This window comes from Mustela nivalis (assembly GCF_964662115.1).
Source record: "Mustela nivalis genome assembly, chromosome: 10".
Classification (NCBI taxonomy): Eukaryota; Metazoa; Chordata; class Mammalia; order Carnivora; family Mustelidae; genus Mustela; species Mustela nivalis.
In genome coordinates this window covers 23,695,230-23,765,510 of record NC_139029.1, presented here as the reverse complement: position 1 = coordinate 23,765,510, position 70,281 = coordinate 23,695,230, and the positions used below count along the sequence as shown (strand labels likewise).

The following is a 70,281-nucleotide window of genomic DNA, read 5'->3' as shown; positions in this document are numbered from 1 at the left end:
AAGCCTCTGCCTTCGGCTCAGGTCATGATCCCAGGGTCCTGGGATCAAACCCTGCATCGGGCTCTCTGCTGAGCAGAGAGCCTGCTTCCCTTCCTCTCTCTGCCTGCCTTTCTGCCTAATTGTGATCTCTGTCTGTCAAATAAATAAATAAAATCTTAAGAAAAAAAAGAAATAAAATCTTAAAAAAAAATAGGGTTGCCTGAGGGGGCTCAGTCATTAGGTGTCTGCCTTTGGCTCGGGTCATGATCCCAGAGTCCTGGGATCAAGCCCTGCGTTGGGCTCCCTGCTCGGAAAGCCTGCTTCTTCCTCTCCCACTCCCCTTGCTTGTGTTGCTGCTCTCACTATCTCTCTCTCTCTCTGTCAAATAAATAAATAAAATCTTTTAAAATAAATAAATTAATTAATTAAAAAGCAGTGCACTATAGTCACATAGCTAGGAAGTGATGGAGCTGGGAGTCAAGCTGCCAGAGTCCATGCTTTTGACCATTGGTCCACACTGCCATGCTAAACCTCCTGAAACTCCCAGTCTCTCAGGAAGACAGACATGAATCCAGGCAATTACTATAAAGTGTGAAAGGGCATGGGTAAGGGAAGTGCAGTACACTGAAGGTGTGTAGCAGAAGGGTGAGCCAGCTTGAGTGATCAAGAAAGCCTCTGGGAGAATGTGACAGCCAGCCCAGTGCTTAAGGAGTGACAAGTCAGGCCAAAGGGAAATAGTTCCCGGGCAGATGGGCACAGCAGGGAAACTGAAGGAAGTTCAGTCTGACTAGAGCTTGGAATCTGGTGGGGAGGAAGAGGGTAGAAGGACCAAGGATCCTGAAGGGCACTGAACGCTGCAACAATAAGTTTAGGTTTTATCCAATGGGCAATGGAAGCCAAGGTGCGTAGCCTTGGACAAGTCACTTTACCTGACTGCACTTCAGTTTCCCTAGCCATAAACTGCGAGTAAAATAACCTACTAGAAGAGATGAAACAATGCATTTGTAGTAGGTACCTCACAAATGTTAGTTTCCAGTCTCTACCAACCCTCAAGTTAGGAGCCAAAATGTGGATTTGCAGCTGAACAACTAGACAAATGCCATGGGAGCCAGAGGCTCCCTGTATGCCAATCAGCAAGGAACAGAAACTCCAACTAAATATGATTTAATCCATAAAGGGTCAATTTTCAAACTTAACAATAGAGAGAAGTTCTACAGTTTGGAAATTCAGTGGCTCAATGATGTCTTCAAAGAGGTGTCAGCCTCCTTCCTGCATTGACAATGCCTTGCCTCGTAGTCACAATATGGATGCAGCAGGGCCTGCCATCACGCATAGACATGATAATATTTACTGAAGAAGGCATTTCCTCCTATGCACCTTTAATGATTTTATTTATTTATTTATTTGTCAGAGAGAGAGAGAGAGAGCGAGCACTTGTGAGTGCACAAGCAAGCAGAGCGGTAGGCAGAAGCAGAGTGAGAAGCAAGCTCCCTGCCGAGCAAGGAGCCCAATGCGGGACTCTATCCCAGGACGCTGGGATCACGACCTGAGCTAAAGGAAGCAGCTTGACGGACTGAGCCACCCAGGCATCCCACGTCCTATGCATCTTCAAAGATAGAAAACTTTTAGTGAAAGCCTCCCTGTCAGACTTCCCCTCAGGTCCCATTGGCCAGGATTAAATCACATACTTTTCACTAAACCAATCCTGGCAAAGGGAATGTAATCATCCTGATTGGCTTAAGCCAGGGCTGAGAAGGGGCTTTTTCCGAGTACTTGGCCTCAGTATGACAGGACCCAAATAAAATAACCCTTTCCAGCAAGGAAGAAAGGGAAAGAGACTTGGCCAGACCATTAGCATTATTTGTGACTCCAAGGATCTGGGCCCTAGCTCTGGGCAATAAGGATAATCTCATTTCCCTATCTGCTTGGATTCAGGTCCTAAGATCGTTCTATGACCCCTGAGATCAGGACAGACTGAGCCCAATGCCCTGTGCCTTAGAAACCGCCTCAGTAGGGCTGGGGGAACTGGGCTACATCCTGTGTCCCCTGGGTCCAGCTCAGTGCCTCCAGCAGGATCCATCGTTCACTTATCGATCCATGAATATTAATTGGTCACCGACTTTGTAGTGGGGACAAACAATGGGACTTGACATGGACCCTGCCGTCACAGAGCTTACCCCCTAACTGCAGAGCCAATGGGATAGCCAGACAGGTGTGTGTGCACAGCAATACCCATGATCGGTCGCAGACGGACTGGCATTGATGCCATGAGAGGACATAGCAGGGAAATTTAACCCAGGCAGGGAGGTGAAGGGCTTTGGACTTGGGTAGTGTCATTTTGAGCCCAGGCTCAACCATTTACTGGCTGTGTGACTCTTCAAAGGCAATTTGCTTGACATCTCTATGCCCTGCTCTCATTGGAAACCAGCAAAAACAATGGTACCTGTCCCCTGGGATTGGTAGGATGACAAAATGAGAGAAGGTGACCTTTTGGACCATCCTACAGTAGTTGAGAAACCTCTAGCTCTCTACAATCCAGCACAGCACAGCCGCTGAGGTTTCTGGCTGGAGCCAGAGTTCACTTGCTGGGAACCGGCTCCCGCTCCTTCTGGCTGTGGGACAATGAGCAATGGCATCCTCTCTTTGTGCCTTGGTTTCCCCATCTGCAAAATGGGGCCAATAACAAATAGAGTCGTGGTAAAGCTTAACTACAAAGCTCTCAGCACAGGCCTGCCACAAATGTAAGCCCCAGAAATGTGAGTGAGCGCTGTTATTATTATCGGCTTGTTGTTTTGAAATGAAACATAAACACACACATGAAAATGTGGCTCGGGATCTTCAGGCTGGCGACTGCAGAGCCGTTCTTCTCTATGCTATTTCAATAATAAAGGTGTTTGTCATCGCAATACGTGTATGGCCAGGAATGTTAAAAGTCCCTGAGAGCCCCCGAGCTTGATGGCACCTAGATTTTCCTCCGGAGTACCAGCCTTCCCATTTCTATCCGTAACACACCTTGAGGAGCGACCATTGTTAGGATAAACAAAGCGAGACCCAGCCAGCCGCTGCAGCCTCCGCTTCCAGGCTGCTTTCTCCTTGCAGGACTGTCTAACCAATCGCAAGCCGCAGGATGCAAATTGCGTTGCCTAATTGATCCATCAAGCTCTGCACCGAGCTGGTTCTGAAAACCCGCGCTGTGGGAGGAATGCCTGCGCGTGCAAACACTTAGCACCGGGCCCAACGGACAGTAAGGGCTTGGGGAGCACTAGCGACTCTTTTTAATATCACGTATCCCCCTAGATGGCGGGAGCATGGGACTGTAAGCGGAGGGAGCCACCCCCCCTCCTTCCCCCCCGCTCTGCTTTCCCTTCCCTTTGTAAAACCACCGAGGCTTCTTTAGCTCGCGGTGCTAAGTTAGAACCACACCTACCTCCGGGGGAGGTGGGGAGGATTCCAGGAGTTAGCGCACGTGACACGCGCGGCTTGGCGTCTCGGTCTTCGGAGTGGTGCCTGGAAAGGCAAAAGCACTCCGCAGCCAATACAGCACCCGCAAGAGGGGCGGCTAACGCTGAGCATCTAGCAGATTCACTTTCTAGATTTAATCCTGGCCACCTACCAGCCAGGGAGGCATTGATATCATTCCCATTTTACAGGTGGGGCACCTAAGGGCGTAGGTTAAACCGGATGCTTTCAGTTAGCCAGCAAATTTGAACCTTAGCTGCTCTGCTTGTCGGTTTTTTCCAAAGTCGGTGTTCATCTGGAGAGTCCGCAGAAGCAGAAGCACGGCTATCTGTAAACAAACAAACAAACAAACAAACAAAATAGCTAGTGCACAGGGCACCTGGGTGGCTCAGTCATTAAGCATCTGCCCTCCAGCTCAGGTTATGATCCCAGGGTTCTGGGATAGAGCCCTGCATCTGGCTCCCTTCTTAGCGGGAAGCCCGCTTCTTCTTCTCTCCCACTCCCCTTGCTTGTGTTCCCTCTCTTGCTGTCTCACTCTCTGTCAAATAAATAAATAAATAAATAATCTTTTAAACATTAAAAGAAAAAAAAAAAAAAAAAGCTAGTGCACAGGAGAAAAGGCCAGCAGGAAAACACATTCTCTAGATGGGAGGAATATGAGTGGGAATTTTTTCCCCCCTGCTTTTTCATTGATCTGTGTCTTCTAAGTTTTCCATTAGCAACATGTATTACCTTGGCATTGGGGGAAAATAAACCAAATTAATGTTTTAAATAACTGTGGCGAGTGCCTAGATGGATGAGAAGCTGCGGCAGGGATGCAGGTCAGCTCAGTAAACAGTTGCAGTGGTCAAGGGGGGAGAAGGTGAGGTCTGAATTAGGGTGTTGATGGGGTGGGGAGGGGGAGCGGTATGGACAAGCACAGAAATGACTTTGTGACTGATTGATTGTGTGCGAAGGAGGATCCGTTCACTCCTTCATTCCACACATGACTGTTAAGGTATGGACCCATGTTGCTGGAGCTGTTCTGGGAACCAAGGTCAGTCCCCAACCTTGGAGAGCTTCCTTTCCACTGGGAAGAGACTGGATGATAAACTCACCAGTGCCTGATGAGTTAGGTGTTAAGCGTTGGACAGAAAAGCAGAGCCAGATGAGGGGATAGAGAGCACCAGAGTTGGGTGGAGGGCGACTACAGAAGACCCCGTCCTTTGGAATCAGTTGAGCAGAGTTGGAAGGAAACGAGAGAAGCAGCTGTGTGTGTATCTCGAGCAAAACCACTCCTCGCACAGGAAAGAGCCGTCACAAAGACTTTGTGACAAGACATCCTGGGTGTCAAAGAAGAGCAAGGAGGCCAGGGGGGCTGCAGAGAGGGAGGGAGGGGAACCAGCGGTGGATGGGATTAGGGAGGCAAGGGGCCAAAGAAAGTCGGCCACTGTCAGGACTTGGACTGTTGTTCTGAGTGAGATGGGAAGCCGTCAGAGGTTTCAAGCAACTGACAGGCTTGACCTTCATTTTAAAGGGATCGCTGAGGCTGCTGTGTGAGAGATAGATACAGGCAAAGTTGAAAGCAGGGGACCAGTTAGGAGGCCTTTGCAATAATCCGGCAGAGAGATGACAGTGGTTTCGGAGTAGAGTCACACTGAGCAGGATTCTGAATGTACTTTGAAAGGAGGAGTCAGCAAGAGGAGTCAAGAGTGAGTCCAAAATCTGTGGCCTGTGCCAGCAGAACAGAGTCGACGTTTACTGAGAAGGCGAAGGCCTCCTGGGAACCAGATTCGTGGAAGGCAACCAGGAGTGGAAGTGGGTCATGTTGGGTTCAAGATACCTTTCAGATGCCCATGTGGGTGTCCAGTAGGCAGGTAGGACATACTGGAAAGAAGTTCAGAGAAGAGGTCAGGGCCAAAGACAAAAATTAGGAGTCATCAGAATCCAGATGGTATTTCAAACCTAAGAAATGGATGAGAAGATCCAGGCGTGAGTACAGGAAGAGAAGAATGATACCTAGGTTTCTGGCTCTGGTTACTGGAAGGATGGTTTTCCTTCTTTGGCAATGGAGGACATGGGAGGAGGAGCTGGTTTCAAAGGGAAGGAGAAGTGTTTGCTTGTGGACACCAGATTTCAAGGTACTTTAGGACGTCACAGAGTGGCAGGGAGTGGCTTGGCAGGAAGTTTAGTCTAGAGACCATAAGTTCAGAGAGAGGTCTGGGCAAGAGAGGGAGAGAAAGAAGACAGAGGGTAACTGAGCTTCCAGCAAATGTATGTAAAAGAAATGCAAATCTACACAAAGCTGAGCCCTTTTTCCAATTCCCGGAGTCGGGGCAAACAGGTGTCAATGCAGGTGTTCCAGGGATTAAACTAGGAATTTGAACCTGCAGGTGAAATCTTCAACCGTGTGTAATGTGAGGGAAACACCCTCAGAGAAGAATGGGGTGAAGGGGAAAAGAAAGTCAGCCTTCCCCAGTTCTGAGAACCATCTGTCTCTCCAGGGCACCTGGATGAAGGACTCCTACAACACCTGGGAGTACAGATGGAACAGAGATATTGGTTGTACAACTGGGGGTAGGAAGGTGACTCTGCTTATCTGTTTCTGCACAACAAGCCACTCCTAACTGGTAATATAAAACAACATTTTTATTATGCTAATGTCTTCTGGGGGCCAGGAATTTGGACAGGGCACAAAGAAGTGGTTTGTATCTGCTCTACGATGTCTGAGGCCTTAAGAAGGGAGACTATGAGAGCTGGAGACTGGAATCATCTGGAGGCTCCTTTTCTCACATTTCTGGCTCCTGGTCTTGAATGGCTAAAGGCCAGGTTTAACTGCAAGTGTCCCCTGTCCCACTTCTATGTGGCCTTTCGGTATGACTTGGCCTTCTTAACAGCACTGAGTGAGAACACAGTCCTGAGAACAGACCCAAGAACCTGTGTCTAGAGAAAGCCAGCCAGAAGCTGCTAAAAAGCCCAGACTCAGAAGTCACATATTGTCACATACTGTCTCTTCCAACATACACTGTTGGTCAAAGCGGTCAAAGCAATTCAGATTCAAGGGCTGGGGACCTAGACCCAGCTTTCCATAGTAGCACTTTTAAAATCATTTGCAGCCATTTTTAAGTAAGTTTTAGTAATATATAGTTTACATATCACCTGATTCACTCATTTAAAATATATAATTGAATACTTTTTAGTATTTTCACGAAATTGTGCAACCTGTCACCATACTCAATTTTAGAACATTTTCATCATCCTGAAAAGAAATGCTGTATCCTTATTTATTTATTTATTTATTTATCTAAAAATTTTTATTTTTTATTTATTTGACAGAGATCACAAGTAGGCGAGAGGCAGGCACAGAGAGGAAGAAGCAGGCTCTTTGCAAAGCAGAGAGTCTGATGCGGGGCTCGATCCCAGGACCTTGGGATCATGACATGAGCCGAAGGCAGAGACTTTAACCCACTGAGCCACCCAGGTGCCCCATCCTGTATCCTTTTAAAAAAAGATTTTATTCATTTATTTATTTAACAGAGAGCGAGAGATCACAAGCAGGCAGAGAGGCAGGCAGAGAGAGAGAGGGAAGCAGGCTCCCCACTGAGCAGAGAGCCCGATGTGGAGCTTGATCCCGGGACCCAAAGATCATGACCTCAGCCAAAGGCAGAGTCTTAACCCACTGAGCCACCCAGGCACCCCAAAACCCCTAGCTATCACTGTCCCCGCCCCTCCATCCAGCCCCTGAAAAACACCCATCTACTTTCAGTCTCCATAGATTTGATTTCTCTGCACGTTTCATATAAATGCAATCATGTATGTAGTCTTTTGTGATTAGTTTCTTTTACTTAGCATCATGTTCACCAGGTTCATCCATGCCGAAGCCCGTGTCAGAACTTCATTTCTTTTTATGACCAAATCATAATTAAATTACATGGATGTGCCGTATTTTGTTTATTCATTCACCAGTGGATGGACCTTTAGGTTGTTTCTACCTTTTAACTCTTGAGTGTAATGCTGCTGTGAACATTCACGGACAAGCTTTGCAGCTGATTTTTTAAACCACCATTGATCCACGGACAGGACACCCAGGGATAGTGGGCCCCCAACAGGATCTTAACATGTCCTAGCTCTACTACCTTCAGGATATTACCCAACATTGCTGAGCTTCCTCTGCAAAATAGAATGATAAAATACTCCTGAATACGTAAGGTCACATGAGCTCAAGGAGGTGAAGTGACTTTCAGAATGATATCTGACAGATGCTATGTAAAAGGGACTTCGGGTCGGCCACCCAACCATGCCTCTTTTCTCAGGAACAGAACCCTAATTTTGGCCAAGCATGAAGAAACCATCTGTCTCATGGGTCTGGACCCCTTCCACAATACCAGACAAATCAGTCTAAGCTAAGCCAATCACGGTAATCCATCGTCCTCTCCTATAAATGTTCTTGAAATGGCCTAGTGACACAGTCCTGGTGAATGAGACAGGAAGGAGGTCTGCTGGGAGTACTGCAGAAAGTGAGTTTCTTCACCCTTAAACAAGAGATGCAGAAAAAGCAGCTCTCCCTCTTTAGCAACATATTGTCACGTCTTCTTGTGAAAATGTACAGCAATCAGCCTGCAGAGTGTGATAAATGTGAAAATGGAAAGCAAATAGATGTCAGCGGTGAGCTACCACTGGAGATGCCCTCACTCTGGATGACTCCTTATGTGAGATAATAAATATCCTTATTCTTTAAGTCACTTGTGGTTGGGTTTCCTGTAACTTGCAGCTGAAAACATCCATACTTAAACATATATCATATTCTATCTATCTACCTCCCATCTACTTTCAGAGAGAATTAGACTATTTTTAAAAGAAAAGACAGAGGGAAAAATGAGAATGAGGTTAAACAAGGGAATTGATGAATGAAGGGGGACTTCTGTCTCTGACATCATGGTGTATTAAGTACCCTTAAGAGCCTTCCTGGTAAAAACAGCTAGAGTTGGGCACCTTGGTGGCTTGGTCAATTGGGCAACTGCCTTCAGCTCAAGTCATAATTCTGGAGTCCCGGGATTGAGTCCCACTCAACGGGGAGTCTGCTTCTCCCTCTAACCCTCCCCCTTCTCATACTCTATCTCTCTCTCTAAAATAAATAAAATCTTCTTAAAAAAAAAAAAACGAGCTAGCGTTAGTTTAAATAAGTAGTCTTAATTGAATCAATCTGCTTAAATTTATATAAGTTAAGGGAGACCAAAAAAATTTTAAAACACAATCATAAATAAATAAAGGATATGATATGTTAGAAGGTAGCAATGTATAATGAAAAATAATTTGGGAAAGGAGTACTTGGGTGACTCAGTCAGCTAAGCAACTGACTGCTGATTTCAGCTCAGGTCATGACCTCAGAATCATGAGATCAAGCCATGCATAGGACTTTGTGCAGGGCATGGGGCCTGCTTAAGATTTCTCTCTCCCCTCCCTCTGTCCATACCGCCCCCTCTTCCACTTGCTCTCTCTCTTGAAAAATAAAATTAATTAATAAATTAATTAAAAGCTTTATAAAAAATAATTTAGGGAAGAGAGCTCAAAAGTGAATACAATTTGGGACACCTGGGTGGCTCAGTGGTTTAAAGCCTCTGCCTTTGGCTCAGGTCATGATCCCAGGGTCCTGGGATCGAGCCCCACATTGGGCTCTCTGCTCAGCAGGGAGCCTGCTTCCCCCTCTCTCTCTGCCTGCCTCTCTGCTTACTTGTGATCTCTGTCTGTCAAATAAATAAATAAAATATTTTTTTTAAGAAGTGGATACAATTTTAAATAGGATGTTCAAGGTAGGCCTCACTGAAATGGTGACATTTGAGAAAAGACTTGAAAGCGATGAGGGAAATAGCTATATGAATATTTAAGAGAAAAATGAATCAAGTATAGGAAACAGCCAGTACAAGGAGTCAGTATGTCTGGAATGTATAAGGAATGACAGAGCAGATGACTGGAACTAAATAAGTGAAGGGAAGAGTAGAGGATGAGGTAAAGGATACAGTGAAAGATACAAAATTCTAGATTGGCAGTTTTTTCTTTCAGCGATTTGAGATAATCGTTCATCCCATTGTCTTCTAGTCTCCATGGTTTCTGTGTAGAAATTGCTCCCAGCTCTACTGTATATTTTATGAAGATAAAATATCTTTACCCCACAGCCCTGCCACCACTGGCTGCTTTTAAGATTTTCTCTCTTTCATTTTCAGAAGTTTAGCTATTATATATCTGAGTCTGGTTTTCTTTGTATTCACTCTGTCTAAGGTTCATAGTGCTTCAGACATCCATGACTTGATGTCTTTCTTTGGTTTTGGAAATTCTCAACTGTCTTCTTTTTGAGTATTGCATCTGTCCTACTTTCTCTTTCCTTTCACCCTGAGATTCTCATTACATTTAATTTGGACATTTTCACCTTGTTTCATTTGTCTCTTATATTCTTTTTTGTATTTTTTCATCCTTTAGTTTCCCCTAACTTTGGTATGGATGTTTTCTTTTGGCTTATTTCCAGTCCACTAAGTCTCTCTTCAATTGCATCTAATCTGCCATCAAACTCATCTACTGAGTTCTTAATTTTAAGTCTCGTGTTTTTAAGTTATAGAATTACTTTTTGATAGTTTCTTAGTTTCCAGTTCTCTGCCAAAATTCTTGATGTTTTCATTTAATTTGTTGATCATGTTGATCACTACTATTGAAAACTCTGCTAATGCCGATAGAAGGGTCCCTGTGGGTCTATTTCTACTGTATATCTGTCTATGTTTTCTCTTATTTATTTATTTTTGGGGCACCAGTTCTTATCTCTGTGCATGTTTGCTAACTTTTGATTAAATTTTGATATTGTGTAAGAGAAATTAGAGAAAATTTGAGGCTCTGGCTCATGTTCTCTCCCTCAATAAAAGATATACTTTTACTTTTGATGGATAGTAGAAACCGATCACTTTAATGCAGTCAGAGATTGAGCTGGTTTTCGGTGTTTAAGATGGCTAGACTATTTACGATTCACTCAAAATTACAAACAATGAAAAGTTCTGTGAAGGGGGTAAACAGAATGAGAGAAGAAAGAATACTTCAGGTTGGAAATGAGCGGTGGATGCTCTCTGGGGTAGAGTGTTCAAGGAAGACCTCTGTGCGAGATGACACTTGAGACCTGACATGAATGATGAGAAACAAAGAGCCATGGGAAGGTATAGTTTCTTCCAGACAGAGCAAGCAGTAAATGCCAGTGCCCTAAGGGAGAAATGAGCTTGGCAGCTTTGTGGAATAGAAAGAGGACAGAATGGCATTACAAGGTTGGTAAGAGTCAGGTCTTATAAGCCCTGGCAAGGGTATAAATTTCATTGCAAGTGCAGCAGGAAATTATTGAAGAATTTTACATAAGAGAGTGACATGGTCTGGTTCAGATTTTTGAAAAATTACTCTGGCTGCTATGAGAGTAAATATTTAAGGGGGGGGGGCAAGAATCAAACTACAGAGACCATTGGTAAGACTATATGTAGAAATCCAGGTGAGCAATGGTAATGGCTTGGACCAAGGTGGCAGGTGCAAATGAGGAAAAATCGATGGATATGAGTTATATTTTGGAGGTAAGACTGACAGGACTTTTTGCTGGCTACGTATGGGGTGAGGAGGGCTTGAACAATTGGGTGGACAGTGGAGCTATGTATCAAGATGGAGAATATAGAAAGGCATAGGTTTGGGAGATAAAAATTGAGTTCTACTTTGAAGTCATTTATATACTATGCAAGTGGCATTGATTTTGTGTCTTTGGGTTGCAAATATCAAACTGGCTTAAGCAAAAATGGGAAATTATTGGTAGGCTCTCTTCGGAAATACAGGTTCAGGGACAGCTGGATCCAGGTACTCTGTCATCAGAACATACACACTTCACTACCTCTCTCTCTCTCTCTCTTCCTTCGCCTCTTCCTTCTCCTTCTTTGCTGGGATGATTTAAGCCTGGTATGACTGCAGCCATGACCTCCTTACCAAGAAATTGTCTACCACAGGAAGAAGGGCAGCCATCATCATACAGCCACTGCTCCTACCACTACCGTTTTGTTCTTGCTCTCATGCTGGGTGAGATTATCTACTTACCTTTTTACCCCTCTAGAACAGCCCAGACACCCCTGAAGGGTAGGGTTCAGATCTTACCCCCTCTGGACCCCTAGTTTAGTGAAATGAAGAATGAATTAACTTTGGAGTCACAATCCCAGACAGACTTTGGGATTCCACCAGTCTCTGACCTTTGGAAGCAGTGTGGCATTGGGCAAATCACTTAACTACTCTGAGACTGATTTTTCCTCATCTAGAAACTAGTGATTAAAAATATATCATTGGGTGGGTTCTGAGGATTAAATAAGATCTTGAAGAGACATACTTGGTATAGCTTTGGTACTCCATGTTTTGATAAATGAGGCTATTCTGAAGACTATAGTACCCCCCCATTAGATCTCGAAGAAACGGGTGGGGATGTGTGAAGCTGGAGAGCAGCCTGACAGTGGAGTGGCAGGGGGCAGCCCTGCCTGACACGTGCTGTAGGGTTTCCTTGACCAGCCCCACCCCAAACCTGGCCTCAGCCCAAGCCTGCCGGGGTGGGGGGCCTGCCCAGTGTTCCCACCCACAGCCAGGACGGGCCCTGGCCTGTACCCCACTCCTCTGCCTGCGGCTGGGGTTTACCAAAGCCACATACATTCCTGAGGGATTGATAATATTCTGCAAGCCGCGCCCACCACCCACTGCCTGCTTCAGACTGGATAAGGGGGGGCCCGGGCCTTCGCCTTCCACACAGTAGGGGCTGGCTGCCGCAAACCCACCCCCTCAAATATGCATGCCCCTGTCCCTTTCTCACAGAACCCTATAGCAACAGAGCTTTAAGGAACCCCAAAGAGTTCCCAGCACGTGGGGACTTCAGCTGACCCTGGCTCTGCCACTTTGGTGGGGTCCCTACCCCATTCCCACCAAGCACCCACCGGCTTCATTCCTTTCCTCCCCGTAAGACCCACAAATTTTAAACCATGCTCAGAATCCTCTGGCATTAGGGAAACCATGCCTAGAGTGACCTAGCAGTGGATGAACATCCCTGTCACCCTTCTTCACCTTGGTTAGAACTCCCAGGCCTCTGGGTGCCTGGGATGCTGGGTGGAAACCCACTGGTCTTGCTGGGTGCAGGACACAGGACATGGTCCAACCATGACCGGGGGTGGGGCATGGAGAAGAGGGAGGGGAGTTCTTCGCCTCTGGGGGCAAGCACAGGACTCCCTGACTCCTCAGTGCGACCTGGGATGAGTGGTGTAACTTCTCTGAGCTTCTTATGACCTCAGCTGTAAGATGGAGATGGACAATAAGGGAGTGAGGATTATAAAGAAGAACGCTTGTAAAGAGTTTAACAGGAGGCTGGCCAGAGAGAAAGCGGTCAATAAAGGAGCTCTTATTGCTGTCGTCCGTAATAGAGACAGGAATAAAAAGTTTGTAATCCTTCCTTAGCCCCGGGACCAGGTTGGCTATGGAAGAAAAATCAGAGATACACCCACCCGCCCCCCACTTGTGGAGCCCCAGGACCCCTTCCCTCTTACCTACACACCTCGTCTCCCCACAAAGCTCACAGCCTGGGAGCCTGGGTCCAGCCCTCTCCTTCTGCTTCCCGTCTGTCTGTCCGTCTGTCTGCTGCTTTAGATGATTCATCCTGCCCCCAGGCCATTGTCATGCCCATCAGAAATGCATTTTTCTGGTTTCCCCTTCTGAGCGTGGGGCCTCCTGGGCTTTACCTTGCTCCTTAGCCTAAAGGAGGGGTAGGAGCCCTGAGTGGAAAATCAGTCTTCCCCTCTTTGCCCCTCTCCAGACCTGGAACCTAGGGGGACCTGGGAGGCAAGAGGGAAGATCAGAGAGGAAGAAAGGAAGGAGACAGTTCCCTCTTTGGGCCTGAATTAGGTCTGGAGCAGTTCTGATCCTTGGGGCGGGGATGGACCTAGTATTTGGTGGGTGGGGGCGGGGGTCAGGGAGGAACGGAGAGGTCAGGCTAGAGCCACGATTTCCCACTGCTGGGAGGGTTCTGGAAGTCTCTAGCATCTCAAACTCAGCCCAACATGAGCAGGACTTCTGCACCTCCCCTGGCTGCCTATGAAGTCCCTCCGGGGAGAAAACCTAGCCAGCGCATCTCATTAGTTGCCAGGCACCAGCCCTTTCAGCATGGTTCTTGCTGGTCCCTCCCACACACGGGTCCTTCCTCACCCCCTGGTGTGGGTCCTCATCAGCGACCCCCACACAGCCAGCCCAAAGGGGATCTTCCTTAGCCACAGCGTTGGTCAAGCGTGGGGACAAGCCCGGGAAGGAGCAAACCCAGCCATGACAGCAGGAACCAGTGCTTCTCTCCGGTCAGCCAATGAGTGAGTGGAGGACAGGGCTTAGGGGGTGGGTTAACGATCCCTGAGCTCCCAACTACAGTGGACTACATCATCCTCGGTTCACCTCTCCTTCACCATGCCCTGTGAAGGTGGGTATCGGTGGACCCATTTTACAGATGAGGAAATTGAGAGTTCGGGAGAGCATGGCGGTTGCACCCAGCTTTGCAGACTGAGTTGGATATCAAATTCTATTCTGGCTTCAGAGTCTGGTTCTCTTCACTGTTCAGCTCTCTCTAGAGACTAGGGGGAAATCATTCTGTGTTGGGGAGCCTGAATCAATGAACCAAGTAGTTTCCTGAGAATCTGAGAAGCTCTCTTGAAGGGTCTTTGTAGGGTGTAGTGTGGGTGTGTGTCCAGCTCTCCGCAGGCCTGTGTTGGGCTGGAATGCGAATCTTGCCCACTGCTGCCCTCCGCTGACCAGAGGCAGAACTGCTCCTGTCTCTTGGGACTCTAATTTCACAAGGGACCCCGTTGTCCAACTCTAGGGACCCTGAGAAACCAGATGGTCTGAGGTTAAATCCCTAATATACAAAGAGCTCTTAAAAAGCAATAAGCAGCAGGCAAACGTACCCAAAAGGTAAGTAGACACAGGATATAAACAGGCCATTTCACAAAATATCCAAATGGTCAATAAGCAGATAATCTCATAAAAAAAAAAAAAAAAAAACCAAAGAAATGAAAATAAAAACAACGAGATGACATGCTCGCCTTTCAGATTAGAAATTGCAAAAGCCCTCTATTAGCAAGAGTGTTGAGATGTTGGCACTCATATTGTTGGTAGAAGTGAGAACTGGGTGCTCCTGGGTGGCTCAGTGGGTTAAGCCTCTGCCTTCGGCTCAGGTCATGATCTCAGGATTCTGGGATCAAGCCCCACATCGGGCTCTCTGTGAACAGGGAGCCTGCTTCCCCCTCTCGCTCTGCCTGCTGCTCTGCCTACTTGTGGTCTCTTTGTCAAATCAAAAAATAAAATCTTAAAAAAAAAAAAAAAAAAGAAGTGAGAACTGGTCCTAACTTTTCAGAGGATAGTTGTCTGTATAAAACATTTTAATATTCACATTTTTGACCCAACAATTTCATATCTGGAAATTTATCCTAAAATTGCAAAAGGATAGAGGTTTAAAGATGCTCACTGCTGCAGTATTTACAGTTCTTTCATTTATAGAGGAAAATAGGGAGCCGCTGAGTATACGACGGTAGCAAGGGTTTGGTCATGTGGCTGGGGACCACATTTACCCATTTATGTAAATGGTACATTTTTATGTGAGTATGTAATCAAAATTAAGATTTTTTTAAATAACGAAGTAAATATTTTTTACATAGATCTTCACAACATATTACTGGGTGAAAAACTTAGATTACAACACAGTTAAAATACTATGATCCCATTTACACAAAATGTGAGGGTGTCTAAAGTGTGTGTGTGTGTGTGTGTGTGTGTGTGTGAGAGAGAGAGATCATAGGGAGTTACGGCAAAGACTCCTGCCCAAATCCTAATGGTGGCTACCTTTGTATAATAGGATTAACCTGGAATTTCACTTTCTCCTTTACACTTCTCAACTGTTTAAATTTTTAATAATAAGCCTATATTATTTCTATAATGAGAACAATAAAGCTTTTTTCACTTCGAGAGAAGAAAGCAATCAGAGGTTCCTGCTTTCCCAGGTGATGGAGCCTACTGGTGGGGATGCAGCGATGACCTTATGAGGGAGATGTGCTAGTGGGTTGGGAGGTTAAGGGGGACACTAGGAGCTTGGCTGGATCTGCTCATCCATTGAGAAGAGTTGTCTGGTGCTAGTCCTGAACCAGCAGAGACAAGAGGGGTGGGCAGGAACTGCTCGTCTAACACCTCACTTTGAGGCAGGAGGGATAGAGCGGACGGTGGCTCAGAGAGGGCTAGGGACTCGGCCTAGGTTACACAGCGAGCCGGTGCTGTGTCAGGCACCAGAACCCAGGCCTTCCAACCCGAGTCTAGGGCTCTTTCCTCACTGCTGGCACTTCATAAGGTGGATCTGAAGATCAGAAGTGAGGTCACTTTGGGGGCCCCCAGGTGGCTCAGTCCTTAAGCATCTGCCATCGGCTCAGGTCATGATCCCAAGGTCCTGGGATCGAGCCCGCGTCGGGCTCCCTGCTCAGTGAAGATTCTGCCTCTCCCTCTCCCTTTCCGTGTGCATGAGCTCTCTCTCCTCTTGCTCTCAAATGAATAAATAAAATCTTTATTTAAAAAAAAAAAAAGTGAGGTCACTTAAATAGTATGTTTCCACAGGCATGGTATTACCACCGATTTGCTGTGAGAACAGGTCTCTCTGACTCCGTTTCCTCATCTCCTAGCCAGAAAGTCCCAGCGTTGTCACAGACCTTCACTGACGCTCTCCAGAAAGCTGAGATGCGGGGGAAAGGGGGCGGCCTCCTCTCCATGACCACATGCCTCCCCTCTGCCCTCCTCTCCCTGCCTCCAGTACTGACGCAGTGACCCATTCTCTACACAGTCCGCAGAGATGCACCCAAAACGCCACTCCCACCCTGTCACCTCTGCTTGGAAAAGCTTTCTTTGGTTCTCCACTGCCCTCATTCAAGGCCCTCAGTGACGCGGCCCCGAACTATCATCCCTACCCTCCAGTCCCCTGCTGGGGTCACATCCCATATGCTGACCTTTGCTCATGCAACCCCCTCTGTCTATTATAACATCCCTGCCCTTCTCTAGGAGGGTACCTCTGCTCATTCTTTAAAATGATCTTAAATAAGTGTCCCCCTCCTCCAGGAAGCCTCCCTTGATTCCCCTTGGAATTTTTAAGGTGCTGCATTCGACTATTGTTGCATGCTTCCCCATGACTTCAATTACCACTTGCTTTTTCTTCGCTTCATTTTTCTTATTTCACATCTTCTTTGGAGCTGATTTTTTTTTTTTTTTAACAAATGCCTTTCCACAAATCCCTTTCCTTTGTTCCCTCAGCTAGCATGTTAACTATGCGTAACACACACTTAAAAATCAAGAGTCGAATAAAAATCCCTCACCTTCTTTCTTCCAACCAATACCAAATCAAATGTTTTCATTCTATCTCATAATTACTATCATTATTAGAAGAACCGCTACTTATTTAGATTCACTAACAATTTGCCAGTTTCTTTGTTCACTCTCACCTCTTGCTTCTCACACTTCGCTTCTGGGATTTTTTTTCTAGCACCTCTATTGAGGTGTAATTGTCATATAATAAACTGCACCTATTTAAAGTGAGCAGTTTTGAAAAGTTTGGGCATACAGATGCACCCATGAAATCATCACCACCTTCAAGACAATGAGCATCACCCTCAGAAGTTTCCTGGTGATTCACAATTTCTCCCTCCCTCCGCTCCCTGCCCCGCCCCCTGCTCAGGCAACCACCAATCTGCTTTCTGTGGCTCTGGATTAGTTTCATTTTCTAGAATCTTCCATGAAGGGAAGCACACAGTATGTGCTATTTTTTTGTCTGTCTTCTTTCACTCAGCACAATTATTTGAAGATTTATCATGTGGTTGCATGCATAGTTTATTCTTCTTATTGCTGAGAAGTATTCCATTGTGTGGATGTCTCACCTTTCATATACCCATTTACCTGCCAACTGGGGACATTTGAGTTATTTCCAGTTTGGGCTGTATTATAAATAAAGCAGGAATGAATGTGTGCGTGCAAATTTGTATACGGCAGATGCTTTCTTTTCTCTCGAGCATCTGGGAGTGGAATGGCTGCGTTGTACAGTGGGTGTATGTTTAACTTTACAAACTGCTTAACTGTTTTTCCAAAATGGTTATACGCTTGACATTTCCACCAGCAACGTGAGGGAGATTTTTTTGCTCCCCCATCCTTGCCAACACTTGGCAGGGTCTTAGTCATACCGTGGGTCCATAGGAGTATCTTCCTGTGGTTTTCATTTGTTTTAATGATGACTAATAAGGTCAAACATCTTTTTATTTGCTTATTTGTCATCCACCTATCTACTTGGGGGAAGGGTCTGTGCAAATCTTTTGCCCATGTGTGGGGGAGGAGAGCCATGTGTTTTCTTATTACTGAGTTTTCAGGGTTCTTTATTTCTTCTGGATATATGTGATTTGCAAATATTTTCTGCCACTTGTCTTTCTATTTTTGTAATAGCATCTTTCAAAGAATAGATCTCTCTTAATTTTTATGAAATACATAATTTATCTATTTTTCTTTTGTGCATTTTATCCAACTTTTTTTTTCTCATTTCTGTAGTGTATCCAAGAAATCTTTGCTTAACCCAAAGCCAGCAAAGAATTTCTTCTATGCTTTCTCCTGAACGTTTTATAGTTCTCCGTTGTACATTTAAGCCTATGATTCACTTCAGGTCCTATCTTTGGTTTTGTGTTGTGCCTATGGATATCTAATTGCTCTAGTACTATATCTTGAAAAGATTATCCTTTCTCAACTGAATCACTTTCACATTTTTTCAAAGATCAGTCAACTAAGTGTGGATCTATTTCTGGAATCTCTATTCTGTCCATTGATCTGTCTCTCTTACAGCCAATGCCAAACTCTCCTGTTTCCTGGAGATCTATCCTAAGTCTTAAAGTCAAGTAGTAGAAGTCCTTCAAATTTCCTCTTTTTTTTTTTTTTCAAGTTGTTTTCGCCATTTTAGAACCTCTGCATTTTTTAATACATTTTAGAATTAGCTTGTCAGTTTCTATACACACACACACACACACACACACACACAGGCCCACTGGGGCTCTTCATTAAGATTCTGTCAAATCCGTGGATGAATTTTGGGAGAATTGACATCATAACAACATTGATCCTCTAATCTAAGAACACTGTGTATCTTCCCATTTCATTAGGTCCTTCTTTCATTTCTCTAAGCAAGGCTCCGTAACTTTCAAAGCACAGGTCTTACACATCTTCTGTCTGATTTATCCCTATTACTTCATACATTTTATGCTACTGCAAATGATGTTTTGAGTTTCTGATGATGATCCTTTGTCAGTATAAAGAAACAATCTAATCAGTGCCCCAAGAATTGTGTTTTCCACTCTGGCTGGTGGGAATGGCACTATTCGTGGCTACATGTGAACTCTGAGAATATTTCCCTCTAATCCTTCTGGGAGGCGATTTCCCAGCTTTGGATCATATCCTCTTGTGCATGCGCTGATCAGTACCCACTACTGTATGGCTCTCTCCTCTGGTACTTTGTCCTGCAAACTTTTACTTCTTCGGCCTGCTTGGACTCCAGCTGCCTCCTTATTTTAGGAAGGCCTCTGGGTCTGCCTAGGTTCCCCCTCCATAGGAGGGTACATCTGGCTCTTGTTATTCCAGCTCAGCTGACAGAGGTCTTTCCCTTCCGAGTTTGATTTTCTTCCTGCCAAAGCTCATCCTTCATAAACTGTTTGAACAAAAGTCCAAGGTCAGATTGCTTTCTCTCTCAGTCCATGAGTATCTGAGAATCTCTCCATTTCACATTCACCTTAAAGGCAGGTTAGAAGGTAGGATTCTAATTGTTTTTCTGATCCTTCTAAAGCTATTATTCCATTGGCATCTACTGGGGGCTGATGACAAACTGGCTTCAGGGAGAATGTCATTCATTTGTAGTTAATCCGTTTCCTCCTCTTTCCTTTGCTCCTCAGTAGCTTTGCAGACTTTTTTCTTTATTGTGTTTTAATTTCTCTGCAACAGGTCCAGGAATTGAATTGTTAAATCCTCCTCAGAGCTCAGTGTTTTTCAGTTTAGGGGCTCATTTTTCTCCAAGTAAAAAAAAAATTCTCCATCATGAGTTCTTCAGATGCTGTTTCTTTCCTATTTTCCCTTCTGGAATTACTCTCAGATAAATGTCAGAACCTCTCATTTCCCCCATCCTGACTTATAATTTATCTTTCATAGCTTCCCTTCCTCTCTTGTATTAGCTGACATTTACTGAGCCCTTACTATGGGCCATAAGAACTATAACTTGTTGATAAGAACTATATTCATTTAACCCTAATAGCAGGCATGAGGTAGGGACTGAGGTCCTTCCCTTTTATTGACGAGAGAATAGAGACACAGAGAGCTTTACAAAGGTGCCTGAGACCTCACACCTGGTACGCAGCCGAGCTAAAACTTCATCCAGGTGGGCGGTTTCAGAGCCTGAGCCCTCCGCTCACATTCTGCACCATCCATCCATCCTGCTTCCATCCTTCTCTCTGCTTCCTGGGCTGCATTCTGGGTGGTTCCTTCAGATCCATTTGACTTGACTGATTTCCTCTCCAGCCTGCATCTCGCCTACTTTTCAATACACGGGTTGTGTTTCAGGCAGTTCATTTCTACTCGGTTTGTAAGGGCCTATTTAGCCAGAGCGATTCCATCTTGGATTAAACAGTCATTTTGTTGTTTATGCAGTAAAAATTAAACTATCCCAGCCCCCCTTCTCCCCAGAGGACTTACTTAAAAACAAGTCCCAGAAACCAGTCCCAGGTAACAAAGCCCAAATACAAGGGTGGGTCAGGCCAGGTGGAGACATCCAATCAGTGGGGGGGGGGGGGGGGGGTGCATATACTGTCTCCCTAGCTACCAAGGAGTATGGGTCCCGCCTTTTGGGCACCAGTTCTGATCAAGGTGATAGGCTAGTTCAAATGTCTACTATAGGGTAAATTGTAATTCAATTGGTCACTTATGAGCGACCTAGCATGGCTGTGTAGCTTTCTCTGTGTGTAACAATCTCATTGGCCCCACCTGTGCGTGGCCAGGCCCAACCATGTGACTTTGCCCTTAAAGGCTAGTCTGTGGGGCAGAGAGGGGTCCCACTTTCTGTAAGACGAGAGGCCCTGGCCGGTTGGTTTGATTCTTGATGCTTGGAGTGGAATAAAGCTTTGCTTGACCTTCGTTTTGTATCAGTCTCGCTCCTTTAATCACGGACCCATTAGAGGGGGACCTTTCAGGTTTGCCTCTTCTGCCATCCATCTCCTCTTCCTGCCTTACACCTTCTGGTCTTCAGTGTATCTTTTTGAAGTATACTTTCCGATTGTTCTAGGACCAAAGCTTTACTGCCGGTGCATCACTCACATCTCCCTTCGATACAAACTTGCCCCTTGGCCACAAAGGGTGCAGCTCACTGACAACCTTGGGCTTCATGCCTTCCGGGTTGGCCTCAGCTCAATCTTCCTTGGCAGACCCCAAGCAGTGACTGAGGATGAATGGGGCGCTGGAGTCTTGGCATTTCTTTTTTCCTTTCTTTCAAGATTTACTTATTTATTTGAGAGAGAGTGTAAATGTGGGGAAAGGAGAGGGAAAGAAGCAGACTCTGCTGAGCACAGAGCCCCACACGGGGTTCGAGCTCATGACCCCAAGATCATGACCTGAGCTGAGCCGAAATCAAGAGTCCAATGTTTGACCGACTGAGCCAGCCAGGCGCCCCTCTTGCCACTTCTTCTCAACCTAGAACTCTTCTACGGGCCACAGTTTGCTTTGTCATTGCCCTTTGGGTCAGCCAAGACTTTGTCAGACCTGCATCTCAGCTGAGCTTCTGCCTGCCCACCCCTTCCTCCTCTGCAGGCACCACCCCTCAACGAACCCCTTGCACTCCCAGCTCCACCCCTACTTTGACATCCTGCCTCACTAATAAGGCGTGGGAATTCCCCGAGCTGTTTTGTCTTCTGACCTTGTCTCCTGGAAGTCTCTCTCTTCTCATACTTTGTAATGTTTTGCTCGTGGGAGTTGTTTTCTATGGAAGTCCCCTGCGCCCCAGATCGCGGAGAAGTGCCATGGGGAGCTTGGCAAGAAGCGCCATTCGTTTAACGAGTCCCACTGACAAATGTTATTTCCATTTCTTGGCAGGGTTTCCCCCAGTTATCACCACCCCCATTGCATCATTAATGCAAACTGAGTCCTTGCACCAACATCAGTGCCGGCTGGGGGCTGCACTTACTCCCAGGTGATTCTTCCCACCTACAGATTTTGCACTCAGGTAGCTATATAAGTATGGTTTGCTGTTAGAGTTTATCCATCATTTCCATTTAGAGTGGGAGCTGAAAGGGGCTTCTGTCCTCACTGGAGTACGTGTGCTTGCTGGAAGAAGCCCAAGAACCCACATTAAGGACATATATTCTGTTAACGCTATTTAAATGTGATTGGTTTCCTTGGACATCCTACCTATTTTTTTTTTTAACTTTTTATTTTGAAATACGTGGAGATCCTCAGGAAGCTGCTGGGAAGTCGCCCGTCCCCTTGTCACTTTCTCCCAGCCGGGCCCGAGTCTGTATTGTCAGCAAGGAGGTTGTTGCAGGGGGGCCAGCTCCCTATCATTCCCCCTGGACCTTTCCTGCCAACTGTTAGCATCTGCCCCTAAGCAGAGACTCGCATCCCAGCTCCCCCACCGCCCAGCCCACGTGGGTTATATGTGTTGTACCATTGTCTGGGGTTCCCCTGCTGGGATAAGCAAGCTCCAAGAACCAGCTCAGTAGGTAGCGGGGCTTCACAGTGTGCTCTTCTCGGATGCTTTGCTCTCAGTCTCCCACTTCCCACTTCTCTCTCACTATGGATGCTTCTCCAAATAAGCGAATTTAGCTCGAGTCCTTGTCTCGAGGTCTCCTGAGCTAGGGCGGCTTGTACCAGAAGTGGTGTTCGAAAGCAGGTCCTTAGGACAAAATTCTAGAACTGGATCACTTGCCAGTCCATGGCATTAAGACCCCTGTTGTTGGTAGACCTTGACATGTAGAAGCCCCATTACAAGAAATCTCACTTGTGGTGACTTGGAGGCTGGGCTTCCAGGGTAAGGGGATATAATGGTTTATACAGTTTCCCCAGCACTTGGGAGGAGTGCGGGCAACGGGAATTAAAAGAACTGGTAGAGTTTGCTGGTTGTTAAGTCCCACGGATGTGATGAAAGAAGAAAATGATAAGCTCAGACAAGCCAGCTACTACCAGTCTAGGGCATGGCATGAAAGCCAGAAAACCTCTGTGACCGAAGCGTCACCTCAGGCAGACAACGGTCAAAAGCATACTTGCCCTTTTCAAGACCTGCTCTCACATTCTCTTGTGACTTCTAGACCAATCACTAGGATCAGGGGTCAGCATGGCACCACTCTCCCTGGAGAAATGGGATTTTTATGAAAAGAACCACAGGATCTGGCTAACAGGTGCCAAGAGAGATCCAGAGAACATGCCTGGGAATGGATATGGGGGTGTTAACTGGGAGGGGAAAGGGAATCTAGGGTTGCGTGGGGGAAGACTTTGTTGATACAGATGCATGCCCTGGGCCTCTGGATCTGTCCTCCCGGGAGGGACTCCTGGAGCTGGGACAGCTCCCTGAAACTTCGGCGGAGGAAAAAAAAAAAAGATCAGAGTCCAATCAGGAGACAGAAACCACAGCACTAATTTAAATAGAGTGAGTGGAATGTATAGTATCCAGAAGTAGGTGTAATGTTATTAACCAGGTAAGTGAAAAGGTAAACAGAGAAACACTAAGTTATCACAAAGGTAACAATGATGGAGCAGATGCCATACCCAGGGCTGGTGGAATAAGGTAAGAGGGTAAGGTTGCCAAAACTGAAAAGTTTCGAGGAGGGCTTCCAAGAAACTGAAGCTCAGGCCTCAGAGGAGGGGCACCAGAGCATTGGGAAAACCCACATACTGGATTCGGCTGCTGCTAAAGGAAGGCACCACCGATGGACCGCAGGGCAAAGCAGCTTTGCCGGGGCAGGGGGGGATGTCTCCGCAGAAACAGGACACCCCAGGAAGCCAAGGGGAAGAGTGTATCCCTCCTGCCTGCTTCGGTCTTTTGTCAGCTTCCTCTTGCACTCCTTACGGGCAGGACCTAACCAGAGCGACTGGTGATCCTAAGATGTGATTTTCTGAGTCCCGGCTCCAGCACTAAACAACAGGCAATGGAAGGGTGGCTTTGGTGCTAAGAGGCCCTAGCTTAACAGGTGACAGAAAGAACAGCTACAACGAACAATGTAGAAATGCGTGAGCTGCTAGAACCAGAGAAGTAGCAGGACGGTCCACGGAGGTGGTGCCCGCTAGAAGAAACGTATTATCAAAAACCGAAGGACCCTCCAGCTGAGTCTGTTCCCAGTCTGCTCCTTTCACTGAAGTGGTAAGAAAGGAGCTGTGAAAGTGGTGTTGGCGTCCCGGAGCAGCTCAGGGGTGCTGGTTCTTTCGAAGCTAAATGGACAGTAGGGGAGTCTGCTCGGGGAATGGACTTCTCGGTGTGTGTTCATGGTGATGATGGGATTTCAGAGGCAAGGTGGATGGAAAGTCTACCCAGGGACCCTTCCCCACACGGATCTGAGGGCTAGCTCTTAGCATTCCAAAGGGTGAGATCAATGGACAACCAACTATGGCATTATTGACCCATGTAATCAAAGCATATTGAGAGCATGGGATCCGAAGTCTGATGTGAGCCATCACAATGGAAAATTGCTATCTCTCACCCATTTCCAATGCTGAAGCTCGTCCTTAGACCAAGGACCCATTGTTTTCAGGAAAGACTTGGTTGTTTTGGGAAAGGACCATATAATGCCAAGTAAGTATGTGCAGAACTGATTTCCCTACTCTTTCCCCAAAGGGCCCTATGGCCATTTATCCAAAGTAACTGTATACCAGGGAGTGAAGAATACCCAGATGTTTCTATGGTTTAAGGATACAGGGTCTGGGATGACACTAATACCAGGACCCCCAAAATGCCACTGTGGCCCTTCTGTTAAAATAGGGATTTGAAAACAAGAGGACCAATCGAGTCTTGGCTGAAGCCCATCTCACAGTGGATCCTTTGGGTCTGCAGACCCTCCTGTGATCATTTCCCCATCCCTGAAAATTGGGGAGAATACACCTAGTAGCTGGTAGAAACCTCACATTGGTTTCTTGATCTGTACAGAAAAGTCTATAATGGTAGGAAGGTCAAGTGGAAACATCTGAAGTTACATATATAGCCCCAGACAAGATAGTTAATGTGCACTCTGTGGTTAAATGGCATTGCCCTCAAAGGTTTAAAGAACAAAGAAGTAGCAGTCCCCATGGTATTTCCATTTAATTCAGACCTACCACCACAAAAATAAAAAATTAAAACAAAACCAGCAAATCATGGTGGGTGATGGTGGACTACCATAGACTCCACGGTAGACTCCAATTGTAGTTTTCATGCCAGATGTGCAAACTTTACTAAAATAGACCAAGGTAAATTCCAGCACTTGGCATGAAGCAACTGTCCTGGCAAATGCCTTTTCCTTCCCCACCCCAGTCATTTTCAGGAAGGAAGATCAGAAAAAATTTGCATTCACTTGGAATGACAGCAGCACACGGTCATGGCTGTGCCCTGGGGCTATCTTAACTCTCCTACTCAGTCATAATATACTTACTACCTGTCCTTCCTCAGAGCCTCATACTGGTTCTGGGAAGTACTATGTTGATGAGATCATATTAATCAGAAGTGGGAGAAGAGGAAGTGGTGAATCTCCTGGATGCCTTCTAAGATACATGTGCAAAAGGGTGGAAAATACCAAGATAAAGGGATAAGATACAACAGTAGAAGTTTTAGTGGGTCAGAGATCTAGGACATGTGGAGACATGCCCTTCAAAGTAACAGACAAGTAATTGTACCCTGTATGTCTTACCACCAATAAAGAGGCACTTGGTGGACCTCTGGATTTGGGGGACAACATTTATCTCCTTTGGGAATACTGCTCCAAACCATTTATCGGATGTCATGCTGATAGAAGCATTCATATCTAGGGAAGGACACATTCGGAGCCTTCCGCAAGCCCTGTAGGAGGCTTCAGCGCAGACCTCTAGGAATCTGGAGCGAGAATATGCTTTCTTCAGTATCTGAAAACCAACACCTGGCATGCTACTGGGTTTTTGTTGGTTTTTTATTTTTTTTTTTAGATTTATTTATTTATTTGAGAGAGAGAGAGAGCCCAAGCAGGGGGACAGGGCAGAGGGAAAGACAGAAGCAGACTCCCTGTTGAGCAGGGTTCCTCTCCCACAATGCAGGGTTCAATCCCAGGACTCTGAGCTCGTGACCTGAACCAAAGGTGGATGCCCATTCGACTGAGCCACCCAGGCGCCCCTGCTACTGGGTTCTAACAGAGACTGAGCAGTGACTGTGGGAGACCCACTGACCATGTGGCCGGAGCACCCCATTGTAAGTTGCCAGCTGTCAGAGCACTATGTCATAAAGTCAGACGATTGCAACAGCAAGCCGTCATGGGATGGAACTGGAACATTCAAGACCAGGCCTGAGCAGGCCTGGAAGTCACAGACGGATTGCACAAGCAGACCATACGGTCTGGTCACCATATTCTCGCTGGAGCCTCTCCCTCCGCTCACGGCTGTACCTCCTGGGGGATTGCTTATGGCCAGCTGTGGAGGAGGAGAAAGCTTGGGCCTGCTTTATGGACAGGTTAGCACAATAGACTGGTAGGAGACAAAAACGAAAGGAACTTTCCCCGCACTGCAGCCCCGCTCAGGCAGACCCTGCAGGAGAGTGCAAAGGGGAGATTGCCCCAGGCGGCAGAACTTCAAGCAGTGCGTAGACTTGCTTCCAAAGGGGGAGTGGCCTGAGAAAAGGACTCCAGGCAGCGGTGAACAATTTGGCTGATTCATCAGGAAACTACAAAGGGCAACACTGAAAAACTGAAATTCAGGAAGTCTGAGGAAGAGTGTTGTGTATTGACCTCTGAGAGAAGATACAAAACGTGTGGGGATCTCTCAGTTCAATGTCTCCCCGAGAATGCCCGTTGTAAACGAGCCACTGAACCACCAGGTAGGTACGATGATTCTGATTCGTGTATGATCGAACTGAGTGATCGTCTCACATCCTCCACCTCAGAGCATGCGCAATGGATCTGTGAACAGAGAGGCCACGCCCGCAAGGATGGAAGCCATGCCGGGTCCAGCAGCCCCGGCTCTCCTGCACTAAAGCAGATCCAGGTGTTACTGCTACTAAGTGGCCCACCTGTTAGAGCAAGACTGATGGGAGCTCTCGATGGTGGTACCATGCCTCAAGGAGAGCACACAGTCACAGGCTGTCAGGTTCCTTACAATGAACCCAGCCATCACAGAATGGCCACGATTCTTCGGTGACGTCATGAGATTTATATAGCTCGCCTTCCTCGTCCCCAACGTCATGGCTAGCATTATGCTCTGAGGGCTCCCAGAGTGCCTAATTTATCGTCATGGGGTTCCCCCCTCGTGACCATGGCAGAAGTGGGCACATGACCATATTATTCCCTGGTCCCACCGTGTACCATTACCCACCAGAAGCAGCCATACTAAAAGATGTTGGAATAATCACTCAAAGGCATAGCTAAGGCATCAGCTTGAAGAGAGCATTCATGTGCTACCTGCCTGAAGATATATTTCTATACCTTGAGCCAACAGCTATTGTATATACGTTATATCCCGTCTCCGTGGGATATACAGGTCTGGGAACAAAGGAAGTGGCTCTCGGTGTCCTGCTTGGTGAATTTGTGCTTTCTACTTAGGTTCTGCTAGACTATAAAGATCGTAGTCTTCAGAGGGTAGGGGGAGAACACTGCTACCAGAGGGCACAGTGAATCTTCAGCTGCCCTCTGTGCTGGCTGGCTTAACAGTGCAGCCTTAGGGCATGGCTTCCCCTTCCCTGAATCACTTGCCCACTCAGTCGTGTTGCTTATACTTCCCAAATTAAACTATTTTCTCTCTGTTCTTTATCTCAAGATCAGCTCTTAGAATAACCTATGCTAAGACACATGTAACTCAAGGACCACATTTTGATTAGCAATGGTTTAGAGAGTGAACTCATTTTTTTTTTAATCTCCCTCTCTCTCTCTCTCTGCACCCTCCTCCCTTGTGTGTGTGCGTGCACACAAGCATGTATAATGTGAAAAGGTCTATACGGATAGAAACAAGTATTAACAATAGTTCTTTCTGGGTGGTGCAATCATGAATATTTCAAGTTTCCTTTTAATTTTTTTTTTCTGTATTTTGTTTTTCTGCCGCAGTGACTGTGTATATTAGCAGCTCTCTTTAATTGGCAATTAGGAGATTATTAGTGACTCCAGTGAGTGGCAGGGAGCAGAGCCAGCCTGCCGGGGTTGATGAGCCGCAGGGAGGGTGAGCAGGGCACGCTTTCAAAAGGCGGGGGTGGGGAGAGGCAAGAAATGAGGGGGGAGCCAGAGGAGAGGGGCTGTTTGCAGAAGCGTGAGCATACTCGCAGGCTGAGGGAAAGGAGCCAATGCTGAGAGAGGAGACACAAAGACAGTGGAGAGGGGGACCACCGAAGGACATGGGTCCCAGAGGAGGTCTGAGGGGATTAGACCAGGGCCCAGGTGGAGGAATTCATTCTGGGCAGAAGGCACACTTCACCCTCGGGCTCCCGGAAAGGAAGTGAGGATGGATAAAGTTATAAATGCGTTGACTTCCTCCATTTGTTTATATTACACTCTGCCTCATTTCACAAAGGACTTGAGGTCTTTCTATAGCGAAGTTGATAGGTTGACTGGGGACTGGAAGTTAAGAAGTCCCCCTGAGAAGGGGGGGGTCTCCTTTCTTCATGGAGTGGGAGGCAAGTCCCCCACAGAGAAAGGAACAGGGGTGTGTCCATGGGGCTTGAGGAGACAGGCAAAGGTTTGGGAATGCGGAGGGACAGAGACCATTGGATGGATCTGGCCCAGCTCTAAGCTGCCCACGGCGCAATCTTCTCCAGCGGCTCAGGGTGGGGAAGCCTCGGCCTCCTCCTTGGTCTGATGCCAGGCGAGTCATTCACCTTCCAAACTACAGGGTCCTGATCTGCACATGGCGAGAAAAACAGCAAGTCTGGAGGGTGGTCATGTGGATTAAGTAAAAACATGTCACGAAGCACCTAGCACAGTGCCTGGTACACAGGACAGGCTTAGTACTCCTTCCTGCCCCTCCCCTTCAGAGCAAACCTGAGCCCGTGGACCCTGGATGGAGAGGGACACGGCCGTGGGTACCTTGTAGTAGTGGATGCAGTTGGATACAACAGCAATTTTAAATACAGTCCACGTGTGACTCACAGCAGCTGTGTTCTATAGAGTTGCCACAAAGACTGAAATAGGGAATCCTGAATCACTGCCTCTTGAAGAAATACAGCGTTCCTGTGAGCCTCTGGCCACACTTTCATCAACCAATCAATACATAACCTTGTTTTACGTGAGTTTCTGTTTAAAGACACCTTAGCTAATATATATTGTTGATTCATCAGCATTAAACTCGGCCAAGAGCACCATAAGTCACGCCAAGAACACCGTAAGTCACGCTCATCGACCTCACGGGTTTTCTCCCCGAGGCTCATCCCAACCCCCCTGCGCTCAGAAACTGGACCGCTCTTCCATTCTTCCCTCGGGGGCCCGTTTAAACAGCAACATCACCAGCAAAAAGCCCCCAAACAAGGAAACGTGGCACTGAATAGACCTTGAAAAAGACACTTGTTTATGGTATGACACTTGTTTACAAGAGCGTTGCCTCGTTGGACCTCAGCTGGGAACATGTACATCAGTCGACTCTAAATCTTCATGACTCCGTGCAGGCATGGGTCCCTGGGCAACTGCAGAAGTTCCTCAAGGATCGATTTGGGGTTACAATCGGTTTACAAGTAGCTGAAGGGCGCCTGGGTGGCTCAGTGGGTTAAGCATCACACTCTTGGTTTCGGTTCAGGTCCATGATCTCAGGATTGTGATTTCAAGCCCCACATCTGGCTCCAAACTGGGTGGGGAGCCTGCGTAAGCTTCTCTCTTTTCCTCTCCCTCTACACCTCCCCCCTCCCCCTCTCTAAAGAGAAAACAACTTTTTCAAGTAGGTGCATTTGCAAATACGGAATCCATGAATAATGACATCTGACTGTATTTTTTCTGATTATAAAATTAAATAATAATGTAAAAGATGCAGTCCCCTCCATAATCCTAGATACACACTCAGATAAACACTGTCGGAACGGCTATAGAGTTCTGCAGATCTCTGCTAGGCAGAGAAAGCCTGTGTGCATATGTGCGTCTGTGGGTCTGTGTCCGAGTGTCTGTGTGTGTGTGTGTTTTCCATCCAATAAGATCTCTTGGATAGTTTTCAAAAAAAAAAAATCCTGAAGTTATATTTTAAGATTTTTTTTTAAGATTTTATTTATTTATCAGAGAGAGAGAAGGGGAGAGAGCGAGCACAGGCAGACAGAATGGCAGGCAGAGGCAGAGGGAGAAGCAGGCTCCCTGCTGAGCAAGGAGCCCAATGTGGGACTCGATCCCAGGACGCTGGGATCATGACCTGAGCCGAAGGCAGCTGCTTAACCAACTGAGCCACCCAGGCGTCCCCTGAAGTTATATTTTAGAGTATGGATGGAAGCATTCGGGATGCAGTGTGGTCAGGACCTCCCAGTCTCATTTCAGACCCCTTGACCGCATCAAGTTGGGGAAGCAATGATCCAGAAAGAGCAATGGCTTGCCAAACTTAACTATCACCCGCAGTCTGAGTGCATGTCGTGTTCAGCATTTAACTGAGATGGTGTAAGTAAGGTCAGCCAAAGGACCGAGACTAAAAGCAGAAAACACAGCAAACGGTCAAGAGACTGACTTACAGCCAGAGAAAACCATAGTCCATACGTTTGGGAAGGGGCTGGGGCTACAGAACAAGGGGAGCCCAGCTATTTGAAAGGATTCAGACAATAGCATAGCAGTAACGGAGCTTCTAAAAACAGCCGTGGGATGGCATGGGGCACACCAAGCTGCTGCAAGAAAGAGACCCAAAATACAGTGGCTTACCGAAAATGGACGTTTATTTCTCTTTCTCTAGTCTGCATGATTCCACTCCATGTCGTCATTCAGAGCTCAGGTCCCCTCCTTATCTTTGCTCTGTCAGCCCCTTTGAAGCATTATTGAAGCTTGGTCCCTGCCACATCTGTGTTCCAGCTTGAGGGAAGAGGAAATGGAGCATGGCAGAGCAAAAGCCCCATGCCTTAAGGACTGTTTCTATTTACGTTCTATTAGAAGGGACTTAGTCACAAAGCCACATTCAGTAACAAGAGCACCTAGGAAGTGTGGTCTCCAGCAGACCAGCCACTTGGCCGGCTACTCTACTGCTAAAGAATGGGAGGATAGAGGACAGGTTGAACAAACGAAGCCCGTCCATCCATCATCGTGCCTTTTTCCATTTCGCTTCAAATCCTTAAATAATTTAGACCTTCCTCTCCTTACACAAAAAAATATATTGAGGACGCAAATCGGTGTGTTATTTGGGATTCTTTTGGTTGCCAAGTGACAGCACAGTGCTGCTATTAAACTTGCTTAAGCAATAAGGTGGGCCATGTCATATATCCAAATTCTGGGCTCTGCGTCAAAGCACCAGCCCTTTTTCCCTACGACTCTCTCTCTCTCTCGTAGCCTCAGTCATGTGCTGGCAGCTTCCTAAGATTGGGAGCAAGTTAGATGCTGCAGTTCCAACCATCACCACCAAACACATCCCAATCAGGAAAGGGGCCAGAGTTTGGGAAAGGGAAGAGATCTTTAGCAGAAGTTGCTTCCCCACCAGAGGTTTGACCTCTGTTTTTTTTCAGGCCAAACCTGTATCACGTGTCCAAGCCCAAACTCTCACTGGCAAGAAGAATGCATCCACCACCATGGACTTGAACCAAAAGGGACTTGAACTCCTAGAACTCCACCATGAACTTGAACTCCTAGACTGGGCTGGGGTCAACATTCTGTTGGTCACATGGGGAAGGGACCCGCCTGAACAAAATCAGGCTCTGACTGCAAGGAAAAGTGGAAGAATGGTTGTGGCATGAGTTACCAACTTGTTTCTGGAGATCACGGTGGCAGGAGACCACGTGATGATGTGAAGGGGACGTAAACAGCAGAGAAGTGAATTTTGAACTGTTTCTTAAATTACCTCAAAAAAGTCTAACTCCAGTGAAGACATGTCTGGAGAAGGCAGAAACTAGGGAGACACGTTCAATGTCTCTGACAACAGTGATCTAAGTCTCTCTTCCTAGGTCTACGGCTTTGCTGCTGTTACTCAGTACACAGTTTAATGTGTACCAAGCACTGCCCATATGCAGACGTATCAGAAAGGATTCCTGCCTTTACCTTGCTGATGGTATAATGAGCATCTCCCTGACTCCCTAAAACCCACACCAGACCAAGTCATTTTTCCGCTTGAAAGCCCAGTGTCTCCAGGAAATCCTTTACGGTGACCCACAATACCCTCCTCTCCAAGCCTTCCCCACCCCACCCCCAACAGTACAGAACTACTTGCACTTCCCTCAAAGTGCCCTCCCCTTTCACGCCTCTGTGCTTCTGCACCGGCTGTCCCCTCCATCTAGAAATCCCTTATCCCCTCTCCATCTGGCATAGGAGATAAGGTCTCCTATTACTCTCTCCTTCTCTCCTGCTCCAACCTTCCAACCCGCCCCCCCCCCCACACACACAAAATAGCACTCCGGAATGTTTGCTGAATAGAGACCACTCCTTGGGTCAGACAGGGCTTTCTAAACTTCTCCCCCAAGCACTCCTTAAGAAAGTGAAGAGGAAACCCTGAACTTGCTGTAAGCAAGCAGGGCATTTTCTCGAGTCTATCTTTGCAATTTACGCAAAGGCTGTATTTTATACACATTACAGCACGCATCATTGCTTGTTTTAACAAAAAAATACTATTTTCCCCAAATCTTCACGTCGATCATCCAGAAAGATGCTCCTTGTTTACTCGTTATCCTCTTAAATGAGCTGTCCTCACCCGCCGCAGGGACCCTAAGTGAGACGCTCATGTTGTTCTGTGTGCAGATCCTGAAGGAACAGCTGGGGCTTCGGTCCCCGGGGAGTACGGGAACGGTGGGGGCAGCGAGGGGGTCCGCAGGCTGGAGGCCTGGCCCCGCCTCTCCTCTCCCCCGCCCGCCGCAGGGGCGGAGTCGCCTGGGCCCGGCCCGCGGGGGCGGGGAGGGAGTCACTGTAGCTGAGAGCTTGCGCTCGGCTGGTTCCGGGTTGAGAGGCTGCGCTCGGACCGGAGCAGTGGCCGCTGAGCCGGCAGGGGTAAGGGGCCACGCCGGGCGGGGTCTTGGAGCCGAGATTAGGCAGCCGAGCTGCTCGCGCCCCTCCTCTCCTCTGCCACGCACGGCCGCGGCGCAGCTCCGCTTGGCTTTCCCCTTCCCCAGAATTCCCCATCCCCAGCTTCTCCCCCTCCCCCCACTGCACCCATCCCGGGATTTCAGCTCCCCTAAGGCCTCCGCCCCCCTCCTGGATCCTCTTCTCCCAGTACCCATCCCTTAAGACTGTCCCTTCCTCTAGAAGCTCCTTGCCCGGAGCCCCTTCCCTCTGACACCAGGGCCCCCTCCCTCCAGCCCCCATCGCTTCGAGTCACCCACTACCTAGAGACCACCTTCCTGGACTCGCATCCCGGCTAGTCTCTGCCCTGCACCTCTTCCTCGCGTTCCCCCCTTCCCTCCCGGATAGCCCCCCCTTCCTTCTGTAGCTCCTACTCCTGCCTCTCCCCGTCTGCTCCCCGAACACATCTCTCGGTTGCGGCCCCCAACAGCGCCGCGCTCGCTCAGCCTCCCCCCTGAATCTCAGGGCCCCCTCTCGCCGCCCCCAGCGCCATGGCGTGCAGCCTCAAGGACGAGCTGCTCTGCTCCATCTGTCTGAGCATCTACCAGGACCCGGTGAGCCTGGGCTGCGAGCATTACTTCTGCCGCCGCTGCATCACAGAGCACTGGGTGAGGCAGGAGGCGCAGGGCGCCCGCGACTGCCCCGAGTGCCGACGCACGTTCGCCGAGCCCGCGCTCGCGCCCAGCCTCAAGCTAGCCAACATCGTGGAGCGCTACAGCGCCTTCCCGCTGGACGCCATCCTCAACGCGCGCCGCGCCGCGCGACCCTGCCAGGCGCACGACAAGGTCAAGCTCTTCTGCCTCACGGACCGCGCGCTGCTCTGCTTCTTCTGCGATGAGCCCGCGCTGCATGAGCAGCACCAGGTCACCGGCATCGACGATGCCTTCGAGGAGTTGCAGGTGAGCTGCTGGGCCGGTCGGGGGCGGGGCCGGGGGCGTGGTCAGAGCTGAACGGTGGGCTGGGCCAAGTCCGAATTGCCACGGGGCGGGGCCGCCGGCAGGGTCAGGGCCCTATCAGAATTCGTACGGGACAGGGACGGGGCGGGGCCTACGGCCCTCCGCACCTGGCGGATCCGAGACCGACCCGAAGTAAGGGTGGGTCCTTGGGGAGGGGCCAGCCATGGAGTGACACGGCCGGCACCAGTGAGATCAGAGATGACCCAGGTACGGGCTTGGGGCAGGGTTGGGGACAGGCACGAATCAGAGCTGGAGGGCCACTGTCTGGGGTCAGGGGCCTGGACCTGAAGGCAGGGTCCACAAATGAACGGTTCAGGACAGAGTTGCGGCAAAACGCTGATGGGAAGGGGAACACAATCAGGGCTACACAGGGGGCGGGGCCGCCGTCGGGGAATAGGTCAGGACTGGAGTCGCTGACGGGCAGGCTTGGGGCTGATGGGGCGGGACTCCATCTGGCGTGCATCGGGACCTAGGGAACTGTAGCAGGGCTAGATTTTGTGGGGGCAGGCCAGGGTGAAATCTGAGAGAGCCTAAGTTATGGCCATCCAAACTGCAGAGAGCGTGAGTTTGGTTGACAAGGCCTAGGTAGGCCAGGGTATGTGATGGGTTAAAGGGAGGATCAAGTCCAGGTACCCTAAGAACTATTTTGGGTTTAAACCAGAGGAGAGGCCAGGATGACTGTGGGAACAGGACTTAAGATTCAAGATTTGGAGAATAAAGGCCCTGAGGTGAGGTGATTCAAGAAAAGGGAGGGGGTGGATCTCTGGGAGTCTCCAGAGGCTTTCGATGACCTCCTTGGCTCTGTTACCCTACTCAAGACCTTTGAAGACTAAATGAAACAGTATATGCAGGGTAACCTGAGCATAGTGAACCTAGGACTATAAATGATCTCCCTTAAACCTTCCCATCTTCACTGACCAACTCCTACTCAGTTCTCAAATCCCTGCTCAAATGTCCTCTGGGTGTAAGCATCCCCAATCTGCCTTGGCCAAAAAAGAGGGAAGAAAAAAAAAAGCATTAGAGCTGCATTTCCTCAAATATCCTCTGTTAATAAGTATGCTGTTCTAAAACGTAGTATTCCAAGATCAGCTATATTGGGGAAATAAGAGTATATTCTCGATAGTTCCTTGGGGGATTCTGCATGTACATTTTACATATTAAAAGTTTGGAGAAATCTTGTGGCAAAGAGATCCGTTTAATGTGTTTACTAAAATGGCACCCAAGCTTATTTCAACGTGGAAGTCTAGAATCTTTTCCTCCACCTAAACCATTTCAATCCACCAGTCCTGTGTCTTTGGCCTGGGGATATCAATCTAGCACACAGTTCCCAAAGAGCAGAAACAGTCTCTGATTCATCGTATCTATAGCCCTAAAGCCTGGCATATCCGTGCTCCTCAGTAAAGTTTGAATAATGAATGAGTGAAGGACCAATTCTGGCCTGAGCTGGCCCAGACTGTGGAGCCTTTGGAAGCAGATTTTTCACTCATTTCTTGAACATGCAGTGGACTAATTTGGCACGTAGTGAGCTCCCTGGCCCTTGGGACTCTTAAGCAGGAGCTAAATAACTACTTTCCCTTATGTTGTAAGAGGTATCCTCCCCCCAACCCTGAGTCTCTGCAAGTCAGCCTGCACTTAGCAGATGCCTGTGGATGACCCATGGCCCAGGAGAAATGACCCCATGTTCACCATATCTCCCTCCCTGCCCCTTTCATCCCCAAACCATGACTGACTCCTTCCCAGTCTGGCTTTTTGAGGATAGGGAGCAAGAACTGGGGGCTCTGGGAGCTTGCACAGGCTGGCATGGGCCTTCTATCCCCAGAGCATTTTGTGGCAAGCTCTGGTATCCCCATCTCTCTATTTGTGAAGTCACATAAACAGGGAGGGGAGAACCTTTGACATGGCTGGGTGCAGGCTGTGAGGCTTTGAAGGGACTCTGCTGCAACCATCTGTCCAACCTCTTCTTAATATAGATGATGGAGAGCTGGAGAGGTGAAATGACTCCCCCAAAGCCACACCAAGCGACTATGAGAGCACCAGGAAGCTCCACCTACCCCAGGCCATATCCCTCCTCTGCCACTTAGTCCCTCCCCTCCTCTCCCTGTCTGACCTTCTAGCTAGAGAGGCCTCTGCCTTCTGAGCCTGGGTTCCCCTATCTGCAGACTGGGAAATCAGAATACTCAGTTCTTTGCAATCCATTCCATGTCCTAGGGGAATGCTGGAGGAATTAAATGTGTATTTTCTCTAAATGTTATTGACACGCTTCTACTCCTCGGTGAAAAGAACAAGATGGCCACCTACCTACCCTCTAGGGCAGTATCCTCCGGTCAGGTACTCTTGGGTTCCAGACCTTCCCGTCTGTGTGACTCGCCAAGTCCCTTCATGGAAGCCTTGATGCTCTCTGGTCTGTAGGCTGGGGTCAAAATGGTTCTTTCCTACCAGGATTTCAGGAGACTGACCTGAGATGAACCTGCTGTTTGAGATGCTTGGCGCAGGGAAGGGGCTGGGTCAGCACGCACTCCCATCCCTTGTCCTTCTACCTGTGAGACCTCATGCGCCCAGCTGGGCGAATGCCCAGACCTGCCTCTCTTGCCTGAGAGGAGGCCTTGCTCTGGTGCCTCCTCTGGGCTTGGCAAGAAGTTGGCAGAGAAACATGCCTTCCGCACTCAAGAGGGGAGCTCCTGGGAGAGGTTCAAGCCACTCCCCACCCCACCTGCCTCTCTTTCCTTGTGGGGTAACATAATCAACAGAGCAGGGCTCACTCACTATGTGTGCACTGGGAATGAGGCTGAGCCTGCCCGGCACTGCCCCCCCTTCTCTCCTGGCTGCTGGTGGTTCTGTCCCCAGGGCTGCGAAAGCCTGGGCTTGGGCCCGTCTCTGGGAGAAGAACAGACTCAGAGCTGGCAGAGCCTTGGAGATCTTCTGGTTCAACCCTCACTTGACAGGTGGCGCGCAATGGCAGAGGAGGACAAAGCGGACCTTGCCCCAGGCCCGAGGCCCTGGGAGGGCTGTGCCTGGGCTCAGCTGGAGTCTCCTCCCTTCCCACCTAGCGCTTGGCCTGCAGCTTTTAGATTTATTATAAATCCTGCAGGCAGCAGAGCAGAAAGGTGAAGAACTCCCACTTCATACTGGGCAGCTTCAATCCCAGTGCTGCCACTTCTTGGCGATGTGGCCTTAGAAGAGTCACTTCCGTCTCTGAGCTTTGAGTCCCTCACTGACAGCAGTGGGGGTGGATGAAATAAAGATGATATTTGCAAGAACTCAGTACCGCACTCCGCACCTAGTAAGCACTCAGTAAATGACAGTTCTAGAATGATATCATACTGTACCCTATTGACATTGGTGTGCAAGGCAGTCTTGTGCATTCTAGAATGTTTAGGAGTATCCTTGGCCCCTAAAAACTAACCAGCAGCATTTCCCACCACCCCCTCTCACTCCCCCACCCTCCCATCCCACTAAGCTGTGACAATCCAAAACATCTCCAGTCTTCATCCCATGTCCCCTGGGGTCAGAGTCACCCCTGGTTGAGACCCTTGTCCTAAAGAAGCTCTAAACAGCTTTCTAGGCTCAGCTTAATTATCACCTTCTCCGGGAAGCTTTCCCTGGCCTGCCAGGCGGAATTGCTTTGAACTTGATTCCAATACTGGGGTCAGATCCTGGCATCATCACTGATGAGCTGTGTGTCCTTGGTCAGGTCACTTCACTACACCAAGCTTCCACCTGCTTATCTATAACATGGGGATAATATGACCTCCCTGGGAAGGATGTTCTAAGGGTCAGGGTTATGGTATCAAAAGTGCCTGATACTGTGCCCGGCACTGAGTCGCACACAATGTGTAAGTATCCTTATTGTTTCTGACTCTAAAATTAACATAATCAACAGAGCTACATAAGTTAAAAGTACTCCCCGCCATAATCTCACCCCATAGAAAGACATGGTTAGAATTGCTTCTAGATTTTCCTAAAAATTCTAGAATTTTTGTGTACAGATGTGTGTGCATGTGTGTGTGCTTTCATGCCTTCCCCCGCCACACACACACCTTTCTTTTTCACTGCTGAGCACTGGACCACAGAGCTAAAGGGAGGGAGGGAGCCCCCTCTCAGAAGTTTGGGGCTTCTCAGTCAATACCTACTGGGCCCTGGCGCTTTGCCTGGGACTAGACTAAGCACTTTCCTTGTATTACCTCATTTAATCTTCATAAAACCCTGTCAAGTGGTCCTGTCATTTGCTCCTTTTCCAGGCAAAGAAAGAGGCTCAGAGGAATGGAGTGCCTGGTTTGGTCACCCGGCTGGGAGATGCCAGGGGCAGGATCAGAGGCCAGTCAGACTGAGCCACTCCCCGCTTCCTTGCTGCCTCTGAGGCCCAGGTGGTTGGCCCCTACGTCCCCCCACCCCCCATGCTGCCTGTCTTTATATTTCAAGTACTCAACACAGAGTCAGGCCAAGGACACCTTCTGTGCTACCTGATGCTCCGAGGGCAGGTGGTTGGATGTCCTCTTGGTCAGACATGCAGCCGGCTCTCTGGCCTGAGACCTCAGCTTCCAGGCCTCCAGAGAAGGGATCATGCTCATTCCCACCCACCCCCTCCGGGCCTCACGTGACCCCTGGAGCCTTTCCCAAGGCCTCTGTCCTGGGGGGGGGGAGATGGTACTACACTGGCCTTGGGTGGGAGCCCTGCCAAGCTGGGCGTGGTGACCCAGAGACACCAAGACAGCCATGTGGGGAAAGAATGGGGTGAGGGGGCTGGGTTCAGATCCCACCTCTAGCTTCTTCCGGCTGAGCAGAAGGCACTGCCTCCTCTCACCCTTTCCCCGTGTGGGAGAGACAAGTAACAACAAGACTGTCCACTTGATGTGTAAAGAGGGAGAGAGACTTGCTGCCTCTCCAAATGGAGAGCAGTCGCGGAGCCGCCTTATTTGGTGCCACGGACAGGGAAGCAGCCAGGGTTTTTTGTTTTCCAAGGAAGCAGCCTCTGCTGTTACTTCTCCCAGCAGAGGACAGGATGTCTGTGCCAACAGCAGCCTCCATGGAGGCGAGGCTGGCGGGGAGTCAAGCTCGGGGCTGGCTCTTGGCATTTCCACTTCCCGCCTCACAGGTGTCCGTGGCTGCCAGGAATGTTCATCCAGGACACCTTAGCTAAGCACCAGCCACAGCGTAGGAACTTGAATTTGGGTGGCCTCGGGATGTTTATTTCATAGAAAGTGTAGGATCAGGTAGGCAGTGACAACAACAGAAAGAAGAACAACTGTAAGGAAACACTAGGCAGTGAGCTAGGTGCTGTTCCGGGCATTAAATCCTCTCTCCTGTCCCAGTTCCTTGCCTGGGACTCGCACCAGCACCATTTCACAGAGGAAGACAGCGAGGCTGAGAGGTTCTGTAACTTGCCCCGGATGGAGTGGGTGTGGGATGATGCCAGAGAGGGAAGACATTGTGGACACAAGGAGCTAACAGAGCCTCAGCCCTCATTGCCCGGGTGTAGGGGCAAGGGCAGTGGCAGGGACAGCGCTTTGGTGGGGACGCTCACTGAATCCTCACGGCACCCCTGAAAGGTGGGACACCTTGCTCTGTGTTACATGTGAGGAAACTGAGACTCAGAATCTGTACCCACTGCCATGGCACCAGGAAGTGTTGCTAGAACTGGAACTCAGGCTGTCAGCCGAGCAACAGGCATGGAGATGAGCGGGTGGGTAGTTGTGGCTGGAGGGGAGGGCATCTGGGTTCAGGCAGGAATGGGAGAGTGAGGTTGCCCCGGCTGAGAAAGGGCCTTGAACACCACCACCCCCATCCCAAGGAGCTTGGATTTGTTCCTAGAGATGCTGGGGAGCCAAGGACAGGTTTGAGACCTGGGCCAGGCCAGGTCTGCATGATGGGCAATGGGCAGCTGGAAGTCTGGGGGAGTCTGGGGGCCAGGGGAGCAGCCAGGAGGCCTTTCGAGAGATTGCTGGTGGTCCAGGAGGGGTGGGGCTCAAAGAGAGAGAGGACATGCAAGTGTTCAGGCCTGTTGGGGGAGCAGGAGCATCAGGGGTTCTGGGTTCTGGGCGTGGGAGAGGGATGGAGAGGAAGAATGTGGGGCAAGTTCAGCTTGCCATGTCAAGACTTCTGGCGTCCTTGGGTCAGAGCAGGAGAGAGAGCAGTACAGGTGCACAGAGAAGGGGAGGTGGCCTTATTTAGTCCCAGCCCAACCCCAAGGGTGGCTCTGATGCCCATTTTACAGATGAGGCTCCTCCAAGAGGTGAGCCCTGAGAGGGGAAGAGGTGATCTGCCCACGGTCATACATCTGGGATTCGAACCCAGGTTTTTCTGAGGCCAGAGTTCACATTATCTCCAATGGGCAGCACTGCTTGGTGACAAGGTTGGGAGAAGGGTCCCTGAAGCCTTCAGGAGACAGTTTCCTGCAGCAGCTTTGGCCTATAGGATGGGAGAGGGGTGGCCCCACAGGAGGGGCAGTCTGACCTTGGGAGTGTGAGAGACCTGGCTCTCTGTCCTCCCCCAAGGCTGCTGCCCTGGTCTGGGCCTCTCCAAACCTGCAGGGGAGCCCCAGAGCCTGTCAGCTGACATTTGCATAATTGTCTGCTCAGGTCTGCTCCCTCTTCAAAGGGAGGCCTACAGAGCTGTGGCCCCGCCTTCCGAGGGACTCCCCTCCCCCTGATAGGCTCCTGCTCTGATGGGGCCGTCAGAGTCCAGCCCCCCATGAGGACCTTCAAGGCCTCCTCCACCTCCTGCTCTCACCCCAGCTAGCCCCACCGGCCCTTCCAGCTTGACTCCACCCACCTGCCCAGACCTGGCTCCCCTCACCCCCAGCCACCCCCCACTTCCTGCACACACCAGGTGTGCCCCTGCCCAACTAGTCTCTCCACCTGGGATGCTCTGACCCCACCCAGGATCCCTGAAGGACTCCTTCCAGTGCATCCTCCAGCCATCTTCCCCGGGCTTTCCATCAGGAATAATGTCTCTCCCGGAAGCCTCAACCGGTTCTGACTCCCTGTTTCACATGTCATTGAGATGATGATGATGACTGTGACAGCAGCCAAGAGTGACTGAGTGTCACTCTGGGCATCATGTCAGGTCGCAAATTAAGTCATTGGATCCTCACAACCACAGACCCAACACTGGTATTAGCTGCTCTTTACAGATTTGGAAACGGAGCTGTGTGACCTTGGGCCAGCTGTCTGATCTCTCTGAGCCTCTATTTCCCCCTCCCTGAGATGGCTGTGAGAATTGCGTGACACGCACCTGTGAACCCAGACGCCGCCACTGCCCTTCCTCTGCACCAGCTCTGCCGCTCAGAGCTTCCTGTTTCGTGTCTCACTTCTGCCGGCACCATGTTTTCCAGTTGGTTCTCCTTTGTCAAGCCATGTGGCCACCGGCCAGTCAGTCCCTTTCGGTGGACCTCAGTTTCCTGTTAGATCCGGAGGGTTTGACCACACGGTTCCTGGGGCTCTGCATCTGTGCTGTCTGAGACACTGGCCACCCGTCCTGTGTGGCTCTTGACCAATTCAGACGCGTAACCCAGCACCTCGGGGCCACTGAGGAACAGTTTCAGTTTTATTTCATTTCAAAGCATATTAACCCTAGTAGCCGCATGTGGCTGGTGGCTGCTGCCTTGAACAGTGCAGGTCTGGACCAAGAGACAGGGCTGGAGAAGTTTGGGGCCAGAGGTAAAGGCCTTGAGTGCCACACTCAAGCTTCGTGGCCGTCTTCTCAGACACCATGGAGATCCTGCCATGGGGCACAGGGAAAAAGCATGGACAGATCTGTCCTAGAGACAAGACACTCTACTTGGAGAGCACAGGGGCAGAGGGGAGCCTAGGGTCACAGTCCAGAAAACCAGGGCTGAAAACTTTACCAGGGGCAGTGGGTGTAGACAGGAGACAACCAGCGAGACAAACCTGATGACTGATTGCCCTCGTGGGTGGGCAGCGTCAGGAGTGACTCCCAGAGTTCTCGCTTGGATGGCAGTAGGGGTAAGGGTGGCCCTCGCTGAGATGGGGACCTGGGAAAAGCAGCAAGTGTTGTGTCCCCTAACCCGATTCCAGCATTCCCTGTCATGTCAACGCATGTGTCCCTGTGTTCCCCCCTAGCTCAACTCATGTACACCCCTCCTGAAGCATCCCTCTGCCTGTTGCTGACGCAGCACCGTGTGGACCCAAGGAGACCTCTGCATATGTCCATGGAATGGGCAAAGGAAGGTTCCGTGTCTCCCAGGGCCCAAGAGGAAGAGGCAGGCCTTCTCCCCATGTTTCTCGTTCCTTGGCCCTGGAAGCAGGGAGGGATTTGTCCAGGCCTCTTGGGTGCCCTCAGTGCTGTGAGGAACTCTGCCTCCGGGGTCGTTTTCTCAGAGACTCTGAGGAGCCATCTGGGGGGCTGAGTCTTATGTGAACCTGTGAGGACACCAGGAAGGACGACTGTCACACTCAGCTCATCCCTCAGCCAGGTCCCAAGCTGGGTAGCCCCAGGGCCGTCAGGGGGAGCCTGACGAGCAGTCGATCTGTACTCTTCGGGGGAATGACATTTGTCTGCTCCAACAACTCAGATGCACATGAATCTGTTAGGAATGACTGTTGGCTGTCAGTACCAGACACCTGGCCGGGCAGCCGTGAGGAGATGATGTGTCTTTCTCTCCCCGGTACAGCAGGCCTGTAGGAAAGGCCCCCAGGCAGTGGTGTGCTGGAGCCGGCTCGCTCCAGTTCCGGCCAGCTGACTGTGCCAGGTATCCCCAGCCCCTGACCTCACGGGCATCGCTTGATAATAAGCTCTGGTGGGAGCATTTACACCACAGAAATTGGCAAATGCCAATAATCAGGGCTTCTCTCTCTCTCTCTTTTTTTTTTCTTGAGGGCCAGCTTCCTAGCTCATCAGTGAGTCACAATCCATCATCAGGGACCCAGTCTCCTGCCTCCTCCTACCCCTCTGGCTTCAGCTTGTGCCTCCCATCTTTATAGCTGCCTCATGGCCTCGAGGCACTTGCCGAGGTGGTAGCCATCCTGTCTGTGGGAGCTCTCTGCTCTCACAGCACAAGCCGTCCCCAGTGTCCCATCTAACTCCTGTTTCTGAGGCCAGCTCCTCCCTGCCCTGCTGCCATGTCATCTCAGGTGACAGCTCAGGGAAGAGGAGCCTTCCCTGTCCACCCTCCCCCAAACTCACCCCCATCCCACACTGCTTTATTTTCTCTAGAGCACAGGCTGGAGCTGTGACTTTCTTTGCTCATTCTCTCCCTTCCCCACCACCCTGGACAGTTCCTGTGGCCATGGACTGTCTGTCTTGCTCTCTGCTGTATCCCCAGAGCCTCAGTGGTGCCTGGTACATACTTACTTAGTAAATATTTGTTGCATGGCTAAGGAATAGTAAGCAAAGATAATTTCTGCATGCTTCCCTTAGCATGTCATCATGACCATCTTCCCATGTTGCTGCCTTGTCTGTAAAATTAGTTGGACCAGATGTTTTCCAAGGGTCCTCCCTGCCCTGATGAGCTGGGTGAGTAGGAGGGAGGTAGGGGTGAACAGGTAAGTCAGCTTCTTGGCATCTCTCACAGCCCAGGCTGACTGGAAAACCCAGGTCCTGCCCAGAGGCTGTTTCCGCAGAAATTCATCCACAAAGCAAACCTCCTTGAGCCCCATCTTAGTGTCAGGCTGTTGACAGGTATGGGGGATAGAGAGCAGGGAATGGTAAGGGCCCATCCCCATAGGACTCATGGGCTCATGGGGGATGGGAAGGCGGGACACTAGGGACAGACAGGAGCACTAGTTACAATGAGCCAAACACCCAATTCATGCAGACAGTGGGCCCTGTCACCGGGGTACCCACCTCAACACCACATTCATTCATTTGACAAATATTCATTGAGGCCCTACTGTGTGCTGAGCACTATTCTAAACACTGGGGATCCAACAGTGAACAAGCCAAACAAGACCCCCGCCCTTGTGATAGTCACTGTCTAGTGGACGCCATGAGCCGGAAACACACTGTCTAACAAGCGAGCAAGAGCGTCTTGGACAGCAGAAGGTGCTAGGAAGACCTCGAAACAGGATGTGGGACTGAGGGTGTCGATGAAGCCGTACGTGAGCGAGACCTCCCTGACCAGGTGGCATTAGAGCTGATAGGTTAATGACACCAAGAAATCATTGGGAGAAAATCTGAGTGGAGTGCACTGGCCAGAGGAAGCAGCAAGGGCAAAATCATGAGGGTGAGACGAGCCCATGACGGAGCAACGGGAAGAAGGCCACTTTGGCTGCAGGGGAGTAAGGGCAGGAGGATGGTGGAGACAGGTGTGGGAGGCTGAGGTGCAACATTGAAGTAGGCACCCCAAAACTCAGGGGTTGAGGTGGGTAATACTTAATGCAATTTTTAAAAATCAATATTAAAACAAAACAAAAAGAAAACCCATGATGAACAAAATATCAAATTTTTTAAATCAAAACAAAATTGATAGCAGAGTCATACTGAGCCCTACTGGAACCCGAGGGAAAGGAAAAATCAGTAATACTAATCATGGCCATATTCTATCTGTTGTATATAGTGGATGTTTGTCGCTGTCTGTCATGGGTGTCACCACTGCAGAAGATATGTCACCTGACGTCAAAATCATGGTGCAATTATGGTTTTACTCTTACTTGCTTGGCTGCATGCTTTTGGGCCAGTTTCACAAACTCTCTGTACCAATTTTTCCGATGGAAAACGGAGGTAATAATAGTGCCTTCCTCTGTGTTACTGAGATATTAAATGACCCCATCCAAGCAAAGGCCTGAGAACAGCGCCAAGCCCACCCGACGCGCGAGTCCTAGCGGAGCACAGTGCTATATGGCCTCGGTACCCTTCCGAGGATTCCAAGCCAGGAGTCTCCGCCAGCAAATCAGGCGGGGGCAGAAAGTCTTGTGGAGGCGGGTCGGACAGGGAGACCACAAGCATCTAGGATGGCTAGAGAGGAGGGTGTTGCAAAACTCCCGATGAAAGATGGAAAGATGAAAGCAGCCGGTATATCTGGGAGACTTGGGGTTGTTGAACTGTGCGGGGAGGGTGGTCTTGGGGGAGGTCGCGGGAGAGCGGCGGCGGTCTGACCGCATCTAGGCCTTGTGTTGTTCCAGAGGGAGCTGAAGGAGCAGCTTCAGGCCCTTCAGGACAGCGAGCGGGAGCACACCGAGGCGCTGCAGCTGCTCAAGCGACAGTTGGCTGAGACCAAGGTGAGACCGGCCTGGGTAGGGGCGGGGCCAGGGTGGGGCGGGGCCTGCTGGGGGCGGGGCGTCGAGGGGCGAGGCCCTCTGGGAAGAGGGGCGGGGTCTTAAGGTGCCAAACTTATTATGAGGGACAGAGCTGGGATGGGGATGCGGGTGGAACGGAGTCTGGGGCTTCCCTGAAGGTAAATGTGACAGGACCCACTCCTAGGATTGAGGGCAAGGATTTGGGCTGGTTCTTGGGTTTAAGGGTGGGGCCCTTTCTCCCTTCCTGCTCCTGGTGGAAGGTGAGGTGGGACCGGGGAGCAATCCGGAGGAGCCAACCTGAGCCTGTTCCCCTCGGAGCCCTCCCAGTGATTTGTGGCCCAGGCTTGGTATCACTCTCTTAAACGCGGACTGTGGGGTTATGGACTCTACTGCAAAGTAAGGCCAATCCCTATAGTCTCTGGCTGCAATGGTTTGAAAAGAAACCTGGACCTGAGAGGGAGGCCCTGGATTCTGATCCAGTCACTACTTCGCTGTGTGACTTTGGGTAGACCATACTTTCCTGGCCCCCAGTCTCCCCATCTATACACCAGAGACCCTGCCAGGCTCCTTCCAGCCCTAAAGTTCTGGATTCCAGGGCCTCCCTCTGAGTTCCCCCACCGATGTCTCACCAACTGGACAAGGCTTGCTTTGATTTCTGCCCTTTCTGGGACCACGAACTGGGGACCCCAGCCCAGCTGCTAAGCTCTGCGGTAATTTCAGTCTGGCCCCACTCACTAGCAGAGGTGCAGCTGCCAGCAGTAGCTGAACTAGAGCCTTAGGAATGCTCCGGACCTCTGAGGTCACCCAGGGGCCTGGAGAGGCCATTGCAGATCCAGATATGTGCCCCAGCTTGGTCTCCAACCCGTGTGGGGTCTCAAGGAGGTCATGACAAACATTTCTTTAGAGAACATTCTGGAATGCCTGTGGGCAGGACCCTCAGCAGGCAATAGATGAGAAACAGAAGACGCTAGCCTATTTGCCTGGCACAGCCTCAGTTTCTCCATCTGCCTGGTGATTCTGCACCCTCAGGTGAAGAGAAGCAAATGAAATTCTCTATTTGAATGAAAGCAGAATATTATGGTCTAGTTTTTTCCCTAGCGTTCTCTTCTTTCCACTCCCCATTGTTTTTCTCCACTGACCTTTTTCTCCCCTGCTTTCCTGTCCATCTGTCTACCTCTGGGGGGTCCTGTGGGGCCACCTTCCCCTCTAGTTCCCCCATCCCCACTTCCTGTCTGGACTGGGGTGTTTATACAAGAAATGCCTATGGATGCTTTGGAGGTCATATTTCACCTGGTGCCTGACTCGGCTTTCCTGCAGCGCCTGCCCCTCCAATGGCCCGGCCCGAGGGCCTGTCTGATCTCCCTCCCTGGGCCCAATGTTTTCCTTGGTCGGTCCGACCAAGTGATGCATTCTTGGCAGGGTGTTTCTCTGAAGCAGCCCCAGTTCCTCTGAGCCCTCTGTATTCCCAGGGATGTGGTGGGCTGGGGTAGGGGCTGCTTTCCCAGCCACAGCACCAAAGGGATTGGGGGCTGGGTGGAGGAGGGGATGGCTCTGCCCTAGAAAAAACTAGAATAAATGGGGCATGCCAGTTGAGCTGAACCTCTTTCTCTGGGCTGGTAATTGCGTTTCCTGTTCATTGTCTCACTGAAACTGAACCCCACAGAATGTCACCTCTGTGACAACCGGACTCCCCAGAAGCTAGCACAGTGCCTCCGTACAATAAATATTATAGAACAGATGAGTGTGTGTATGGTGTGAGGGGGACTCCTTCAGAAGTAGGAATGTTATCTTCATTTTATTGGCAAGGAAACTGAGGCACAGAGAGGTTGAGGAACTAGCCTAAGGTCCCATAGTGAGTGAGTGGTTCATTGGGAGCTTACTGTCCAATTTTGTCAGAACCTAATGGATATCCTAGCCCTGTGCTGGGAGGTCTGCAGCCAGATCTGTGGCTCTGTGGCCAGCAAGACAAGTAGGTTGGGAAGACCTTTCAGGAACATACTTAAAGCACCCGGGATTGCTGTCACTTTTGAGCTACCCTCTCCCTGCCTCTGCCCTTTTTCCTACTCGTTCTCTTTTGTCCTGGAGACACTAGACACCCATCCTAAAAAGAAGATGGAGTCTGCACTCACCTCTGCAGAGTAATTTTTGGCAAGACTCTTCCCTTCTTCACCTCCCAAGCAGATTCTGACTATCAGCTTTGTGCCTAGCCCTGGGATGGGCACAGGAAGTGCATGGCTGGGAAAGATGTCATTCTTACCCCTGGGGATTGTCCGCTAGCTGGAGTCACATAAAATGTGAGACTGTGTACTAGGAGTATTTCCAAAATGCTCTGGAAACACTTAACTATTTCACTGCCTGAAAAAGTGAGGGAGGCTGTCACAGAGGAGGTAGCTTTCAAGCTGGGCCTTGCAGATTGAGTAGGAGTTTGCCTGTCCAACAAAGAGTGTGTGTGTGTGGGTGGGGGTGGGGGTCCATTCTAGGCAGTGGAATTGCAGCACAATGGCACTAGAGAAGTAAGCTGGGATCAGATTGAGGACTTAGAATGCCGGGCTAAGGAATTTAGTGTTTTACTAGTTATCGAGGAGCCCAGAAAGATTCCTAAAGAGCATTGGCTTTGACCCACTTTGCACATTAGAAGGGTCACTGTGGCCATGAGTTTGTTGCCAAAGACACAGAGTTGACCAAGAGAGTTAGATGGCCTGTGGGATCCCAGGAGTCTGCTTGAGGCAGGTGGAAAGATGAATGTGGAGCTCAGGCGATGTGCAAGGCCACGGATGAGGTTACGGGAACCATCCTCAAAGCAGTGGAGGTAGACATCCAGGAGGGTGCGTAGGTGAGAACGGAAGGAGCTGGCCCAGAGCGAGCAGCCACCAAGGTGGGAGGCAAACCAGAACATGCAGCCAGCAGAGGGTGGCCAGGGCGCCAGACACTGCTATGGAGGGGCTGAGAAGGAGCCGGAAGGGGTGGCTGTGGGATCTGGGAGTCCTTGGGGGGGCAGAGGCAGATGGTTGTAGGGAGGGTAGGCCCCATCTTCTCCACGTGAGCTGCACAGAAGCCTCAGGTTTCGGGGAGGGGCTCAGGGAGGCCACAGGCAGCCTTGCTGTTCATCCCCAGCCTCCCCTCCGCCCCCTTTGTCTGCCTGGCGCTCTGGGTGGGCATGCGCAGGGAGGCTGGCCCACTGCCAGCAGTTCTTCCTGCTGCCGCGACAGGAGGGAACTGGCCCTAATTGAGCCTTTGTCAAGCCTCCCACAGAGCCCCGGGCACAGAACACAGCGGGGTCTCTGACTCTGTGAACTCCCAGCCAGAATCCCACAAAGTGAAATTGCAGAGGCAGGTCCCGCACTGGCACTACAGCCTGGCCACACTTCTGTACCCCGTGTTGTCCTGCCGTGTGCTGCTTCTCCCCCACCCCCGCCGTTGACTTGTAGCCTGTCCTACAGGCCCCAGCTCAGAAGCCATCTCTCAATCATCAGGCTTTCTCTGAACCTCAAACAAGGCCGTGCACTTGGCAAACATGCCCTCACTCGATCTTCCCAGACCCCTGCGCTGTGGTTGTGTCATTCCTCTCACAGATAAGAAGATAGGCTCAGAGACATTAGGCAACTGAGGTTGGCCCAGCTAGAGACCCGAGCTAAGATTCTCACCCAGGCTGTTGCGCACCGAAGCCTGTGTCCATCCCCACACAAGCCCCTCCTGGGCCTGGCAGTGCCCACGGGAGCAGAGAAGTGGGCAAGTCCAGGCTTGCCTCCTGTGATCATGACTTTAACCTCCTGGTCCAGTTTCTTGGCTAGGAGCTCACAAGGATAGCTGGACAGGGCGGGTGACCACCCAAGTTTGCCCTTGTGATATCTGTGATCTCCTTGTCTTCTTGGCTTGAGCCCCATGAGTGATTTTTTTTTTTTTAACAAATAAAGACCTCACTGTATCCTAGACTAACTTCAGCCTCTTCTCCCCGCCCACCACCTCTCCCCCAGCTTCTCTGTCCCTCCCACCCCCAAGCCAGAAAGCTGGGCATCATCCTCACACCTTTCTCTCCCAAATCTCTCCTGCCAGCCCACCTGGCATGGGGAGGCTGCCCCCAGATGTCTTTCAGGCCTCTGCCGCTCCACTAGTGCAAGCCTCAGTGAGTGGAAGGGGCACGTGGAATCCTGTGCTGTCCCTGGCTCTGCCGGCCCTATCCTGCCACCGTGGCTTTTCCACCACCCTTTCCACTCCCCGCGGCAAGGCTGTCCGCTTCCACCTCTCTCCCAGGAGTCATCCCCTTCCGCTCCCCCTGGCCTCACCCCTGATGCCTGTCCCCACAGTCTTCCACCAAAAGCTTGCGGACCACCATCGGGGAGGCATTTGAGCGGCTGCACCGGCTGCTGCGGGAGCGGCAGAAGGCGATGCTGGAGGAGCTGGAGGCTGACACGGCGCGCACGCTGACAGACATCGAGCAGAAAGTCCAGCGTTACAGCCAGCAGCTGCGCAAGGTGCAGGAGGGGGCCCAGATCCTGCAGGAGCGGCTGGCCGAGACCGACCGCCACACCTTCCTGGCCGGGGTGGCCTCACTGTCTGAGCGGTAAGGGCCCGCCGGCAGCCACCTTCCCCGGACAGGTAGTGGGGAGGTGGGCCCCGAGGCACAGGGGCTGGTTAGCAGAGAACTCATTCATTCCCGTCTCCATCAGAGGGGTACAGGACATCGGCTCTGTGCCAGAGCCTGGGCCAAAAAGGTTTTCTGTGTTTATGTTGCTATTTATGTAATAAGCAGAATCATATAGAGTATTACTTATAGAGCAACATTATTTATATTACAAATACATGTTCTGTTGGTTATAATATTGATATTATAGGTAATACATAGTATTTATATTATTATAATCCTATAAGCTCCCTTGGAGATAGCGACGGCTGCCACCCCCATTTCACACATGTGGGAACAGGCACAGAGAAGCTAGATCACTTGGTCTAGTATATGGCAGAGCCAGGATTCAAATGCATGTCTCTCTGGTCTCATAGCCCCTTTTTATAATGATAACACTTCGTTATTAGTCTGTTGATGATCAATTCTGATAGCTAACATCATGTATTCGGTGTTGACCATGAACCAAGCACTGTGGTAAGCGTTTTACATATATTACGCCGTATTCTACTCGCAACAATCCTGGAAAGCAGGTGCTATCTTGGTACCCATTTTAAAGATGAAATAACTGAGGCTAGAGAAGTAGGAAGTGGGATAAACAGGCACTTGACTCTGACGCTGGCAGACCTGATATACATGACCTTGCCCTTTGTCAGTCGCCCTGAAGGAAGCTGTAGGGTCCCCAGGGTTGGGACCAAAATCCAGCCCCCAATGCAGCCTGTTCTCTTGTTTTCCTTCCAGGCTTAAAGGGAAAATCCATGAGACCAATCTGACTTACGAAGACTTCCCGACCTCCAAGTACACAGGCCCCCTGCAATACACCATCTGGAAGTCTCTGTTCCAGGATATCCACCCAGGTAAGGCCCTTCCTGCCAGCCCCAGAGAGCACCCAGGAAGAGGTAAGGGTTAGCACGGGCAGGAGTGAGGGGATACGTCCCAGCCTGGCCACCCACTCTGAACATAGCATGGGGGCAAGGCAGAGGGAGGAGAAGAATTTCTTGCTGAGCACCTGCTCTGTACCAGGGCCTGTGCTCGGTACCCGCACTATCACTCAGCTCAGTGAATCCTCATATGGCCATTATGAGGCCATTAATATATCCATTCTCCAGATGAAGAGACTGAGGCCTTGGGAGTTGATTTATCCATCCTACGGCACATATCACACAACGCACTCTTCTAGGTACTGGAGACATAGCAGTGAGAAAAATGGGCAAATTCCCTGCCCTTGTGGATCTTATATCATAGGGAGAGAGAAAGTGAAAGTAAATAAGTAAAATCCATAGTTCATTAGAGAAGGATAAAAGATAAGGAAGGGAGCTAGGGGATTTTAGGTCAGATAATAAGTAGAAGGTCCAGTTAGAAGTCCTCACCAGGGAGGAAGCATAGAAATAAAGCCCTGAAGGAAGAAGGAGAGTGATCATACAGTTTTCTGAGGGAAGAGTGTTCCTGACAGTGGGGATAGCAAGTGCAAAGGCCCTGAGGCAGGAGTAGCCTGGCATATTCAAGGAATGAGGAGGCTGGCGTGGCTAGAGTGGAAGGGAGTAAAGGTGAGGAGGTCAGGGAGGTGGCAGTAGCCAGACCGTGAGGGCCTGAGGGCCAGTGTGAGAACTTCAGACTTCCTGCTGAGTGAGGTGGGAACCCCTGGAGGGCTTGGGGACCTGCAGTGGGATGTGCTTAAGTTCCTTGAGGCTCCCTCTTACTCCCAGGTTGAGAATAGACTGAAGGGGGTGAAGAGTGGAGGTCGGGAGACTGGTTAGGAGATTTCCACCATACTCCAGGCCAGCGGTGGTGGCTTGGAGCAGGGTAACTGCAGTGGAGGTGGAGAGAAGTGATCAGATTTGGGATCTACTTTGAAGGGAGAGCCAATAGGATTTGCCAATGAATCCGATCTCGGGTATGAGAGAAAAAAGACAAGGGAACTACAATGCTGCAGGCCAAGCTTCCTGGAAGGACAGAGCTATAAGCACGTGATGTTTGCCATATGGATGAGATGTCTAAGCGCCGGTGCCAGAAGGCATCTGGAATGACAAGTACTATATAGGACAAGGGTCAGCGCCGGCGATATCGGCATGTGGACAGTACTTAATGAGCCTGGATGACATCACCTAGGAAGTGAAAGAAGAGAGACAGAGCTACTCTCAACTCTGAAGCTCCAGGGCACTCCCAGATCGTAGGGACAGGAGGGAGACCCAGCCAACGGGACCAGGAAGGAGCAGCCAGAGAAGGGGGTGGGGGTGGAAACCCAGGTTTGTCCTGGAAGCCAAGTGGGGAGAGCGGCTGATGGCAGCGAAGGCCACTAGGCCAGGTGGGAGAACCCCGAACTGACTGTTGTCCAGCAGCATGGGGGTTTTTTGGAGCCGCAGGGGCATAAGCTGGATAGGAGACCATCCAAGGGCGAGCGGGAGGAGAGAGCGAGTGGAGACTGAGTGGAGACGATGCTTTCTATTTCTAAGTCAGGCATTTGATTTAAGGGATGGACAGAGAAGGTGGCAGAGGCTGTTGAAGGGGAAAGAAGTAATGGCCTCTTTGTGGGTGACGGGAAAGACCCAGCGGAAGGAGGGCAGAGCTGAGGGGGAAGGGCCAAGAGAGTGGCCGGGGAGATGTCCAGGAGTGGGGTGGATGGTGGGGGGTTCTGCCGCCGCCCCTGCTGGGAGCCCCGACAGCTCATCTTTGGGAGCCCAGAGGAGGGGGAATGAATGGGCAGTGGTGGAAGCTTGAGAGGTCTCTCTTCTGATGGCCTCCCCTTTCCCACTGAGGGAGGAAGCAAGGTTGCCGCCCGCGATGAAGAGAGGGGGGAGGAGGTAATGGGAGGTTTGCAGAGAGAGGAGAAGGTTTTAACAGGCTTCTAGTGGAGGGAGTCGACCCTGGGACCCAACATCATATAACCTACAAAGGCACCATGTCCTTTCAAGGTGAGACAAGGATATGAAGGGGAATTCTCTCGAAGAGGTAGGCAGTATTACTGTCCTCATCTTTTTCAGTTGAGGAAAGAGAATTGTTAAGACCTTGTCCGTGAACACAACCCAGAAGTGTTACAGTCAGGATTCGCCCTCAGACCTGCCAGAGCCCAGAGCCTGTGCCCTTACCTTCTAAGCCAGCCAGGCATCCTCTGGCCTCACACCAACCCAGGAAGCCTGGGTGGGAGACGGAGGCTCAGAGAGGCTCGCTGATTTCCCATGGTCACACAGCAGTCAGAGCGCTGGCCCCGTGCTGGATTCATTCTTTTGACCTACAGACACTGAAAGTGCCTCCAGGCATTTTCAGGGGTCAGGAGATACAGATGGGCAAAGAGACCCTCCCAGACCCCACAGCCCAATGGGATAAGCTATGACAAGCAACTCATGCAGTTCTGTGGAAACCCCAAGGGGAAACAGAAGGTTCTAGTGGGGCCAGGAGAAGGACTGAGCTGATGATGTTTGAACTGAGCACTGAAGGCTGAGGCTTTGGCCATACAGGGAAAGGTGGGGCCTGGTGGGGCCTCCAGACTGTCCCTGGTGTGGAACTGCACCGGCAAAGGCAGTGGGGAGGGCAGGAGCATGAATGATCCCAGGATGTTCGTGATGGGCCCTTCCAGGGAAGGATGGAGAAGGCCGAAGAGCCTGAGAGCTTGAACGCTGGACAGAGGTGGGGAGCCCCCATAAGTGACTGAAGGCCACATCTGATATATCATTTCTAATTCCCCAGAAGCGAAGGGACAGTGCCTAGTACTCGTAAATCTCGATCTGTACCCTTGTTGCAGTAGTCCCAGCAGACTAGGTGGAACTCTGAGCTGTCTTCTTCGGGGGTACTCCTAGCCTCCTTGGGTGCTCCTAGACTCAGAGGGACCTCCACCTGGTGACCCAGGAGGGGAAGGGCCACATGTGGGCGAAGCAGAATAACTCAAGGAGGAAACAAGCCCATCCCCAGCGGCTGACCCAGGGACGCCTTTGGGCAGATGGTCTCAGGAGCTCTCTTTGTCTTGGCTGCCACCTGCTGCATCCTTGTCACAGCTCAGAGAGGCACTCCTGGCACCTCAGCCTGACGGTCAAGGCCCTACAAGACCTAGGCCCTGCTGTTCTCACATCCTCCCCCCTCCCACCCCCATAATATTCAGCAACACTGATCCGTCTCTGCCTAGAACCCTCTCTACAAACCTCGGTCTTTGATGACTAACTTCTCCCCTTCACATCCAGTTTATAAACACCTCCTCTGAGAAGCCTTCCTTGATTTCTTCAGGTCACCCTGGGCTTTCCTGGTCTCACTGTTTTGTCAATGTCTGTGTAGCTGTCTGTCTCACTAGATCATGAGCTCTGAGGGGTCAGGGCTGGATCTAATTCATCACTCTACATCCCTAGAAGCCCACACAGGAAATGTTTGTTGATAAGTAGATAAAGAAATGAATGAGCCCTAGGCTCAGTTCTGCTACTAGAATAGTGCCATAAAGTAGGTACTCAGTAAATATTTTTGAATGGAACTTGCCACACATCCTTGAAAAAGTCACTTTCTCCTCTGAGTCTCAGTTCCGTCCTCTAAGAAATCAGGATGCTAGTCCCTTCTCAACCCCCTCACAAGTGAGCACAAGGATGGGGGAACTTACTGGTTGCCCCAGGGCAGGGTTTCTCAACGTCAGCACTCTTGACCTTTGAGGCTGGATAATTCCTTGTTATAGAGGGCTGTCCTGTGCATGGTGGGTTGGCTAGCAGCATTCCTCATCTCTGTTCAATGAAAGGCCCCCCTCCCCAGTTTTGACAACCCAGAATGTCTCCAAACATTACCAGATGAACCCTGCGAGGCAAATAGCCCCAGTTGAGAACCACTGACCCAGAGAAAACTATGGAAGAGGGGCTGAGGGAGCGGTAGTGTGTGCCCTGAGTATCCAGCCAAGGACAGAGGTCCCTGGGGCATTCAGAGAACAGTGACCTGCTTAGCCAGTCCCCTTCCTTTGTCCGTAGGCCCTGTGAAGTCACTCTGGTTCCTCTGGCAGCACCACGGCCCTTTTTGTCCAGATGGGAGGGACAGACACCCCCAGGGACCTAGCCCCTGGATTCTAGCAGCTTCCTGCCTCTCCTGCTTCCAGCTCAGGCTTCGTACTGGGTCACCTGAGAACTCCATTTAGCACTGGTCACTCCCCTTGCTTTGGAACCTCCAGTCTCTACCACCACCCACCTCCTGTCCCACCCTTCAGCTGACATTAGAAACCCTCCCCCAACCGCCAGGTCTGATTGTTCCAACTCCCCAACACAAACTTCCTCCCCGGCCAGAGCAGAGGACACCAGACGCTGCCTTCTGTGCTTCTGCCACCTCCCTCCCCTGGGCCTCACTCCTCCCCCCTGCTCACCTCAGTCCAGTCATTTCGTCACCACCTAGCTGTGTGCCCCAGGGCAGATCATTGCCCTCTCTGAGCCAGTTTTCTCCTCTGTAAAACAGGGATGGGGCAGATGTGATTGATCTCCCAGGGTAGGTATAAGAATGAAATAAAATTATCTAGTTGTGATAATAATCCTGGAACTCAGTAAGTATGTGATACCTGTTTATTACGATGGTGATCGAGTCTCATCGGATGGTTCCTCAGTCTTGCTGAGCAGGCTTTCTGGGGCCACATAAAGGAAAGAACATGGTGTGAAAAGAGCTTAGCTCAAGTTCCAACTGTACTTGCACCCTGAGGGATAGCTCACACAGGCCGGTTAACTCTGAGAAGTGTCCTTGGAGCCTCAGTTTCCTCTTCTGACAAATGGTACCATGATTTGCTCTTCTGGGGCTGCCGCAGCATTCCAGCAAGCTAGTGGGTATGAGTATGTTTCTCAAATGCTGGCACGATGCCCTGGAGGGTCTAAGTAGGTGGGAAGCCCGAGGCGGCAGATTTTGTAAAGGCCTGAGGAAAGAGCCATCCTGTCAGGCTTCTGAAGGGTCGAGCCACTGTCCTTGGGAACAGAGGGACATCAGTCACCCACTGCCAAGCCATGGTGCTGGACTAGGAGGTTTCTCTGCTCCCTGGGCCATGGAGTGGGGGGGAGGGGTGGACGATGGCCAGCAGACATTTCCTGGGGCCTCCACAGTCCATGTCCCTCCCTCAGTGTCTTTGACGTTGAGGTCTCAGTCTTAAATGGACAGGAAAAACACCCAGAGACCAAACGGGCTGCTTCAACACCTGCTTTCTGTTTTTTCTAAAACAGTGTCTCGGGAGGTAGAAAAGATCCCTGACCTGTAACATAGTGAGCCCCAGGGGACTGTGGTCTGGCAGCTCTCCCAAGGATAAAGGATGGGTGGAGGGATTGCCATTCCCCATCCAGGGACTGACATCTCAGACGGAAAAGGAGTTGCCATGGCCCCTTCTGGGTCTCTCTCTGGTCTGAAGGCTGTTACTCCTGCCAGACCTAGCCTCACAGAAGCTGGGATGGAGTCCTGGGGAGACAGAACCTCTGTTTATGATGAAATGGGAGACCCTGGAGGTGAGCCCCAGCCTACCCTTTGGGGGTGTCAAAGCCTCTTAAGAAGCAGGCCACACCCTGTGCCTAATAAGAATTCTGGGCTCAACCCCTAGCCCTGCCCCTGGGAGGTTGGGCCCAGCACCCAGTTACCGGGCCCCTCCCCCAGTTCCGCCTCTGCTGCCAGCACTGCCCAATGAACAGCAGACCCTGCCCCCAAGCCCACCCAATGAGTGGCGGCCCGCCTCTTACCCTGTGCCCTGGGGCTTCAAAGCAGTGAGGGTCCACACCCAGGAGCTGGCGCTCAGTGCAGTCAGGATATCCTCTGGATTCCTGCCTCATCCCTATGGCCCAATCTCAGAGCCCCCGAGAGCCCACTTGGCTGCCTCTTCCAGCGCCCTCTGCACTCACCGGTGGCCCTGGAAGTGACCATGTGGCCCTCCATGAGGCTTAAGAATCTGGGGCTGAGCCCTCCGCCTGTGCTGTTATGGGGCTCCAACCCCCGTCCCCCTGCTCCGGCCCTGGTCCCTTGGCCCCGCGCGGTACTTTCTTTCTGCCTGTTGCAGACCTCCTCAGGCATCCTGAGCTCCACAGGGCCCCACGTGGCACTGAGGATGGCGGCTGCCCACACCTTGGCTTTGTGCCTGCTCTGCCCCTCTGCTACAGACGCCTGAGTGTGACCCACATTCCACAGCCTGTAGGAGTGGCCCATCTGTGTCTAATTAGATTCTTCTTGCTTCCTTAGCCTCCCCCTCACACACACTTCCTACACCTCCCTCCTGCTCTCACCTCCTGAGGCCACTGTGGGGATTCCCACATTCCACGTGGGCAAGAGCTTCGGGTTCCCACAGGCTGCACTGTGACCCTCGGAAGACAGGGTAGAACATTCAGCCACTGATTCAGTGTCTTCCTTCTTGGAGCTCCCCCTCTTCAGTGTCCCTGGATGGAGAGTTCTGTCTCCATTGACCACCCTGTTCCCAGGGCTGATGGTTCCCGTTCAGCCCTCAGAGATCTAAGAACAGGAAAGGAGGGCGCCTGGGTGGCTCAGTGGGTTAAGCCGCTGCCTTCGGCTCAGGTCATGATCTCAGAGTCCTGGGATCGAGTCCCGCATCGGGCTCTCTGCTCAGCAGAGAGCCTGCTTCCCTCTCTCTCTCTGCCTGCCTCTCCATCTACTTGTGATTTCTCTCTGTGAAATAAATAAATAAAATCTTAAAAAAAAAAAAATAAGAACAGGAAAGGAGACTGTAACATGCAAAACGAAATTGACTCCTACCAGAGCCGTGGAGGGAGCCTGATAGAACTCAAGGGTGAGCTTTGCTGGTGGCCGTGTGCACGGGAGCACAGTTCAGAAACCGCCTCTTGGTCCCTGTTGGGGACAGTTGCCACCACTGAAGTGCTTCATTTCTGCGCACGCATGAAGCCAACAGAGGTGACAGAAGTAGGGGGTAATGCTTCAGCCAGGTGGAATCCTGGTCCTGACCCCCACCCCCATCACCCTCCCCCCAGATAAGGGAAGCCCCAGAGAGCAGTGTGAAGAAATCCTTTGCTCCCAGCACCTGGGGCAAGATTCCTTCTCTTCACTCTTCTCGGCCTCTGTCTTGCTCTGGCCTAGAAATGGTCATCCAAGCTCAGGCAGGCCACTTCCAGGTTCTCGCATCTTCTGGCTGAGCATCCCCTCCCTTCTGGAGGAGAGAGTAAACAGAGACTCTGAGCACCAGACCTGCTAAGCCAGTGTGACCAGCCCAGAGCAGGGTGACCCAGCCTGTGCTGCCTGCCTGAGAGCAACACAAACAGAGTCAGTTTGATTGGGTGAGCCTTTCTGGAAACCTTCACTATGCCTGGCTCTGTGCTGGGCACCAGGCACACTAAGGAGAACCTAGTTGGGTGGTACATAGCCCTTGCCCTCTTGGTGCAAAGGGGGTGTAAGATGTGGGCACAGGAGACCGTACCCCTTATAGAATCAGGAGAGGACATGAAGTTAAGGAATCTCCGAAGAAGGAGCGAGCCCACCTGCTGGGCCACGAAGACGGCTTCCCAGAGGATGGGCCCTGGAGTGGGGAGCCTCACGCAGGGGTGACGACAAGAGGCAGGGAGGAGGCAGTGGAGGACAGTCTGAGTGGAGGCTTTGGGGCTGAGCGGGGTGGGGTGGCGTGCGCCAGGGAGGCTGCAGGAGAGGGCTGGGGCTGGGTTGCACATGGCCTTGATTAGTCTTGATTCTGCCACTAGGTGCTGGGTGACCTCAGATTAGACACCTCTCCTCTCTGGGTCTTATTTTCCCCATCTATCACATGGAACAGTTGGCTCAGAATTAATGGTTTACAGCTTTTTCAGACCTGTCACCTACCTTTCCTAACAAATAATTTGTAATGTCTCAAAGATAATATAACCTTTTCACAATTTATATATGTGTATAATATATAAATTATAATATATGTAAATTTTTTAAAGATTATTTATTTATTTATTTGACAGAGAGAGATCACAAGTAGGCAGAGAGGCAGACAGAGAGAGGAGAGGAAGAAGCAGGCTCCCCGCTGAGCAGAGAGCCCCATGCGGGACTCGATCCCAGGACCCTGTGATCATGACCTGAGCCGAAGGCAGTGGCTTAACCCACTGAGCCACCCAGGCGCCCTGTAAATTTTTATATATAATATATAAATATATATTAAATGTATCTATACTTGAAATGGTATATCCATAATCTGATGATGATATAAAGAAAAAATACAAGGAAATTCCTTGTAAGAAAATATTGCACGTGTCCTCTCTAGGGGCTCACTATAGCCACACTGGAAAACATAATGAAGTAGTCAGGTGCTCCTACCAGAGGTACAACACCATTTTGCCTCAAATGTGGTCTGAAACAGGTAGATTCTGTGAGTCAGTGGCATTCTTCTTAGAGATGTATTGTCCCAAAAAGTGAACAATTCTCAATGAAGTTCTAAGCAACGTAAATGCAGTCTCCCCTCAGTTTCCATGGTAGTAGTGTTCTAAAATACTCAGTATATTAAAACTGTACAAAAATTACATCCTGTTCATACATAAAATGGAGTTAAGTTGTAATTTTAGGTCTTTGTAAAAAAGTTTTTCAACCACATGAATGTCTGGTTGGGCATCTGAAAACATATGGGTGGCAAGAGGGCCGTGGGAATGCCCTGTGCCTTTCATTCAGGGCGTTTGGACGCATGGATCGCATCTACTGAGAAACCCACACACTCCCACGCATGTCCTTGTCCCACCAGGGTGACTGCCAAGACCTGGATAATCTGATGCTCTGAAGTTCTGTAATTCTGGGTTTCATTATAGTTTACCCAACAGACTTTTGCAGGGGGCCCCCTGTGTTCCTTGCCCCAGGCAGGCACAGCTCCTGATCCTCTGCAGCCAGGGTTAAATCTGGAAGGACCTTGGCCGTCACCCTTCCATTTGACAGAGGAGGGAGCTGAGGACCAGAGAGGGTAGGCTAGCCTTCAGCAACACACAGCTTCCTGGGGACCAACCAGAAGCCAACCCCCAGGTAGGGCAGTAGAGTGGGTCCACAGCCTTCTCTCCACTCACCTCCTCTCCCCTCTTCCGCCCCCTGCAGTGCCTGCCGCCCTGACCCTGGACCCGGGCACTGCCCACCAGCGCCTGATCCTGTCTGACGACTGCACCATCGTGGCCTACGGCAACCTGCACCCGCAGCCGCTGCAGGACTCGCCGAAGCGCTTCGACGTGGAGGTGTCGGTGCTGGGCTCTGAGGCCTTCAGCAGCGGTGTGCACTACTGGGAGGTAGTGGTGGCGGAGAAGACCCAGTGGGTGATCGGGCTGGCCCACGAGGCAGCCAGCCGCAAAGGCAGCATCCAGATCCAGCCCAGCCGCGGCTTCTACTGCATCGTCATGCACGACGGCAACCAGTACAGCGCCTGCACCGAGCCCTGGACCCGGCTCAACGTCCGCGACAAGCTGGACAAGGTGGGCGTGTTCCTGGACTACGATCAAGGCCTGCTCATCTTCTACAACGCCGACGACATGTCCTGGCTCTACACCTTCCGCGAGAAGTTCCCGGGCAAGCTCTGCTCCTACTTCAGCCCTGGGCAGAGCCACGCCAATGGCAAGAACGTGCAGCCCTTGAGGATCAATACTGTGCGCATCTAGGGCGGCGGAGGGAGCGCCCAGGTGCCACCCGCGCCACGGCCACCCGCAAGAGCACCCCACAGGGGACGGGAGAGGCCTGGATTCCGGTCCTGCATGGCCACGATGAGGTCTCAGGCTGCTTGTTTACCCTTCGACCTCCATGCTCCATGATTCCTAAACTCTGTCGGCATTGATGTCCTGTAGTTCTGACCTTGATGGAGAGGCAGCTTTGGTCCAAGGATGTGACGTGGCTTCTCCTCAGGGAAGCCCCTGCCCAGTCCTCATCCCCATCCTCTGGGGGCAGGGGCCCACCTCCCTCTGTCTCCCTCCTGCCCACACGCCCTGATCTCAGGATGTGTCAGTGTTGCCAGTGGTTGGCAGCTGGAAAGATACACAGGAACCCTTTTATGCTCCCCACGTCAGAGACTTGCCCCTCATTAAACTATGGGCCATGTTACCCTTGACTCCAGCCCACAGTGGACACAAGCAGTAGCTGATCCTAAGGTGTCCGAGAAACACGTCTTCTACCTCCAGACCAAGAGCTTTGTGGTTCCTGTTTTTCCCACTGCCCTGCAGGTAGAGATGATGCTGTGGCCTTTGCGAGGTACCTGTCATTGGGCCCACATGTTACATGTGCCACCACCTTCCAGCCCACGGGTAGAAAAGCAGGATGACGGCACGTCCAGGGGCCAAGGCGGAGACCAGTAGCCCAAAGGCAGCTGCAGGACGAGCATCACTGGGTGATGGAGGTCCCCAGAAGCTTGGCTAAGGGTCCAAGCGGGCCTCTGGGACCAGGCTAGGGTACAGGGAGCAGTGTCTCCGTCAGGACCTGAGCACTGGGACAAGCTGTTGGCTGGGACCTCCCATCAGGCTTGGCATCTCTCTCTGTTCAGATCCTGTGCGGCTAACAAGAGCTTCTTTGGTAGTTTAATGAGACAGGATTTATGACCACATCCCGGATGGCTTTCCAGAATCATTGGAAAGACTGGAGGAGCAGACTCTGCTGGTTTTCCAGAAGTAATTCCCAGCCGCCAAATTCATCATGCCTGTCCTGATCAAAAACGCTGCTCCCATCTGCAGTAAGCCACCGAATCAGGAGGACGCGGACCGCAAAGCGGTGCTCCCTCCGCTGCTGACCATGCCAGCAAAGGGACGTCCTGGGACCCGCCTCTCTCCCACTCAATTTAATTCCCAAATCCCAATCTGGATGAGAGGCACTGCTGGGGAAACACAAACACAAAGCCAAGACTTTGGCTGCATGGGTGTTTGGGAAATAGATCCTTCTTTCCTGGCCCAACCACATTAAAAGGACACAAAAGAAACAGAGAGGGGTTCACCTCCGGGTCTTGGCTTTAAAGCAGCAGAGCCTCAGCTGTCCTGCTCCCTGGCTCTGGCCCTGCCCAAGGGTGGCCAGAATATCTCAAGCCTCAGCTTTGCTTTCTCATCCTGAGCCTAGATTTGGAGCTTGTGGGGTCCATGACCACACTCATCCCAAAGGAGCCAGACTGGCTGAACTTGGGGGAGGGCTCCCCTCACAACTGCTGCCCATTGGCGTCCCTCTCAGGCAGGAGGAATCCTCAACCTCCCCCCACCTCTACATCTACCAGAATCTGGGCCACCCCCAGCAGTATTTTTATTTTAAATATTGCCCATTTTGTGAGTTATGATGAATTTGTATTAAATTAAAGTTACAGAATGTCAGTGGTCAGTTCCATTCACTTTGAAAAAGGCCCAGGCAGTATACATATATTAACATGTCTAATCCACAAAGCAACCCTATTGGGTATGTAATATTATGCCCATTTTACAGAAGTAGAAAATGAGGTTCAGAGAGAAGATGTGACATGCCCACAGCCCCCTGTCCCATGCCGGTAAGGGGCAAAGCTCAGATTAGACCTAAGTTCTAAAGCCAGCACTTACATCACAACTTACTAGTCAGGGAAGACAGGCAGTCTGCCTGGAGGAGGGGTTAGTGATAGTCTTGGGAGCAAAGGGGAGCTTATGAGACAGTGTCAGGTCTCCTGAATTCCACAAACCTGGGCTTAAACCCAAGCTCCATTACTGTATGACTTTAGAGAAATGACTTAACCTCTCTGCGCCTTGGCTTTTATGGAAACTGAGGATAACACCCATCTCGTGATTTATTGGTAAGCTGCAAAGTGCAGTGCACTTAGGGAAGTTCTGCCTCTCACTCCAGCTGCCTCCCAGAGTTAGTGCCCTAAGGAATCTGACCCTCAGGAGTCTATCTTCCTCCTTAGGTTTCCTGTGGAGTATGGGAGCATCTTGGTCGGTGATGTCTGCAGGTCTGCTGTAGAGAAGGAGGTCTATCCTACTTCTGACTGGCCAGGAGTCAGGCAGGGGCCTGAATATGGACAGATGAGCTGTGGACACTGTAGGTGGCAAGGCTCTGGGGCCCCACAGCTGCACAGTGCAGCAACCCAGGAATCAGGAGTCCTGAGCCTTATCTTAGTTCTGCGCTGACCCTTTCTGTACCCTGAAGCCCCTCTCCTCAGTCTCCTTATCTGCAAATGAGAGAGGTCACACTGGATGCCCCCTGAGGCCTCAGAGGTATCTTCACTTATACCTGGATCTAGGGAGAGCAGAGAGGGAGCCACAACAGTCATTGAATTTTGGGGGGTTCTAGATGGAGGGGCATGAACAAAGATTGGAGAAATTAGCAGAGGGAAAGGTCTCTGATGGGTTGATGGAGAGCACCCAGTTTTGGGGGGAGGTGATTTTGAGACTAGAGTATCCCCAACCGATCCCTCAAATCTCTGTGGCTCCCCCAAAGCCATGCCCCTCCATCTTTGCTCAGTGTATCTGTCTTCTGGGGGGAGAAACGCCCCCTCCACAGTCCTTCCTACCCCTCTCCCACTCAGCCTTGGTGCAAGGTCCAAGGAGTGCTGGCCATATCCCAGTCTTCCCTTCAGAATTCCTGAATGAAAGAATCTGGGGTTGTCTGGCTGATCCCAGGAATCCCCCACTTAACACAGACAAGCAGAGAGGGGAGGCAAAGGCATCCCAGTCTTGGGGAAGAAGGAGGGATCAGTGAAGGTCTTACCCAGAGCACGAGAGAAATGTATCCCTATTTGGATCCCAGTTTGTGGTCAGCAGACAAAGGACTGATACTTAACTAACACCAAGACAAGCCCGTGAGGTTGGTATCATTTTCTCAGTGTTTGAGTGGAGAAACATCACCTCCCAGGGGACCCACAGCCAGTACTCAATAGGGCAGGAAATCAGACCCAGGCCCATCCAAAGCTAAAGTCAAACTCGTCACTGGACCTCCCTCAGAATGTTTCTCAACTTTGAGGACCACCCCTTCAGTGACAGGCAGCAGACACTTGAATTGGATCCCCCTGGGACTCAGAATGGGACTTTAACCCTTGCTCCACACCATTGTGCATTTGTGCAATTGTGGGTCAAATCTCAGCTTCGAGCCAAGACTCCTGTGTCTCTCAGAGTTAGAGTAGACTCAAGAAGTTACTATGTGACCCTAAGTAGGTTCCTGTCTCTCCCTGGGCCTCAGTGCCCCTCCCCATCTCTTTTGGGGGAGGAGCTAGAGACCCAGTTAATTGATTGCCCAGGTTCTGGCTCTGATTATCCAGGATTCTCTAAGTCTAATGTGGAATTTGTCCTGCTCAGAACATTAGCCATTAGCTCTGGATATTTCTCTCTGGGGTGGCAGCAGGAATAGAAAACAACAGAGATAAGGCCTGGCAGCGCAGAGCTCAGCTGGAGAGGTCATCTCCGGAGGCTGACTGCTCACACCTGGGCAGTATTCCTGGCTTCCTCTCATTCTGTCTGGGTCTTGAGTCTGTTCACCATCCCCAAACACCCCACCAGGAGGTCAGTTGCAAAGGGTCATGTCACAGGCTTAAATGAAGGGGGTTGAAGAGGAGTGGGTTTGGTGGAGTGGTGGGTGCTGGCCAAGGTGCTGAATCATAATTGCCCACCCGGGCGTGGTTATTTCTCCTCACTCGGGGGTGCCCATGATTCTCCTCTGTGTCTCTAGGAATCCTGAACCACCCCTGAAGATGGTATGATGGGAAGCAGAACAGAAACAGAGACAGAAAGAAAGAGAGATGCAGGCAGGAGACAAAGCCTCCAAAAATTTTGGAGGAGGGGAGACTTTTATTTTGAAATGTGTTCATTTTCCTTTGTTTTTTCCTTGTATCTGGATGAAATCTCTCTCTCTCTCTCCCTCTCTCTGTGTGTGTGTGTGTGTGTGTGTGTGTGTGTGTGTGTGTGTGTTTACCCTGTGTACAGAATAGAACAGTCTTCTATTTTCTTTAAAAAAATTGATAGTTCTGTTAGATTTCTGACTATTTCAAAATGCCCCCTCCCCACAGGCCCTAGGAATTAGATGAAATATGGGAAGGATTGACACTTGGGACCAGAGGCCCAGGGGCTTCCTACTCTGATGTCACAACAAGGCAGACCTTTCAAGAGGCTGAAGCCAGGGGCACAATGCCCAGGTCCCAGTGAATTCCCAGAAACTGTGGACCTGGATATGATCAAATCTGAATGTTGGTGGGGCCTGAGGTTCAGAGAGGGTTGATTCCTAGTTTAAGGGCACACAGCACATGACAGAGCCAAGACCCAAGCCCAGATGTTCTGGTTCCCAGTCAGTACACAGAGAAGGGAGAATGGTCAGCTAAGAGGGCCTTGTCCAGGCAAGGAAAAGGAGCTGAGAAGACCAGCTGGAAGGGGCCAGGAGCAGGGCTGAGGAGGGAGGCATTCAAGAAGGATCAAGAAGGATCCCACCCCCACTGACTGTTTTAGACCCTCAGAGTCCGTTGCTGTGCTTCTCAGAAAAAAGGAGAGAACAAAGGGGTCATAAGGTTGGAAAATCCTCTCTGGGATGGAGACAGCCCAACTGAGCTGCCAGTCAGCATCACAGGACAACTGCTGAGAGACCACTGGCTTCAACCATGTCATTTTATAGAGAAGAACACTGTGACCAATGAGAAGACACCAGCCTGTGGACCATAGCCAGGCCCAACCTAGGTCTCCCGCCTCCCAGTCATTGGCTCTTTTCATGCAACATTTAATCTCCCCCCAGTGGATTCTGGTGCCTCCTCCCACCCCTTGGGAACCTGGAGCCTGAGCAGAAAAAAAGGCGAGTGTCCAGTGCCCCCACAGCCCCAGACACAAGGAGTCGAGTGCCTTTTTCTATCCTCTTCCCCAGAAAGGGACAGTTGGCCTCTACCCTAACATCCCTCTTCCAGGGCAGTCAGTTGGTGCCTGCCCACACCTGGCACCTCCCTTACTGGCAATAGAGTCCAGAGCCAGCACCAGCCAGGCAGCTGCTGAGGCCACGGGGAGTGTTCCAGATAAATGAGGGCATCGGGGCAATGGCCCAAGGGGGCCCCCTGATTCCACGGCACTAGAGTCAGCACTGGGACTTCAGTGGTTTGGAGGTTTGGGAATCTTTTTTCCAAGAGAAGGGGCTTTTTTTGTCCCTCACTCCCTGTGGGCTGAACCCCTGGACCTGCTTTCTCTGCCTGCTATAAACCCCAGACAAAAGCCCCTCCCACCCAAACTACCAGATCTATGAACCAGGAATGAAGTCCTGGGGCCCAGCAGTCTGCTCTTGGCACGGGAGAAGGGAGATACGGATAAGGACCCCAGGAGGTCCCAGAAAAAGTAGGATAGGCTGGACACATGGTATGTGTGCATATCAAAGGTGTGGGTTTGAGGTTTGAGACCTGGGAGAACCTTGCTAAATCTGGAGTGGGTCCTGGCTCCATCCCTGACACTCCAGTGACCCTCGAGCTCCCTTCATCTCCACCTTCAGGGTGTCCCTTCCTCACTGGTTCCGCAAGAGGGATGGGTGGCCCTGAGCAATGGGGTGACTCCTGGTTCTAAGGTTCTAGCAGGAGGTAGCCTTGTGGAGTTTGCCCAACATTGCCCACCCCCTCCACCCTCCCTCTTCCTCTGTCACATTCCTGCAATGTCCTCCTCTGTCCCTTTCCTTCCTCCATCAAAACACACCCTCCTGTGTTCCTCAGGGTAAGTGGCTTATGGCCTGAGATGCCGTCCTCTTCCCAACCTATGCATATTCATAACAGGAGCCATTTCTGAAAGAGTGACCAGTGGTGGGACTTCAGGCATCACACCAAGTAGGTAGGTGGAAGTTTATAAGGGTATAGGAAGAAGGAAGGGTCTTCTTATGACCATTCAGGCAGCATAAGAGCAGTTGTTACTATGTGGGCACAGACCCAGCTAGACATGGTGGTGGCTCCAGTGCACCTGGCCAATGCAATTGTTGCTCTGGCCCAACCTTCAGCCCTCATTCCCCCTCACCAACACCCTGTCATAATGTAGATTTTCTTTTTTCTTTTTTTTTTTTAAAGATTTTATTTATTTATTTGACAGAGAGATCACAACTCGGCAGAGAGGCAGGCAGAGAGAGAGAGGGAAGCAGGCTCCCTGCTGAGCAGAGAGCCCAATGCGGGACTCGATCCCAGGACCCGAGACCATGACCTGAGCCGAAGGCAGCGGCTTAATCCACTGAGCCACCCAGGCACCCCACAATGTAGATTGTCTGTTTCGAGGGGCTACCTGTAGAGGAGGAAAAGACTGCATATGATAGAAGGATTCCAAATGGAGCATGGTAAGCATATTCGGGTCCTTAACTCCTCTGCTTTGGTAATACTTGTCTGCCTGCCTAGAAAGCCCTTGTCTTCCTTTTTCTCCCTGTTGATATCCTGTTTGCCCACCCTTCATGTCCCACTCAGGGTGCAGCTGTCCCAGTTTTTCAGACCCAGCAGAACTCAAAGCTCTGGACCCCTGCAGCACAGTGGGTCTCCCACTGCCATGAACATCTTGAGGCAGGGATCACATTTCCCAGTTCTGCCCATTGGAAACTGAGCCCCCAGAGTGAGCCCACTGACCACCCCACCCCCTTCAGCCAGATTCTGCGCAGGGAGAACGGGAAAGAGCAAGCGAAGACTAAGAATGTTGCTTGATTATTTGCCCTTTTAATTTCTGCTCATTGTTTAAAAATTCAAATAAATGGGGCGCCTGGGAGGCTCGGTGGGTTAAGCCGCTGCCTTCGGCTTGGGTGGTGATCTCAGAGTCCTGGGATCGAGTCCCACATCTGGCTCTCTGCTCAGCGGGGAGCCTGCTTCTCTCTCTCTCTCTCTCTCTGCCTGCCTCTCTGCCTACTTATGATCTCTTTCTGTCAAATAAATAAATAAAATCTTTTAAAAAATTCAAATAAATGTAAGAATGTAAAGCAGAAAACTCCTTCATCTGTCTCCCAGAAGTCAACAGCTGTTAACAGTTTGGTTCAGGCCCTTCCAGACATTTTTGTTTATGTATAAACAAAGATAGAGTTTTCTTTTACGAAAACATGACCAGTCTTCATATTTCTATGTGTTCTGTGGAATAAATTCCTACAAATGGAATTGTTGGTAAAAGACTTGCTCACTTAAAGTATGTTGCTTTCCTGAGTAAATTTTTTTCTTATAACGTGCTTATTATAGAAAATTGAGAGGGCACCTGAGTGGCTCAGTGGGTTAGGCCACTACCTTAGGCTCAGGTCATGATTCCAGAGTCCTGGGGTCGAGTCCCACATTGGGCTTCCAGCTTTTTTTTTTTTTTTTTTAAGAGCTTATTTATTTATTTGACAGACAGAGATCACAAGTAGGCAGAGAGGCAGGCAGGGGGGTTGGAAGCAGACTCCCTGCTGAGCAGAGAGCCTGATACGGGGCTCAATCCCAGGACACACAGATCATGACCTGAGCCAAAGGCAGAGGCTTAACCCACTGAGCCACTCGGGTGTCCCTTGGGCTCCCAGCTTGGCAGGAAGTCTGCTTCTCCCTCTGACCTTCTCCCCTCTCATGCTCTCACTCTCTCTCTCACTCTCTCTCAAATAAATAAATAAACTCTTTCTTTAAAAAAGAAGAAGAAAATTGAGAAAATACAGTTGAGACACACAAAGTGAAAATCATCTGTCCACCACTGTTCAGAGATAACCACTGATAGTTCCTTGGTGATAACATTTACAGTCTTTTTGTTCCCGTGTGAGTGTGTTAATTTACAAAAGTCAGAACACAATCTCTTTTTGCTCCATAGCCTATTTTTTCCCACTTAATAGTAGATTGTGTTCATTTTCCCATGTCACGCAATAGTCTTCTACAGCATCAGTTTGACACCATAAGGGTTGTTTGATCTCAGAGCCCCTGGAAGCTTGCTTTTCCTAACCCCCCTTCTGAGTAGGGAGCCTGCTGCGGCAGCTGCTCCAGGATCTAACCTTGGTCTGTCCCCTGCCTGTCAGAAAGGGAAGGCCCTGGGAAGGCCTTGAGTACCTACCATCTCCATTCCTCCTGAGCTGAGGCCCCGACACCTCACTTATGGGCACAGAGCCCGCCTGCAACTTTCTCCAGGTGGTGCAGTAAGTAGAAATGGTGCCCACTGGTGTAGTAAGTAGAGCCCTGCCCCTTTTTTCTGCCACTTTCTTGAACACCAGGCACCTCTGATCATGGGGCGTGGAGGGCCAGGGTGGTCCTGATTTTGAGACAGAAGAGGGCTTCGGGGCTCCAGGGGTGGGAGGGAGTTGACGAAAAATGCTCCTTACCCTTGGGCTTCACTTCAGCCAGCTTTCCCTCAGACTTATGAGACCGGGGAAGGAACAGCCACAAGTCCATGCCACGGGTGGTGGGGAAGGAGCTGAGCTACTTGAACATTTTCCGGTTCCCAAAACAAATACCCAGCTTCCTGCCCAGGCCCCACGTTCTGCCCCAGGAATTTTCCAGCCAAATACCAAGGACTTGAGTGTGATCTTGGGCAAGACCCTTCTCCACTCCGAACAGGTCTATGTCCTCGCCACATACCATGTGGTTCCTCACTCACCTACCCACTCTGGAATTCTATAACTAAATATGAAGCCATGTTTCCAAATGTTCTCTTTTCTCTCCAAGTCCCTGCACACCTTATGATGTATTGAACCTAACCAGGTCTTGTTTGAGGCAGCATTAACAAAATAATTATTGAAAGTATTCATCTCAGTTCATCCTTAGTACCAGCCTGAGAGGAGGTACTACTTTTGTCCCCATTTTACAGATAAGAACACTAAGTCTAGAGAGTTAAGATGATGTTCTAATTAAACAGTAGAGTTCAGATTTGAACTCAAGGCTGTGTGACTCCCAATCCCATACTCCTTATTATCTTGCCATTCCCATACCACCCTGTGATATATGAGGGATCAACTTCCCTTGCTCTAGCTGGGGAAACTGAGGCCAGAGAAGAGAGATGAATTCCTCAAGGTCATACAGAAAGTTCATGGCAGAACTGGGTGAATCCAGGCTTTGTGTCTTCCAGCTTACCTTCACCTCCTGCCCAGTACCGGCTAATTTTCAAAGAGGAAAATTGATGAACAGACGCAGCCTTTGAGCTGGAGTCAAATGCCCAGAACTGAATGGGGGTGGGGTGGTCAGGTGGGGAAGGTCATGTTTATTCAGCCCAGCCTGGGTCCATCCTCCCTGAGCTCAGTCCAGAGAAGTGTTGACTTTGAGCAAGTCTTTGAGGGAGAAAAGATGACATTACCTGTGGAGTGGGGGAGGGCTGGGCCAGAGGGTCACCCTGCAACCTTCTCCATTCTCCTCCAAAATAGCCCCACTTTGCTCTCCACTCTCTCTCATTCAATCACTCACCCCCCAAAAAAATATAAAGTGCCTACTATGTGCTACCACCAAGATAAGCAATGACAGGTGCATCCCAGGTCTCTATCCAAGAGTTGACGGTGACCAGGCAGTCACAGCGCATGTACAGAGGCGAGGCTAGAGAAGAGGCAGCAGGAGAAAGTTCTGCTGAAGCTGAGGCCTGCAGGATGAGTCAGAGCTAGGCAGAGTGTTCCAGGAAGAGGAAACAGCATGTGCAAGGGTTAGGGGGCCAGAAATGGGATTATGTGGCACAGGGTTGAATGTGACACAGACAGCAGAGCAATGCAACTGGAGAGGAAAGCAGGGCTGGGCCACACCATGCTGTGAGACATCTGAGGGCACTGTGGAGCCATGACAAGGTTTTAAGCAGGTCAGGGGTGAGGTCATATTTGAACAGGAAAGAGAAAAACTGGAGGCAGAGAAGGCTGGTAAGGCTGTAGCACAGGGTAGAGAGAAAGACAGA

General features: G+C 50.4%; 1 protein-coding gene and 1 long non-coding RNA gene across 6 annotated transcripts; one reads left to right on the top strand and one right to left on the bottom strand.

Moving 5' to 3' along the window:
• The first annotated feature begins 32,683 nt into the window (after positions 1–32,683).
• TRIM62 (tripartite motif containing 62) lies at positions 32,684–61,848 on the top strand. 4 transcript variants are annotated; one of them, XM_082685723.1, is made up of 6 exons: positions 32,684–32,789; positions 33,349–33,760; positions 44,896–44,991; positions 49,314–49,570; positions 50,372–50,487; positions 59,618–61,848. In XM_082685723.1, the coding sequence occupies exons 2-6, from the start codon at positions 33,353–33,355 to the stop codon at positions 60,166–60,168; spliced, it is 1,428 nt and encodes a 475-aa protein (XP_082541849.1). In that variant the 5' UTR covers positions 32,684–32,789; positions 33,349–33,352; the 3' UTR covers positions 60,169–61,848. The 4 variants fall into 4 exon arrangements, with proteins under 4 accessions (XP_082541849.1, XP_082541848.1, XP_082541850.1 ...); XM_082685722.1 differs by having other exon boundaries at positions 33,327–33,760; XM_082685724.1 differs by having other exon boundaries at positions 33,292–33,760.
• LOC309841991 lies at positions 41,323–68,816 on the bottom strand. Of its 2 annotated transcripts, XR_014299433.1 has the most exons (8): positions 68,735–68,816; positions 57,591–57,716; positions 57,308–57,400; positions 56,824–56,899; positions 55,137–55,199; positions 54,948–55,025; positions 41,704–41,807; positions 41,323–41,533 (listed from the first exon to the last, which is right to left on the bottom strand). It is a non-coding gene; the product is annotated as an uncharacterized lncRNA (long non-coding RNA). The 2 variants fall into 2 exon arrangements; XR_014299434.1 differs by lacking the exon at positions 41,704–41,807.
• Positions 68,817–70,281: the final 1,465 nt, after the last annotated feature.

What these genes read in the sequence shown, in the direction of transcription:
- TRIM62 (XM_082685723.1), top strand. Translation starts at nt 33,353, where the DNA reads ATGGCGTGCAGCCTCAAGGACGAGCTGCTCTGCTCCATCTGTCTGAGC. An exon ending in GACAGTTGGCTGAGACCAAG is followed by an intron (nt 44,992 to 49,313) that starts GTGAGACCGGCC and finishes CTGTCCCCACAG; the next exon opens with TCTTCCACCAAAAGCTTGCG. An exon ending in GTTCCAGGATATCCACCCAG is followed by an intron (nt 50,488 to 59,617) that starts GTAAGGCCCTTC and finishes CGCCCCCTGCAG; the next exon opens with TGCCTGCCGCCCTGACCCTG.